The 59,225-nt window shown below is 42.8% G+C and overlaps 1 protein-coding gene across 3 annotated transcripts; it reads right to left on the reverse strand.

The window, feature by feature from the left end:
- Positions 1 to 9,365: 9,365 nt before the first annotated feature.
- LOC311242597 (uncharacterized protein) lies at positions 9,366 to 55,734 on the reverse strand. 3 transcript variants are annotated; one of them, XM_084331579.1, is made up of 17 exons: positions 55,550 to 55,734; positions 44,644 to 44,675; positions 37,787 to 37,819; positions 36,056 to 36,139; positions 35,922 to 35,954; positions 33,217 to 33,252; positions 33,048 to 33,083; positions 31,793 to 31,842; positions 31,642 to 31,694; positions 30,391 to 30,617; positions 27,022 to 27,275; positions 22,421 to 22,546; positions 19,265 to 19,401; positions 19,107 to 19,153; positions 17,756 to 17,827; positions 16,227 to 16,496; positions 9,366 to 12,491 (listed from the first exon to the last, which is right to left on the reverse strand). In XM_084331579.1, exons 1-17 carry the CDS (start codon positions 55,597 to 55,599, stop codon positions 12,463 to 12,465), a joined length of 1,569 nt encoding a protein of 522 aa, XP_084187705.1. In that variant the 5' UTR covers positions 55,600 to 55,734; the 3' UTR covers positions 9,366 to 12,462. The 3 variants fall into 3 exon arrangements, with proteins under 3 accessions (XP_084187705.1, XP_084187706.1, XP_084187704.1); XM_084331580.1 differs by having other exon boundaries at positions 16,227 to 16,493; positions 17,756 to 17,830; XM_084331578.1 differs by having other exon boundaries at positions 17,756 to 17,830.
- Between the last annotated feature and the right edge of the window lie 3,491 nt (positions 55,735 to 59,225).

Consider the following 59,225-nt stretch of genomic DNA (forward strand, 5'->3'; position numbering starts at 1 on the left):
TTTTTATATAGTCAAATGATCAGATGCAGTCACTTACACAATCAGAATGGCAGGAGAAGGTAAAATCATGTTACCTCGCCCCAAATCGAATGGCTTACGAAAATATGTCATTTATCGAGCCATGACTTATTGGAATAGCTGCCCAGAACACATACGTCAATTAAACAGCAAATTAAACTTAATTACAAATGTATTACTTAGCTAGTGAGCAGTAGTCCAGTGGTTATTTCTTTTTGTTTTTAATTATTTGTTCTTATTACTGTCTTAACTGTGACAAGCTGAAGATGGTAATGCTGGCATTAGCTCTTCATTTTTCATGTGCAATATTGTTGTTGTTTTCCTTTTGTATGATGTCTTTTTTTTGTATGATTGTAATAAGTTAGGTTGTTGTATTGTGTGTATATACTGAATATGTGTGTGTATATGTATGTATGTACTGTATATAGTGTGTGTATGTATATGTATTTGTATGTATGTATACGTGTATATGTATGTGTGTGTATGTGTATGTATATTGATATGTGGGACTTCGGACCCCAGGAAGACTAGTTGTGCCATTGGCATCAGCTAATGGGGGATCCTTTTTAATAAACAATATATACACATACACAGACATATAAACGCATATGTAATGGTAGTGATATCGTCACCTTAAACTTCGATGCCCCGAGGGAGTTTCGAACCCGTGGTCTGCTGCACCACGGGTCGACAGCACAGACCGCTATACCAAGGCAAGAAGTGAACTCACTACTTTGCAACGTGTCTATCTGTCTTTTGAGGATGAGAGTGAGTTTAACCCATAGCACCGCTACTACTCACCCCAGCCCTTCGTGACTGTGGTTCACGGCACCATCCGTTACATACAGTATATATATATATATATATATATAATTATACACAAACATACACGCACACATATAAACGCACACACAGGGCATGTACTTCCTGCACGGCGGGACGCAACGCGGGATGTTTGATGAGGATTTCTTGTGTGCGTTTATATTAGACTACAGCCCTGTCGTATATATTCTATTCTATTGTATTTTTTTATTCTAATTTAGTATATATTCAATTTTATTTTATTCTACTTTAATTGTCTGTTAATGTTGATGCACCAAATGACCAAGACAAATAACGTGTATGTTGCAAGCTTACTTGGCAATAAAGACTTTTCTGATTCTGATAACAATCAATAATTCAAGGGGCTGTACAGATGATTCAGTGTCTCAAATTGAACATAAATGGTTATAATTTAGCAGAAATGGGTACAGAAATTACACCCCCCCCCCCCCCACACACACACACACACGTTTAGGAAATTCCGAAATGCATTGATTTTTTTATTCAAACCATTATGATTCAGCTGTGATGAATTCATCCCTCACTCAATGACTAAATGGAATATAGAATAGATATATGTATAAAATGTGTCGAAATAAATGTAAAAGCATGTGGCACAATATACCGTATAATTTTTAAGTACACAGTTTGAGTAAAATGTACTCTGCGAAATTTACTGTGTACTTACTAAACGGTATACACTGTATACTCGAAATGTGTTTTGTTAATTGCTTTTTCGGTTGGAATATTCAGCCAGCTGACAGCAGAGACAAGGAAACTCTATGGGTGACGCGTTGTTTTCCTTTCGTGTGGCGGTGACAGTTGGCTCTCTGTCAAAACTGACTGCTGAGGGGGCAACCCCTGCGGGAAGAACACTACTATATAAACAGCCAGGCGAGCAGCCTAAAGTAACACACTGTGATCTGATACATTGCTTATCTAGGGCCTAACGTTACTGGACACTATCAGATATTACTACACCAGATAGATGGCAAACTTTATTTTGTGTAAGTTTACATTTGCCCGAATGACATGAAATAATAATAATCAACAATTAAGATAGACATGTAATAGAATATTGTTAATTTGTATGTTTTGTTGTATCTATTGCTATTCATACTTTCTGACCATTTTCTAACCATTCAAACGGGTTTTTATCAGGTGTATAATAATAACTTTATTTAGATTTTTTTATTTGTATAGCACTTTTCACACAGAAATTGCAGTTCAAAGGTTTATCGTGCATCTTGCCTGTGTATTGATATTGATTGTTGTTGTTGTGCTCCCCACGTCACGTGCAGACCTGGCCAGCTGTGCGCTGCTGCTCGCGCTCTCCACCACGGGGGGCCCAGTGCGGCCGCGCGCGCCACAGGTCCCGAGGAGCGCCGAGACATGCGCACGTTGCTCGTCGCTTTCCAAAACGCTCGTGCACAATATCCGCGAGCTCCTTAATGACAATGTAAGTACAACTCGCATTTAACCCTTTCACTGCCGCACTACCAAACCAAACGGTTAACCCTTTCACTGCGACAATACACAGAAGGTTAACCCTTTCACTGCGACAATACACAGAAGGTTAACCCTTTCGCTGCGACAATACACAGAAGGTTAACCCTTTCGCTGCGATAACACACATAAGGTTAACCCTTTCACTGCGACAATACACAGAAGGTTAACCCTTTCGCTGCGACAACACACATAAGGTTAACCCTTTCACTGCCACAAGACACAGAAGGTTAACCCTTTCACTGCCACAATACACAGAAGGTTAACCTTAACCCTTTCACTGCCACACGACAGCCGGTTAACCCTTTCACTGCCACACGACAGAAGGTTAACCCTTTACCGTCACACAATGTGGTTTATTTGATTTTTTTTATATATATTATATATTTATTGATTTGTTATATATATGCGTCAGTCTGTCACCTCCACACACACACAGACGCACACATATACACTTCTCTCTCTTCTTTTTCGTTTTCGTATAAAAGCCAGTCCTGTCTTCTTCTTCTTCTTCTTGCAGACAGAGGAGACCCTCTTCGCTGGGTTCACCTGTTCGAATCGAGTCGTGGAGGTTTATAATAAAACCCAGACGGTTCAGGCCTGCGCTCCCATTGTGACACAGGTACCGTATATATATATATATAGATTACACTCGATGCGTTTCCTCCGGTGTATCAACGTCCGTCCCAAGTGCAGTTGCATCATGTGATCTATTCATGTTACTATGAATTGAAAATGGGGGACCCTGATGTAAACAAGACAAACGTCTTTCTCTGGTCTGCATCCCCTTAACAATTGTGTGTATCGAGCCGTACTGTATTGTACCCCATTCTGCAATCTGTTAAATAAAGTAACATTTTGTACTTCACTTTGTACTTTAGAGAGACAGAGAGATGAGAGACAGAGAGAAAGACAGAGGAGAGAGAGAGGAGATACCGAGAGAGGAGAGACAGAGAGAGGAGAGAGGAAACGGAGTAAGAGTGAGTGATATAGTGAGAGAGAAAGTGAAGTGATAGAGAGAGTGAGAGAGAGACATGTTACAGAAGAGAGACAGAGAGAGAAGAGACAGAGAGAGGAGAGAGAAAGAGAGAAAGACAAAGAGAGAGAGGAGATACAGAGAGGAGACAGAGAGAGGAGAGACAGAGAGAAAGACAAAGAGGAGAGATAGGAGACAGAGAGGAGAGACAGAGAGAGGAGAGACAGAGAGAGGAGAGGAGAGACAGAGAGAGAAGAGACAGAGAGAGGAGAGACAGAGAGAGGAGAGACAGAGAGAGGAGAGGAGAGACAGAGAGAGAAGAGACAGAGAGAGGAGAGACAGAGAGAGGAGAGACAGAGAGAGGAGAGGAGAGACAGAAAGAGAAGAGACAGAGAGAGGAGAGACAGAGAGAGGAGAGGAGAGACAGAGAGAGAAGAGACAGAGAGAGGAGAGACAGAGAGAGGAGAGACAGAGAGAGAAGAGAGAGAGAGGAGAGACAGAGAGAAAGACAAAGAGAGAGAGGAGATACAGAGAGGAGAGACAGAGAGAGGAGAGACAGAGAGAAAGACAAAGAGAGAGAGGAGATACAGAGAGGAGAGACAGAGAGAGGAGAGACAGAGGAGAGACAGAGAGGAGAGAGAGACAGAGAGAGTAAGAGTGAGTGATAACATATAGTGAGAAAGTGAAGTGATAGAGAGAGTGAGAGAGACATGTTACCTACTTCAAGTTTTGTTTTATGTGTCTCACATATAAGGTACAGTATAGATTACACTTGATGCGTTTCCTCCGGTTTATCAACGTTTGTCCCAAGTGGTTGCATTTGATAAATGTATCTATGTCCCATTTAATTTTGTACTTCACTTTGTACTTTAGTTTGTATTGTATAGTGTTTGCCCTTTATTCTTTTTACATGTTACTGTATGAAGCTAATCTCAGGAGGCTCATTAGACAGAACCAAGCATTTCACTAGTGTAATGTACATTATATGTGACAAATTGAACTTGAACTTGTTCACTTGCTACTGTAACGTACCTTTAGAAGACTCTGCCTAGCTCATTGAAATTAACTCTCTATTCGACATACTAATGCTTTATATTTAAAACATTCCCTCTAGAACGCCAGTTGCTCAAGTCTCACGAAAACGACTTTCAATGAGGTAAGACTGTCTTTAGGACTTTAATATATTGAATTTAAATAGTTTTTATTGATAACTGTAACCGTGTGGATGTACATCATGTGGTGGTTATATTTGATTTAGTCTTTTGTGTGGACCCCAGGGAGAATGGTTGTTTCGAAGGCGGCAACTATGGGGATCCTAAATAAACATAAACAGTGTATCGTAAACTATTTTACTAAAAAAAGTTTGATGTATAATAATTAGGGCTGTCAAAATTAATGCTTTAACTTTGGAGATTCATTTAAATAATTTAAAGCATTCAAATAAATGACTCTAGATTAATCTGGAGTGAAAAATCTTCAATCTTAGCGCCGCGGATATAAGAAAGAGGTCTAGCTGAGTCAATGTTGATGGTTTTGTTGAACATTTGTATTTCACAGGAGAGAAACTGTATTCAAAGAAAGCTATTAAAATAGTCTTTGAATCTAAATATACTTTCTTTGTGTTGATTTTACAAAATAAATAAATATCTGTTACAAGCTCAGGTCTTAAATAGAAAAATGCAATTTTTTTATCTAGATTAATTACAGAAAATGGTGAGATTAATTAGTTAAACAATTTTTATCTATTGACAGCACTAATAATAATTCATTGTTCAGCCTATGATGTTCTTTCAATGTAATATAACAGATATTTGACAGCGTCCTCAGTCATTGACTGAAGCAGAGCTGCGGTCCAGCTGGAGGATGAGTGACAGCCTCTTGTTTGTGTCCCCAGCGTGACTGTGTGGGGAGCGCGATGGAGGACCTGCGTCACTACGCTGCTGTGCTCACGTCCTACCAGGTGCATCTCGGCTCCCATGGATACAGAGAACTACTGAACCCCACACTGGTGACCATACACAAGCTAACAGAGGTCAGTGAGTGTGTGTGTGAGTGTGTGTGTGTGTGTGTGTGTGTGTGTGTGTGTGTGTGTGTGTGTGTGTGTGTGTGTGTGTGTGTGTGTGTGTGTGTGTGTGTGTGTGTATGACAGAGAGAGTGGGGAGACTGAGGAGACGGAGAGACAGAGAGAGGAGACAGAGAGAAGAGAGAGAGAGAGAGAGAGAGAGAGAGAGAGAGAGGAGATACAGAGAGAAAAACAAAGAGAGAGAGGAGATACAGAGAGAAAAACAAAGAGAGAGAGGAGATACAGAGAGAAAAACAAAGAGGAGATACAGAGGAGAGACAGAGAGAGGAGAGAGTAAGAGTGAGTGATATATAGTGAGAAAGTGAAGTGATAGAGAGAGTGAGAGAGACATGTTACCTACTTCAAGTTTTGTTTTATTTGTCACATATAAGGTACATGTACATTACAGTGAAATGCACATTGTGACACATATGTATCTTTATTTTAATCTTTTGCACAATTCTCTTGTTTATTTTTTTTTAGTCAAGTCTTTTATATTTTTTTACGTGGTATATTTGATTACAAAATTGCAATGCGACACAGCTCTGTTCACACATTTCTTTATTCTAGTAGGCCCATATCTTAATTGTACATAGTTTTAGTTTAAGTTTGATACGTTTTGATTGTTCTAACGCTGGCTTTGGGCTTTGGCTATGTAAATGTGTGTTTCCCATATCAATAAAGCCCCTTTGAATTGAATTGAGAGAGTGAGAGAGAGAGATAGAGAAGGAAAAGAGAAGGGGTGGGATCTATAGGCAGATGCCATGAGAGAGAGAGAATCTCCAGGGAAATAACATTTGCAAGTTGCCCAACTAATGGTTCTTTGGTTTCCACAGAGCTGTTCCCTTGAGACGACAACAAACCAGAGGGATTCTTCACAGGTAATGTTTCCTTCTTTTTGGTTTGTTCTCTATATTCATGCTTTACTCACAGTGTATGCGTTTGTATTTGCTAGAAATCATTAGCAGTCAAAATGAAAGCCGGTAGTTATAATTATGTATGTTGTTTGTATATTTGTAAATCTACAATTCTCTTACCCACAAACATCTTTTGATCGGTGGCATCTCTGCATAATAATGTACAAAGCACATAAGCACTCACTTCCAAGTTGCATTCAGGAGTTGTTCCAGACTAGAGAGAGCAGGTATAGACTTAGGGGAACTAAGAATACATAACTGTATTCAAATCGTAAAAAAAAATATATATATACTATATAAAAAACAAATAAATAAATGTGTATACAAAACTGAAACTTTTGTAACCTTCTGTTTTTGCAATATGATGTACTGAATTATGTTTATTTTTTTGTATGTTTTTGTGTGTAAATAATGTATGTTTAAAAGGGTATATATATATACGCCTCGGCTTCAGCCTACACCTGTTCGGTCATTTTTCTTTCGTTTATAAATGTTCTACTACTGTACATTGCTTTGTAAAAGAAGACAGAAATAAAATCACTCATTCATTCAATACATTTGAATCGAATCTAATCTAGTCTAATCTAATTCGATCTAATCAAATCTAATCTGATCTAATGTGATCTAATCTAATAGTCTGTATATAACTCTGTGTGTCCTGAGAGGCAGCTAGGCTGTTGTATATAACTCTGTGTCCTGAGAGGCAGCTAGTCTGTTGTATATAACTCTGTGTGTCCTGAGAGGCAGCTAGGCTGTTGTATATAACTCTGTGTGTCCTGAGAGGCAGCTAGGCTGTTGTATATAACTCTGTGTCCTGAGAGGCAGCTAGTCTGTTGTATATAACTCTGTGTGTCCTGAGAGGCAGCTAGGCTGTTGTATATAACTCTATGTCCTGAGAGGCAGCTAGTCTGTTGTATATAACTCTGTCCTGAGAGGCAGCTAGTCTGTTGTATATAACTCTGTGTGTCCTGAGAGGCAACTAGTCTGTTGTATATAACTCTATGTCCTGAGAGGCAGCTAGTCTGTTGTATATAACTCTCTGTGTCCTGAGAGGCAGCTAGGCTGTTGTATATAACTCTGTGTGTCCTGAGAGGCAGCTAGTCTGTTGTATATAACTCTGTGTGTCCTGAGAGGCAGCTAGTCTGTTGTATATAACTCTGTGTCCTGAGAGGCAGCTAGTCTGTTGTATATAACTCTCTGTGTCCTGAGAGGCAGCTAGTCTGTTGTATATAACTCTCTATGTCCTGAGAGGCAGCTAGTCTGTTGTATATAACTCTGTGTCCTGAGAGGCAGCTAGTCTGTTGTATATAACTCTGTGTGTCCTGAGAGGCAGCTAGTCTGTTGTATATAACTCTGTGTGTCCTGAGAGGCAGCTAGTCTGTTGTATATAACTCTGTGTGTCCTGAGAGGCAGCTAGGCTGTTGTATATAACTCTGTGTGTCCTGAGAGGCAGCTAGGCTGTTGTATATAACTCTGTCTGTCCTGAGAGGCAGCTAGGCTGTTGTATATAACTCTGTGTGTCCTGAGAGGCAGCTAGTCTGTTGTATATAACTCTCTATGTCCTGAGAGGCAGCTAGTCTGTTGTATATAACTCTCTATGTCCTGAGAGGCAGCTAGTCTGTTGTATATAACTCTGTGTGTCCTGAGAGGCAGCTAGGCTGTTGTATATAACTCTGTGTGTCCTGAGAGGCAACTAGGCTGTTGTATATAACTCTGTGTCCTGAGAGGCAGCTAGTCTGTTGTATATAACTCTGTGTGTCCTGAGAGGCAGCTAGTCTGTTGTATATAACTCTGTGTGTCCTGAGAGGCAGCTAGTCTGTTGTATATAACTCTGTGTGTCCTGAGAGGCAGCTAGTCTGTTGTATATAACTCTGTGTCCTGAGAGGCAACTAGGCTGTTGTATATAACTCTGTGTGTCCTGAGAGGCAGCTAGTCTGTTGTATATAACTCTGTGTGTCCTGAGAGGCAGCTAGGCCGTATATAACTAAACTCCTAAAAAAAAAAGTTTGGAAACGTTATTTCAGTTGAATATTCCTCCCCTTTAATAATACCAATTGGTATTGTATTTTATATATTTGGAAAGGCTGATTAGTCACCTTTACAACGAGGTACAACTTGTAAGGATTGTGATCTTCGTGGAATGAGCAACACAGATAACCCGTGTGGGTAGCGGCCCAAAGAAATTTGCCAAAAATCCCCTGCAATATTCTTCTGTTGGTATTCACTCTCGTTTTGAGTCGCTTGGTGGATTGGATGATTGCACTCTCCCACAGTAATAAGGGGAAAAAACACATATTGGCAGCTAGGCTGTTGTAGATAACTCTATATGTCCTGAGATAACGTGCACCAGACACACGCTGGGACTCTTTTCTTATTAATTCTTCTGTCTTTCACAGAGTCACTCCTCGATGTGGCCTAACCAAGCGTTTGACAGCAGGGTGCATCTGTGCAGGATGATCAAGGGCTTCTACATCAGAGCCCTCACCATCAACAGAGCTATGGGATACATCTCGTCTGGAGACCACAAGAAGTAGATCTTTATCACCTTTATCAACAACAACAAATGGCTCTGGCCCTCAGTCATTTATTATCATTATTTATGGAAACCAAGTAGTACTCTGTCTACACTGGAAATGGAGGTGCTTGAGACATAAGCTAAACACCGGCCTATTGGGCCCAGAAGTTTACTGAATAACAAGCCATATTAATGGAGGTCATGTTATATACCAATGTATTCCAGTATCTGGGGAGAACATATTTATTTGGCGTTTAAAATGTATTTATTTATTTATTTATTTATTTATTCATTCATTTGATTGATTGCCTTTCATGTTATTATTTGGCTATTTATAATAAAGTTCTTATTGCACATTTGTGCATGTGATTCTAAATGAATAGTCTGATTGCAATGGCTTGATGAAATTGATCAAATGAGGTGGATATTCTGAAAACAGTTGCAAAAAAATAAAAATAATAATAATTCATACTCACGTTCCACAGAGAAATGTGTTTATTCGGTCAAGTTTTCTTTCGCCCCAAAGACATTACAATTTCAGCCCATGGAGAGAGATAAACCTGAAACCTAATATATCAACACAGGTGCAAAAAGGAGGGATTGGAATGTTTCTGGTACATTTGTAAAAGGAGAACGAGTTATTCTCCCGTTGTAAACATTATCACACAGAAATTATTTTATCGACATCATCGGATGCACTCAACATGCAAGGGGGTGGAATATTGTCTCTTCTGTTGTGTGAGCCTACTCTGGCTAGTGCTCAACGTTCCAAAGGTCAGGCGTTTGGCCCTTTCTGTGAATATTAACTAACGACAACTAAAGTGATCGAGTTTCCCCCTACAGTCAGTTTGCATGATTATTCTTTTTCAATACACGACTGTTCAAAGCCATAGAAAATCTCTTTCTCTACTCTATAGAAAAGTAACTAAAAGGGCTGCTTGTGCTACTAATAGCCGTCCCTGAAGGCAAAGCTGTTATGTTCAAACCGGAGTCCAAAATGTTCAACCTTGTTTTCTCAAGCAATGTCTGTATATACACACGCTTTAGACATGTAACAAATCAGTCTCAGTACATGAACACAGGTTGTGATTGCCAGTCTCAGGGGTAAAGAAATAATTAGATTAATTCATAATAATTCATCATCATAATTGAGTTCAGCAAAATAAACATGATCATCAAGCTGTTCTGGGAGAATAACTCCAACCAGTTTGACCGGCGACAACAACACATTTATAACAAACAACACAAAGTACATTCCTTAGCCTATACATTAATAAAAATAATTTTACATTTAAAAAAAAAAAAGATTAAGATAACTGATATGTACATGGTATAAAATAAAAGATTGTAAGAAAGTGTCATTAAGCCCCGTACTCGTTTATTGATCTTCCAATTACAACCGTCTCTTCCCTTGAAGTTGTGATTGGGCGATCAAGAAAGAAAGAGGGCAGGGCTCGAGATAGGTCAATCAATTGTTTACAAAATGTCCCAATGGCAAAACAGATCGAAGTGATGCATAATTCACAGGTCCAGACGACAGTTGGGATTTAATTTTTTTTTTTTGCCAGTTTCAACACAGTTTCAGCACCTGCATGAGATAACTGGATACATAATTAGCTACCTAATTCCCAGATGACAGACACACGTCTGGGGAAAGTATTGTAACATGATAACAGCCGAAATCAATATTGATAGTGTGTCTGTACAAAACATTTATTTTGTGTTTTGCTGGCCAATTAATGTTGGGACAGCCGTAGTCAGTTCATTCTGGTGGAAACCGGCTGCAAACTAAGTGCCAAGAATTAGTCGCTTGAGATCGCTAACCGCCATTAATGGGCCGCTTCAGCCAAAAAAACAATGCAGATTTATTTCGCACATAATCTCACACACGTCCAAAAACTGTTTTGCACACATTAATTTAGTTCGACAGTTACAGAGAGTAAATTAGTTTGAATATGGCCACCAGTGATGTCATTTGGGACATTGAATCCTTGTGGAAAAAATAGCAATACCATGTTTTATGGTAAATGGGCTGCATTTATATAGCAGCTTTTATCCAAAGCGCGTTGCAATTTGGTCCTCACATTTCACCCGTTCACTCACATTCACACAAGGTGCCAACCTGCTCATTGGGAGCAGTTAGGGGTTAAGTGTCTTGCTCAAGGACACTTCAACACACTGCCCGGGAGGGGCGGGAATCGAACCGGTAACTGCTCTTCCTCCCGAGCCACTGTCTTATAGGGACTGCTATCATGTCATTGAGCTGTAATTAACACAACACACGGTTTCAGTGTCCTCGATGACATCACTGGTGGCCACATTCAAACCAATTTACAATGACCCTATTTGCACGGTACTAGCATGACCCGGGGACCTCGTAATAAGGAGGTCGTCTCATCTTTATCCCGTGTAAATCTTCCATGTCTGTCATTTGTAAAGTAATATTTCCAGCTCTATTTAAACACAGAGGTCATCTGATAATATATTAGTGCGCAAATCGGCATCTCTTTTGTTCTCGGCCGTAGTTTAATCAACGCCGGTTTTCAATGCATTTCCAGTGCAAACTTCAAATCAGTCAGAGGTGCCATTTGAACCGATAATGTTTAAAAAAAAAACTATGGTCGTGTCAAGATCGATCTTGAAGTGAAAACGTATTCTGTGCAAATGCTCGTCTGGAAATCACAGAGGTGGAGGATTTCTATTACCACGAGTCGCCTACGACGTAATACTAGTCCAGAGTGAATAAGGCTCATTCCTTACATTTGTTGCCATCTCTGCTCAGCGACGATAGCTAAGTATGCTCATCGCAACACGTCAAACATCATTAGCCTTGTAGCACAATTGCCTAAGTCATATCTTGGCCGGATTGAGATATATCTGCCTCAACTCAACTCTCCTAACACTGCTGCGTCACCGTGCGTTATTGTCGTCAGCCTATCAGAACGCTTGTTGTTTACATTTCAAAATCACTATCTGCCTAAGTCATCACAGCAGCAGCAGCAGCAGCGTCTACAGTGTGTGTGTGTGTGTGTGTGTGTGTGTGCGTGTGCGTGTGTGTGTGTGCGTGTGTGTGTGAGAGGAGCAACAGTCACCAGTTAGTGTATTTTCCACAAGTGTATCTGTAGACCAGTCAGCTGTGCTCCTCCATTGCTCCTCATAACGTCTAGCATGGCTTCCTGGCTACAGAGGGGCACCGTCAGCTTGGTAAACCTGTATTCATTACAGGTACAAGGGATGTTTTTGAACACACATATATATATATATATATATACACACACACATACAGCGGGAGGCCGGTCCATAGGGGGCGCTCTGGTGCCACCCCCCCCCCCCCCCCTCCTTATCAGAGGAAGTGGAAATGGCAGTGGAAAATTAAAAAAAATTCATTAAAAGTCTGTTAAAGTGTGTACAGATGCCTTATATATAATATATATAGGGCAGCTAACCCTTCAATCATTATTAAATCATTATTAAATCGTTATTAAATCCTTGCTGGGAAGAGGGTGACGGTGCAGTCCCTGTCGAGGCCACCAGGACACACGTCACAGGCAGAGCTTCACTGTTTCAGGACCAGCGCTAAGAGTCTTCATTCCCTCGGCGACGGCAGGACGGACGCCCAGCCAGGAGGTCAAAGGTCAGACTCGTCTCATTTAGCCAATCTATTGTCCATCATGTCTGAGGATAGAGACAGACATATCAGTTAATTTGAGCGTGTGAGTGTGTGTGTGTGTGTGTGTGCTCGTGAGTGCGAGTGTGTGTGCGCCAGGCCATGTGAGCGGATCGGAGCGTGAGCGGCGCGGGGCGCGGAGCGGGCGGTTTTGACGTGAGCGAGGAGTGGGTTTTAAAATGAGTCGGCGCGACGTCCGGAGCGAGAGTTCTCCTCCGCTCCAATCCACTCCAGGCCGCTCACAGTGGTTTAACACTGTTGATGTAATATATACATGCAGTACAATGCCAAAGCAACAGATGGCGATGTACAAACATGAAGGCCATTTTCAACCAATGAGAAGGGTTCAGGCTTCGTCACTGTAGAGACGCCCACCATAGATATCTATGACGCCCACACTCACTCCTGTTAGAAAAAGTATCGACGCCATTGTTGTTGACGTTAGCTTACATGCTAACGTTAATGGCAGCGACCATAGCATTGTGGCTCGGCTAGCCTATCATCGCTTAATAGAGCTAGTGAATGGATAAACAACGTTATTTAACATTGCAGAATGGCTACAATTACAATGCGGCTCAATACAAACAATTGTTAAGGGGCCCAGGGGGTGTAGACTGTTGTAGTTTGAGCTCATTTACACCATGCTCCAAAAAAGAAAAAGAAAAACTGCCGAGCGATCTGGCGCGGGGAGCGGGGAGCGCTCGATTCAAGGTGAGTGGGGAGCGAGCGGAGAGCGACTTGGGGGCGGGGTCAACATGAGCGATTAGCGGAGCGGACCAAGCTTTAAAGAGCGAAGAGCGGATTTCTCGGCCGCGCCGATCCGCTCACGTGGCCTGGTGTGCGCGTGTGTGAATGTGTGTGTGTTTGTGTGTTTGGAGACCAAATATGCTCACATGAATGGAAATATTAGTTAAAATCCTAAAAAGTGAGGACATGTTCTCTAACTTTGAAAACAGGGATTTTTAGTTATTACAGTAGGAATTAATGTCGAGGTAAGAATTAAGGTTCGCGGATAGGGAATCAATACAGGTCAAAGGAATGTCCTCACAAATACAAATGTTTGTTTCAGACATCTTACAAATATACACACACACAACGTTAATTTCATCCCCGCAGTTTCAAAAAACCAGAGCTTGTTAGTATTAGGAATCAGTAATCTTCCAATTGCCAGACGACTTCTCTACCTACTGAGCCACTCTTCTTGATCCTCCAATCACCACCGTCGCTCCCCTCAGACAAACTAGCAATAGTTTTAATTGGAGGATCAAGATATAAGATATAAAAGATATAAGTCAATTAGAAAGCCAATTGTGGTGAACCCTAGGGCTCTAAACCATTAAAACGCTGTAGATTCCAGTGGGAATGACCTTTCTTATGTCATCAACTCAAGTTACCCATCTATTCTACTATTTTATTGCACTGCACTATTGCACTATTTTACTCTGTCTATTCTATTTTACTCTTTTTATTATAGTCTATTTTTAAAACTGCAATAGAATCAAACCATAGATAAGGTGGCCTGTTGGAGGCGGCTGAGTGGCGCAGTGGGCAAGGCGCTCGCCACTAACGCAGGATATGCTGGTATCGAGCCCAGCTCTCTGCTCTGCGTTGCTACCAGCTTGGCCGGCCGTCATACTAACACAATTGGCAGTGTTAGAGAGTTGGCGGTGGGTGGGGATTGGACGTTGTGGACAGCGACTCCTACAGGTCGGTTGGGTGACGCCGGTGCGGCGGAAACAGGAAGTATCGGGGGCAGTGTGAATCCTCCCACGCGTTACTCCTCGCCACTGAGAGTTCGAGCTGCTGCGGTGAAAAGATGCGACAGGCTGCCTCCTCGTGTACCGGAGGGGACACGTGATGCAAGGCTTCTATCCTCACTACAGCCGACCAGTGGGAGGCATAGTCTAGCAACGTTCAAGACAGGGGAGGAGATAATTGGAAATACGAAATTGGGATGAGAGAAAAAAAATTAAATGGAGAGAAAAAGTGGATAAAAAAAAAGATAAGGTGGCCTGTTGGGATGTTAGATCCTAATGTGAAAAACTGTGATTTTATAGTATGTCTGCACTTTATGTGCTAATTTTATGCCTGTCTTTTGTCTGTTCCGAAGCACTTTGAGCTGCAATCTTTGTGCGAAAGGTGTCCTCCCGTGAAAACGGAGATGTGACTGTTGTCTATATGTTGTCTAGATGTATACCTGTGTACTGTATCTACCCTCTGTACAGCACTATATGTTGTCTAGATGTACCTGTGTACTGTATCTACCCTCTGTACAGCACTATATGTTGTCTAGATGTACCTGTGTACTGTATCTACCCTCTGTACAGCACTATATGTTGTCTAGATGTACCTGTGTACTGTATCTACCCTCTGTACAGCACTATATGTTGTCTAGATGTACCTGTGTACTGTATCTACCCTCTGTACAGCACTTTGGTTGACATGTGTCATGTTAAATGTGCTATATAAATAAATCTGATTGATTGATTGATATATAAATAAAGCGTATTATTATTAGATTTGATCTTTATTTATCTCAAACAACCATACAGTAAACACACAAACTTGAAATAACAAAAAATAACAAAAAATAAATAAATAATAAATAAATAAAATACAAATACAAAGAAAATAAAATATAATCTTCCTAGACATGGAAGCAATTGTCAACATATCTCAAGACAAATGGTTTTGTTCGAGAAGGGACAGAAAGAAGCAAAGCTTATCTGGTCCTGCCCCCTTCCTTACAATATCATATTAAAACACATTGACGACCAGCATGTAGCGCCAAATTTATAGGCCAGAGGACAGAGGTTTGTTTACAAACCGATGTACTTTCTAACAGCTATATATATAATTTATAGTATTGCTATCTGTCCATTCTCATTGTCACTTGAGTGCATAAACTGTGCCTTCATAATGGCTTAAAGAAAATAAAAATCCATCGGTTGGTTGTCATTTTATAGCGCCAGTGAATATAAGGTTTATCGCAGTTTTCGCCTCGGTTTTTTTCTGGGGAGCTAGATAATAGGCTAAATTCTAGTCACGTTATATCAAACGCCATTTCTGCTGTATATATACGAATGAAATAAAACAAACTGCGTAGCATCCGGACTATTACAGAGCATCTATGGATGAAATGGGGGCGGCGGGGAACACCGATCAGTATTATTGATTAGCAATACAGTGTGCGTTCAAGTAGCCATTTTCACTGATCGATCACGTTACGTTTTAAAACAATGTCCAATCCAGCTGTAATTTGGGGGAATAGTATCCTACCGTCAGGCCATGTGATCGCCGGCAGCATTTCGTCATTAGTCATCGGAATCTGGTAGTTCGATATGTCCATTGGCTAATCATAAATCCCATTATTCCAGGCTGAAATATCTGCAAAGATCGGTAACGGGATCAAAGATGGAGGGTCTTCGTTTGGAACCGAGGCTCATATGAAACGCCCACAGACAGTGAAAATAATTTTTTTTTCAATCGCCCTCAATGATACTGCAGTGGAGCGATGGCGCCCCTAAGCGGATCTTGCCGGTATTGCATGTTTCGAAAATCAAATATGTGGGTAGGTCCTGCAAGTCGATCGCGGACGTTAATAGCGCTATTAATATGGAATAAAACAATAACAACTCAACGGGTGGAATCGAATCACGAGTTAACTCATGCTTGGGCGGCAAAGTGTTAATAATATGATTAATAATAATAATAATAATAATATAACGAATTATTATCCTCACCTTTGAGCGTCTGGTGGACCTCGTTGGGCAGGTCGTCCAGGTCCTCCAGGCTCCTCCACAGCCGCCGCCGGCTCTTCCACTCCACCAGCATCCTCAGCTTCTGCATGGTGCCGTCCTGCTCCGCCGCCTGGATGTCCTCCAGGTCCCGGGAGCTCAGGTCCAGGAAGATGGCCACCTGCTTCCACTCCTTCCCCAGCCGCTTGGCCACCTGGAGCAGCTGCTTCTCCGTGACGTCCTGCTGCCCGGGAGGAGGAGCCTCGGTGGTGCCTTCTGGACACCACACACACATTCATACACACACACACACACACACACACACACACACACATTCATACACACACACACACACACATTCATACACACACACACACACACACACACACACACACACATTCATACACACACACACACACACATTCATACACACACACACACACACACACACACATACACACACACACACATTCATACACACACACACACAGACACATACACACACACACATTCATACACACACACACACAGATACACACATTCATACACACACAGATACACACACACACTCATACACAGATACACACATTCATACACACACACAGATACACACACACACTCATACACACATACACAGATACACACCCACATATAGATACACACACATTCATACACAGATACACACACACAGACACATACACACACACATTCATACACCCATACACAGATACACACCCACATATAGATACACACACATTCATACACAGACACACACAGACACATACACACACACATTCATACACACATACACACCCACATATAGATACACACACATTCATACACAGATACACACACACACACATAGACACATACACACACATATACACAGATACACACCCACATACATACACACACATTCATACACAGATACACACACAGACACATACACACACACACACATTCATACACACCCACATATAGATACACACACATTCATACACAGATACACATACACATACAGATACACACACACATTCATACACAGATACACACACATAGATACACACACATACAGATAGACATATACACACAAATACATACAGACACACATTCACAAATACACACACACATTCATAAACAAATACACAAATTCATGCACACACACAAACAAATACATACACACATTCATACACACATATAAACAAATACATACACACAGACACATTCATACACATAAACAAATACATACACACAAACAAATATACACATACACACACACAAATATATACACACACACACATACACAAATACACACAGTTAATTTAATCTCCACAGTTTCATAATGGAGAAGTATGCCAGTTTAAAAACATTTAAATCAATGCTGGACTATTTTCCGTTTGTTCTGCTTGATTAGAATCAGACCAAAGTTGCAATTAAGCTGCCGGCTGCCATTAAATCTGGCGGAACAAACGGAGCGTTTAGGGGAGGAGCTTGATGCCGTTCTGCCGTGCAGAATATGAAAGGGGAGGAGTCACCTGACTCATCTTGCCGTCGAGGTCTCTTATTGGTCGGTTCTTCCTCTGATGCGCTGATGTTCCTCTTTCTACCTGCTGTGAGAGAGAGAGAGAGAGAGAGAGAGAGAGAGAGAGAGAGAGAGAGAGAGAGAGAGAGAGAGAGAGAGAGAGAGAGAGAGAGAGAGAGACACAGAGAAGAGAGAGAGAGAAACAGAGAGACAGAGAGAGGAGAGACAAGAGTGAGAGAGAGGAGACAGTGAAGAGAGACAGAGAGACACAAGAGAGAAACAGAGAGAGGGGAGACAAAGAGAGGAGAGAGAGAGGAGACAGAGAGAGAGAGAGAAGAGAGAGAGAAACAGAGAGACAGAGAGAGAGGAGAGACAGAGAGACAGAGTGAGAGAGAGGAGACAGAGTGAGGGGAGACAGAGAGAAGAGAGAGGAACAGAGAGAGGAGAGACAGAGAGAAGAGAGAGGAACAGAGAGAGGGGAGACAGAGAGAAGAGAGAGGAACAGAGAGAAGAGAGACAGAGAGAAGAGAGAGGAACAGAGAGAGGGGAGACAGAGAGAAGAGAGAGGAACAGAGAGAGGGGAGACAGAGAGAAGAGAGAGGAGACAGAGAGAGGGGAGACAGAGAGAAGAGAGAGGAACAGAGAGAGGGGAGACAGAGAGAAGAGAGAGGAACAGAGAGAGGGGAGACAGAGAGAAGAGAGAGGAACAGAGAGAGGGGAGACAGAGAGAAGAGAGAGGAACAGAGAGAGGGGAGACAGAGAGAAGAGAGAGGAACAGAGAGAGGGGAGACAGAGAGAAGAGAGAGGAACAGAGAGAGGGGAGACAGAGAGAAGAGAGAGGAACAGAGAGAGGGGAGACAGAGAGAAGAGAGAGGAACAGAGAGAGGGGAGACAGAGAGAAGAGAGAGGAACAGAGAGAGGGGAGACAGAGAGAAGAGAGAGGAACAGAGAGAGGGGAGACAGAGAGAAGAGAGAGGAACAGAGAGAGGGGAGACAGAGTGAAGAGAGACAGAGAGACACAAAGAGAGAGAGAAACAGAGAGAGGGGAGACAAAGAGAGTGAGAAGACCGAGTGAGGAGAGACAGAGAGAGAAACAGAGAGGGGAGGGGAGAGAGAGAGAGAGAGAGAGAGAGAGAGAGAGAGAGAGAGAGAGAGAGAGAGAGAGAGAGAGAGAGAGAGAGAGAGAAAGAGAGAGAGAAGAGAGAGAGAACAGAGAGACAGAGAGAGAGGAGAGAGCGAGAGAGAGAGAGAGAGAGAGAGAGAGAGATGACAAATTCAGATGTATTGTTTTCTAAGAAAACCCCGCCGGTTCACGAGTTGAAACAGGGCAGCAGCGCAGGAGTGAGTGGTGAAGCTGAACCCACCCTCAGGCCTCTTCTTGGGCTTCTCTGCGCTGTTGTCCACGCAGTCTCTGGGAGGAGGAGGAGGAGGAGGAGGAGGAGCAGAATGCACCGTCAGTAACCAGCAGCACAAGCACACGTATAGAAGACAAGACACACGAGGGGGGGGGGGGGAATAAATACCTTCTCGGATGGTAGCGGACCATACGCTCTGGTCCGACTCGGTCTCCAGAAGAGACAGCTTGAAGGGAGGCGGCTGCTCGAAGAACGCTTCGAAGTAGCCCTTCAGCTTGGTGACCGCTAGCGTGAACGGCAGGTCCTGCAGCAGCACACGGACACGCGTTGAGACTTCACTTTGAACACGCGCACACGAAATGAGGGATGCACCGATCAGATATTGATATCGCCCCCCGATTATGACTGAAATAGCTGGATCGGGTATCGGACATATATATATATATACTCGATATTGGCTTTTTTTTCCGATACCGATATACCGATATTGTCCAACTCTTAATTTCCTATACCAATATCAACCCCCACATTTTTTATAATTTCAGGTAATTAACATTACATATCTCTTGTTGTGGAATTAACACAACATTATGTATACTTTTGACAATAAATAAAATAAGAATTTGTTCTTACTTGCTTGCCTGGGTAAATAAAGGTTATAGAAATGTAAAAAAAGAAAAATTGAAAACCGATACCGATATTTTCCGATATCACATTTTAATGCTGATATCGGCTGCTAATATCGGTAGGCCGATAATATCGGACATCCCTAGTATATATAGCATTTTTTATAATATATAATATAATAAATAAAATAATAAATAACAATTCAGTACATTTATTAATTTATTAATCAGTAACATGTGCTAATTTGTTACATTTTATTTCACCAAGTTAGGAAAGTAATGTTTTAAGTCGAGCCTGATGTTGCCTTGCACAAAAGAATGATCCCAGTCTCTTCCACACAGTGAGGCATACAGTTTATTAATTGAACAATGGGTATCGGCCGATACCCAGGTATCGGTATCAGGACTGAAAAAGTCGGATCGGTGCATCCCTACACGAAATACATCCTATATATTAATATACTAATGATATACAAAACTGGACTTGAAGAAGTCTTTATTCGTAGCACATATTACATCGTAGTCAAGCAGCGAACACACACATACGATGGGCGACACATAGGAACACAGAATTTTTTTTATTTCCACTCTGCACATGACCCATCCCGTTGTCTTTTCCCCCAAGGGCAGACATGGGGGCGCAGGCGTGGGGACCAATCCATGTGCTTCTGTCCGTCTTAGACAGAGTTAGCGAGGATGGGGGGGGGGGGGGGGGGGGGGGGGGGAGAACATGCAAACTTCACACAGAAAGGCCTGGGAGATACCCCACCTGGGTACCTGGCAACCTGGTCCCCAAGCACGGACAGGAGCAGTTGGATTGGTCCCCGGGCGCTGCCCCACGCCTCAGGTGGGGGGGGGGGGGGGGGGGGGGGATTTCATCTGCAATCCAAAAGAAAACACATGCGTGTGTTTCCTGTGTCACCCATCACATGTGTGTGTTCACTGCATGACTAAAGACTTCTTCAAGTCCAATTCATTAACTCCGGGGGAACATGTAAATGCCCCCACTTCAATATTTCTTGTTTCAAAAGGAATACATAAAGAAATATGAATCCTACCTCATTATCTTCTCTCTAAATGTGTTTAACTATGAATACCACTATGTAAATATGTAACTCTCTGGGGCGTTTTCTGTGTCAGAAAAATTATTTTCCTTATTAAAAGGATCCTATGCACTTTGCTCATGTCGAGTGTCCACTATTATGGAAAGATCATATGTTCACATCTTACATTCCTTGTGCAATATTTAGTGTAATATTCCTTTATTCCATTTACGATAAACCAGTTTACTGGGCATATATTCCCTAGCGTACAGAGAGCATGTTTTGTCTGGAACCACTCTAACGACCAACTCTCTCATAACAAAATATTAGGGCCGCCGGTCCTGCTGGCCTGGTGCAGCTGATCAGTATTCATCACACTGTTGTCTCATGAGAACTGCCTGTCTTTATTTCTGTTTCCAAACCTTGATTTGTTTTACTATGAGGCTGAAAGTATCCTGGGCCTCGTGGCTCACTTTGCAGATTGTCTTCTGCTCTCTGTATCGAACTGAGACTCTGTGCACAGAATAAACTATCTTTCTTTTCCTATCCATTGACTCAATCTCAATTTCTATTAAGTTCACCAGACTTGGTAAAATTATTTTCCACAACACCACGCATGCACACAAACACTCCTTTTCTTTCGACATTACACACACAATAAGCACATACTTCACACGAATGCACGTGCACGTTTCTGAACGATACGCGAGAGTTGCGATACACACACATTAACTCACGTGAGTGTGCATGCAGACAGGCCACAGCATGTCTATAAATTACATCATCATAGTCCAGGACTGATAAGAAAACTGCTTCGACAACCCTCTTCCTACTAATCAAAGGAAAGATAGTTCCGTTTCTGTATAGGAAGCCAATTTTCTGTCGCAACTTGGAGGCAAGGTTGTCAACATGGAATTTAAATGTAAATTTCTCATCGAGCCACACACCAAGTATTATTCATATCCAGTGGCTCGCTCAATGCTAGAGCCACTTATGGTAGATATGTGTAAACCATCATATTCAATGTGTCTGGCTCTAAAAAAAAAAGCATACATTTAGTTTTACTAGCATTAAACTATCCTAAAACATAGAAAATGTATATCCCGGAGCTGGGTATTTTTATTCTTAGGCTAATTTTATTCTTCATTCGTGACTCGTTTCGTCTCCCTAAATGTTTACTGTTTACTGTGAGCGATTTGTAGTGCCAAATTTCCCTCGGGATGAATAAAGTATTTCTATTCTATTCTATTAAGAACCAATTTAAGCGTAATGTGAGCTTCCTGGAGGGTAATAAAGGACAGGAAAGTTATCAATGGCCAATTGTACAGAGTCAGCAATAATAATACACAACAGTATCATCTGCATACAGGTGGGCTTGACAACCATTCAGTGAAGACACAATATCATTAATATACATAGTGAAGAGGACAGGACCTAGAATTGAACCCTGTGGCACACCTTTAGTTATTGATAAACCTTTTGATTGGGCATAACCCGACTTTACACACTGACAGATAATCTTAATAATAAATATAGAACCCACGGTGATATTTCTACACTACAATGCAATATGCCTCATAGGAAAGGTACAGGAACTTACAAGGAAGTGGCCAATTGTACGCCACATGGACACACACACACACAGTACACCCACCTCTGGGTTGATCTCGCCCTCCGGCTCGCTGGTGAGGTGGTACCTCCTCTCGTCCAGTTTGCAGGTGGGAGGCTTCTCGATCTTCATGTAGCGCCGCTTGGAGCTGCGCACCTCCTTGCCAATGTCCTGATGCACACACAGCAGAACCAGAACCAGAACCAGGGAGGTCTTTATCGCCAAGTAGTTTACATACATGATACAAGGAGTTTGATTTGGTCGCTTCGCGCGATATTAACGGACAGACAATTATGATGGAATAGAATAAAAGGTAGAATAAATATTCGATATATAGCAGGAACTCAAGACGAGGGGACTGACGTGGAAACAGCTGGAGAGGATGGCTCAAGACAGATGGGGGTGGAAACTTTTCATCAATGGCCTATGTTCCGAAAGGATTAAAATAAAATAAAAATAGAAAGTACAATAGAATGTAAAATAAAATAGGCCAAGGCTGTACGATTGTGCACGATGTGGTCGAGTATATACACTAATTGGAATAAAAAGCATCCTCATAAAGGAAGGTTCACATAGGTAGGTAGGAAGGTACACATAGGTAGGAAGCTATATATAAAAGGAAGGTTCAAAGGGAAGTGGGGGAGAGAGAGATTTTTAGTCAGTTCCTTTGAACCGACGGGAGGGTGGGTGGACATACAGTAGGTTGTTCCCATGGAGACGGAACGTTCAAAAGAGTTGGTGGATGAATACCGTTTGTGCAGCTCACTTCAACTCAGCCGTTCGCCTCATTGTTGTAAACGGTAAATGGTGCATTTATATATAACAGCTTTTATCCAAAGCACTTTACAATTTTGTTCCTCACATTCACCCATTCACTCACCCATTCACACACCGACGGCGGAGGCGACCGTGCAAGGTGCCAACCTGCTCATCGAGAGCAGTTAGGGGTTAAGTGTCTTGCTCAAGGACACTTCGACACGCTGCCCGGGAGAAGCGGGAATCGAACCGGAAACCTCCGGATTACCAGACGACTGCTCTACCTCCCGAGCCACTGTCGCCCCCAAGTAGTTTACACATAAAAGGAATTTGATTTGGTCGTTTGGTGCGACATTAACGGACAGACAATTACGGTAGAATAAAATAAAATGGAATATAAGCTAAATTAAAATCGAAGTACAACAGAATGTAATATAATTATAAAATAAAATAGGCCAGGGCTGTACAATTGTGCACGATGTCGTCGAGTATATACACTAATTAGAATAAAAATAACAATACAGTGGGATGGAATATTTAGCAGGGCTGTGCAATTGAGCAGTATTGTGCAAAAAGTATGAACAGTGAAGTATGAACAAGTATGAAGAGTTATTGAGTGTATATACAATATAGTCCAGTAAGGGTGTGTTACCTCTTAACTGGCAATGGCCTGGGCCCTTTTAAGGACGATTTGCCCACCGGTGGAACACAGCACTTTGCGACTAGCGGCTCTGCATTTTTTATACAACATATTATATATAGAATTAAATCCCGATTTGTTGCCGTTCGAATGCCACCTCACTCCGTTCAGCGGTTCTCGAGTTACATGCCGATATGTCAGACGTGCGACTTTACACATGCAAGCGTCAGATTACCACCCCCGACTCCCGAGGCTCTGGAACTGTCAATCATTCGCCGATTGCGGAAATGATTGGACAGGGTTGTAGCCAATGATTGTAGCTTTCCAATGATACCCCACGTGGGGGTGTGCGAATCAGGGATCTAGGTGAAAAGTGACGAGCGAAAACCAACTTTTTCACACAGTTTACCAAAAGCGCTCTAAATCATCCATTTCTGAGCGGTTTCCTATGAAATTTGGACCTGTACTACATAAGACTTCAGGCTATAGTATGTACCTGCAGTGTTTTCCAGCTTATACCAATTTATGGGGATATAACTCAAGTTCAGACCTATGTTACTCTATTTCATTAGCACTAAAAGTGATTTTTCTTTATCGTGTAAGAAACTTTAGACGTTATCTTTCAAAGGAGACCAGGCTTATACATGTGCTATAAGTATAAAGATATGATTTTCAAGGTCAAGTAAAAAGAATTTCCACTTTTCTGCCCATCTGTTAAGAGGTTAATGTAACACAGTGGGGGGCGTCAGTGGGTGGACATGTCAACGTCTCTACGGGGCAAAGGGAATAGAGTCCAAGTGTCACCGCAGGTCGGACAGTCTTTCCCTAAACCATGAGGACCGCAGCGGCTCATATACGCAGACGGAAAGAGACTCGCACGGCGCTGCACTTCAGGAAGTGATGCGTGACATAATATGAACCGTTGGCAACAGATGTGTGGCAGAACGGACAGACGCACGCATCCACCACAGACTTCCTGGGTGATGATCTCGTACAGTGTGCCAGGAAGTGAGGGCTTTATCGTAATGTGTACAGTGCTGTCAATAAATTGATTTTTTTTTACTAATTAATCTCACAATTTTCTGTAATTAATCTAGATTAAAAATAGCATTTTTCTACTTAAGACAGAAGCTTGTAACAGATATTTAGTTGAGTAAAATCATGGAATTAATGTCAAATCAACTCAAAGAAAGTATATTTAGATTAAAAGACTATTTTAATAGCTTTCTTTGAATACAGTTTTTCTCCTGTGAAATACAAATGTTCAACAAAACCATCAACATTGACTCAGCTAGACCTCTTTCTTATATCCGCGGCGCTAACAGAAATAAAAACAACCCGGGCCTATGTTAAAGTGTAGATTAGCTTAGAGCAGTGCTTCTCAAACTTTTTCTGTCAGGCCCCCCTTTGGCGGACCAAAATATTTTGGCCCCCCCCCCCGTCCCCGTCCCAACAAAATAGTCATGAAATGGGCCATGTTTAAATTTATTGAAATAACACCAATATCGTGACCTTTCAAATTGGCCCTATATTTTGTTTTCAGAGCTGTCCTGGATGAAAAGCCAGCTTCACACAGATACTGTATGTGGTGCTGAATGGTATCAACACCTTAACTGCTGCATCGTGAGATACTTGGTGGGCCATGAGATGAGATACTTGGTACTCAGCACCACACTCTGAAACTAGCTCTCTAGGTGGTATCAGATGAGATTTCTTCCAAGAGTTTGGATGGAGATGTGTCAGGAAGCTTTGTCTCAATGTTGTCTGTAAAGGTTTTTTTTATCCAGAGTAACTTGGTGATCCTTTTCTGTGTTTTATTAAATAATGATTTTCAGATTTTGAGAAATGGTATTTTCATGGAGAACAGTGCAGCTGCAACAGATAGCACTTTAGTGATAATTTTCTGTAATCAAAAATATATATATATATATATATTTTTTTTATAAATCTCAGGCCCCCCCTGTCATGCCTCTGCGCCCCCCCCCTGCCTCTGCGCCCCCCACTTTGAGAAATACTGGCTTAGAGGACGATAATGTCTTGTATGAATTATAAATCATATTAACACCAAAAATGTGCATGAGTCGATGCAAAAAAAGAACAAGCTAATATACTGCTGAAAGTTCAGAACGTTGATTTTTCACTCCATAGATTCATCTAGATTAATTAATTTTAATGCTTTAAATAATTTAAATGAATCTCCAAAGTCAAAGCATGAACTTTGACAGCCCTATATACGTATATCTGTGATTCAGAGCTTCATGTTATGTTTATGTTTATTTAGGATCCCCATTAGCTTTTGCACTTTACATTATCATTATCAACATCGTTAACAATCTCATCCTCAGTTAAGCATGACATTGTACAAGATACTTATTGGTATAAAGTATTAAAATAAAATTATTAAAATAAAATAAATAGTGCTTCCTGAGCAGCACTCACTGCCATCAACATAAATATACAATTAAAAAACAAGTCAATTGGTTTTCACCGCTATGCCATAAGGGTTCAGTGCATGCTTGTTAGTACAGTAGATGGTAGAGTAGATGGTTAGTAGATTGTTACACTAATGGCAATGAACGCACACAAAATAATAAAGATATTTGTATTTTAGCTGTAGCTGAACCCTGTTCTGGATGTTGTACAGTGGACATCCCCCACCCAGCTCATGGTACATATACTCACACACACATCATGGTTCATAATTATACTCACACACACATCATGGTTCATAATTATACTCACACACGCATCATGGTTCATAATTATACTCACACACGCATCATGGTTCATAATTATACTCACACACACATCATGGTTCATAATTATACTCACACACACATCATGGTTCATAATTATACTCACACACACATCATGGTTCATAATTATACTCACACACACATCATGGTTCATAATTATACTCACAAACATCATGGTTCATTTTGAGTCATTGGCTCTCCCTCCCTCCCTCCCTCCCTCCCTCCCTTGATGTCAGAGGAGTTGTTGGCTCTCTCTCCCTCCCTCCCTCTCCCCCCTCCCTCCCTCCCTCCCTCCCCCCTCCTCACCTTGATGTCAGAGGAGTTGTTGGCTCTCTCTCTCCCTCCCTCCCTCTCCCCCCTCCCTCCCTCCCTCTCCCCCCCTCCCTCCCTCCCTCCCTCCCCCCTCCTCACATTGATGTCAGAGGAGTTGTTGGCTCTCTCTCTCTCTCCCTCCCTCCCTCCCTCCCTCCCTCCCTCCCTCCCTCCCTCCTCACCTTGATGTCAGAGGAGTTGTTGGTGGCCAGGTAGATGCGGAAGCTGCAGCTGTTGTTGTCGTTGCCCAGCTCCTTGTAGACCAGGACCACCCCGTGGTGCTCCACCGGCTGGTCGGCCTGGACGACGGGCCCCACGGGGGACAGGGAGGACACGCGCCACTTCACGTGGCTGCCCGAGTGCTCCACCGTGGGCTCGATGACGGGCCGGTTGTCCTTGATGTGAAGGACACTGAAGGTCGTCTCGTTTTTTGGGTCTGGAGGAGAGAGAGAGAGAGGGAGAGAGAGAGAGGGAGAGAGAGAGAGGGAGAGAGAGAGAGAGAGAGAGCGTGGGCTTGATGTTTGAAACGGGTCAGCTTTGAAGAATCTCTTCTGGTTGCCCCAAACAATAGCTTTAGTTCACACCTAACAGGGACTACCTGTAGCCTAAGCCCCTCCCCTCTGGTACTAACTAATGGCAACTGTAATTAGTCTAGGCCGGAACCACTCTCCGTCCTCCCTCCCAACCCCCAAAACCCCCTCCCCTGGGGTGCTTCCCGAGACACACGGACTCTCAGCTAGAAGAACATTGTATCAACGAATGTGCTTTGTTTGTATTAATTTAGGGTTGTGCCATTATTACTATGCAAATGTAATAATTGTGATTGATTTCCTGTAATGAGTTGTATGTGTTGTTTCAAGCATCCTTGACTTCCAAGGACAACGATGTAAATAAGTCACTGCGCCTTTTTCGTTCCTATCCTTGACACAAATGTATAATGGAGTAATGATCTGTATATGTTTTGTTGTCTAAATAAAAACCAAACCAAACCAAACTACGGCCCCCACCCCTCTCTCTACTTAAAGCTCACCGTCTTCTCTTCCTCAGTGTCTCCTAGCTGGCCAGAGGAGAGCACTCCTCTCAGCCAAAGCTCATTTAACCTACATGTACTTTGTATTCATTGTCTACAAGATCCGTCTACAATATAATTGATCAATCATAATCCACCACACAATAATAATAACATTAAAAAAATTTATAATAATTGCTAATCCTAACCAGAATGTCACAGATGAACTGGGAGCATGAGGATGACAGCCTCCTGGTTTTACATCATGCCAGTGTCACAGTGTAAATCCTCCCAACGTCAACATCCAGTCCATCTCGCCCGTTCAGAAACCTGGAATACACCGGGTGAGCGGTGCTCTGTGGGACGGCCTGGGACGACCACCTGGCTTCAGTTTCTGTATAGTATAGTTAGTATAGTATAGTTCTATAGCATAACTGTATATTGTATAGTAGTGTATATAGGACTCATTAGCTTCAATTCGTAAGCTTAGCATTGTATTGTATTTTATCTTAGTACTTTTTATCACGTCTATTTTATTATCTATTATTATTTGCACAATCAAGGCGGAAATGGCCACCTTCATTTCGCTAGATGTCGTCTCGTGTATCTATGTGACTAATAACTCTCTTGAATCTTGAATCCAGAAGGCCACCGTCTTAATTCACCTTCGTTTCCATCATCATGGAAAGTTTTTATTAAAAACGGCATCTTCTGACGAGGGATAGTTGAACAGATGTAGAAACGATTGACGTGTATGAACGTTTTTTTTTACGCTTTTTAAATGGGATTGTAAAAGTGAGTTTCAATTAGGAGGTAAGATACTCTGTGTTGGCACGGTGTGTGTTGCAACACCATCATCATTATGTATCAACATCAATTTAGTTAGATGTTAAATGAGGCGTGTATGAACAAATGTGTGGGCGTACAGTTAAGTATTCTTAGCTATTTCAAATAGTTGATTATTGTATATTTGGAGCTAGTCCAAGTCTCTAGTCCTTGTCCGGATTACTTGTAATGTTATATATTATGATATAAGTATTACATCGGTGTGTGTGTGTGTGTGTGTGTGTGTGTGTGTGTGTGTGTGTGTGTGTGTGTGTGTGTGTGTGTGTGTGTGTGTGTGTGTGTGTGTGCGCTAGTCCTTTGTCCTGCTTACTCGTTATGTGTTAATTGATGTCAGTATTATGTTAGACGGTCACAATGTACGTATTTTTTGTGGACCCCAGGAAGAATAGCTGCTGCAATGCTGTAGCTAATTGGGGATCCTAATAAACTGAACTACCGCTAAGCTCAAATGTTGCCCATGGACGACTGTTTGGCTGAACTAAGCACATGGCTCTGCCCCACAACACTGGTCCTCACCGGCCAGGCACAGAGAGTGGGGGGGGTGGGGGGGGCCTCACCGGCCAGGCACAGGGAGTGGGGGGGGCCTCACCGGCCAGGCAGCCTGTATTCGAATACCAACCGGTTCATGCTTCCCGCGTTCGCGTTTTGCGCTCTGATTGGCCACTGCCGTTTCTGGTCGCACCAATCGTGTGACGGCAAGTTCTTTCGTCGGTTAAGCTTAGGCGACTCTTTCGAAGTTGGTTAAGGTTAGAGTGTGTCTTAGAGCATGCGGCGATAGAACGCCAGGCCTGATTCCAAACTCTAACCTTAACCAACTTTGACAGAGTCGCCTAAGCTTAACCAGTGTTATTACATGGCGTTTTCACAATCGCCGAAATGCTTGCTTGTGATTGGTCAATAGCGCGCGTCAGAGGTCCGTTATCACACAATAACGGACCTCTGCCAAGCAATAATGACCGCTGTGCGCAGCTGTGCGCAATCAAGCCCACTACAACACTGTATCAGTGCTGCTCAGCATACGCACAGCTGCACTCAGTCATCAGTGCAATCAGACCACAGACCTGCCGACTGCCGATAATAATAATCACTTTATGACAGAGCCACAGAACAACTGCGTTTGCATTTGATCTCGTCTCGTCGATGGTGTACAATGAATTAGGTATATTTGTTAGTAAGTTAGCCATGTAATAAGCGGGATAATGTATAGCTATACTCGATCATTGTCGCAAAATAATTTACCTTCACTGACGTTTAAAACACCTCGGCGCTGCGCCTCGGTATTTTAAACTCCGTGTCGGTCAATTATTTTGCGACAATGACCTCGTAGCTATACATTATCCCTTACATAAACTAGGCGTTAGGTAGTTTGCTGCTGGTCGAGGCGGAAATGGGCGCGTCACGCCATTGGGCGCACATGTCACATGTCACCAGAAACACCCGTGGCCAATCAGATCGCACCAGAAACGGCAGTGGCCAATCAGATTCACAAAACGCGAACGTGGAAGCATGAATACCGGTTGGTATTCGAATAGACGCGGTCAGGCACAGGGAGTGGGGGGGGGGGTCCTCACCGGCCAGGCACAGGGAGTGGGGGAGTGGGGGTCCTCACTGGTCAGGCACAGGGAGTGGGGGGGGGGGGGGGGGGGGGGTCCTCACCGGCCAGGCACAGGGAGTGGGGGGGGGGGGGGGTCCTCACCGGCCAGGCACAGGGAGTGGGGGAACTGGATGGACTTGAGGACAGTCGAGTCCTTGTTGACACAGTCCACGTTGAAGATGGGCCCGGCGAACTTCCAGGAGCCGCGGAGGAACGCGCCGAACTTGGACCAGGACAGGACCGAGTAGCGCACCAGGACCCGCTCCGACACCTCGAACACCAGGCCGGTGACCAGACACTCGTATGTACCCTCGGCCTCCAGCAGGACCCTGGCACACAGATGAGGAGACACGATCAAAACACAGACAAAATAAATAAAAGGGATGGATGGGTATGTAATATGTATGCATGCATTAGGGATGGGCACGGTTATTATAGTGTATTCGACTATTCAAAACGACGTAGGTATTTGGGCAACAATTTTTTTTTTCAAATCACTTGTTGTGTATGTATGTATGTAAATGGTGCATTAATATAGCAGGTTATATCCAAATTTTTCGGACTATAAGGCGCACCTGAATATAAGCCGCAGCAGCTAAATTGAATGATGTGTACATATATAAGCCGCACTGGACTATAAGCCGCAGGTGTTTTAATGTTTAATTACCATATGTAAGGGTTCGTGCACACAGAGGGGATTGTCGGGAAAGAGATGGCCGTTTGAGGAAGTGCCCGTTGGTGATCGTGGATGTTTTGACACTCCTCCACGCTGTCGGGAGCCACTCGCAAACTTGAGCGAAAGTTGCTTTTCGCATGCAACCAGTTTTGGGTGAATGATTTATCGCCGCTAGTCGTCCACGCCTCCCGCTGAACGCGTAGTGCCACTTTGAACGCACGATTGACACTGATGTCGAGTGGCTGCAGATGCTTCATTGTGCCCCCAGGAATTACAGCTGGAATTGAGTTTGTGCTCTTGATGGCTGCTTTCCTTCCTTTTGCACAAACTGTCTCGCTCTCGTAATGTCTGCCTGACCGGCCATAGAGTTAAAGGTGGTGCACTGTAACCTGTAAAATCCATAGATTTAGGAGGTCCCCTAGTGGCCGTTAGCTGTAAAAATACATAGATTTAGGAGGTCCCCTAGTGGCCGTTAGCTGTAAAAATCCATAGATTAGCCGCACCGTTATAGAAGCCGCAGGGTCGAAAAATTAGAAAAAAGGTGCGGCTTATAGTCCGAAAATTACGGTGTGTGTGTATGTATGTATGAGAGAATGTATGACAGATGTATGAGAGAATGTAATAGAAGAGCAGATCAGTGGAGAGACAGACAGACTGAATATCTATACTGCACTTACTGTAGGCGTCCTTTAGAGATCCTCCTGGGGTTAACCCTTTCATTACCATGGGTCTGTCAAACAAACGGACACCAACAATCACATAATGGACATAAAGCATAAAGCATTCTTATCCTCTGCCGATGACAACATGTGGTTTGTGCACACTGACCTGTTGGATGGCTTTGCATTTTTCACAGCATAATTTCAAGCGCGTCTCATCTGTCGGGATAAAATAAGAACAGGTATGTGAGAGAATGGACAGCGTCCACTGTGTAGGAGCGATGCTTTAAAGGGGTCATCCGTGCATTTTAAAGGGAAACCCCCGGTCGCTAAAACAACATTCGGCTCATTTAGACTAGAGTGATACCTATAGTCTACCGTCTATTGCTTGATTTATATGATTTATATAGTACTAAGTTACTAACTTTATGTTTAAGTTTGTTTATTATTTGTCACAACAAAATACAGAATATGATGTCTACTGTCTATTGCTTGGTTTATATGACTTATATAGTACTAACTGTATGGAGAATGACACCTATAGTCTACTGTCCATTACTTGATTTATATGACTTATAATAGTACTAACTACGGTAACTACTAAATGTATGGAGAGTCACTCCAAGTGATTTGGATGGACTTTACAACTGCGAATACATGGGACTGTCCAAAACTAGGGATGTCCGATATTATCGGCCGATATTGGCATTCAAATGTAATATCGGAAATGATCTGTATCAGTTTTCAAAACACATTTAACCCGCATATATCGGTATTGGTTGATATCGGTATCGGAAATTAAGAGTTGGACAATATCGGTATATCGGATATCGGTAAAAAAGCCAATATTTAACATCCCTGTCCAAAACATATCAAAAACTGAGTTATATGCAACGGTTCAGTTGTATCTGGTGGAGAGACAGTGATCCTGTCATCTGGTGGAGAGACAGTGATCCTGTGATCTAGTGGAGAGACAGTCGTACCTTCTAGGGCTGAGCCCAAACGTTCGAACCTTTGTTCGTTACGTTGGCATTAGAATTCTAAATCAACATTATAATTTTTTATTTTTAATAAAATAAATTAAAATAAAAAAATATTTCTTTATATTTTTTAATATTAATTCTGTTTAAACCAATGGGGTTTTTCTTCACAGTTGCAGATAAAGATTAGGCTACACTAATATTATAGTATCAAAAGAAATTTCATTTCATTCAATATTCATTAAAGAAAGTTGATTTAATTGATTTAGTTGGGCTGGGGCTTCTCCCTGGGCTGGGTCTGGAAAGTTGATTTAATAAAAAAAAGACTCATTCAATCAGATGAATACATTTTTTCCATTAAAACGAAGGTTCGAACGTTCGTTCGAAAAACCCTGACGAAGTTCGAATCCCAAAAACAGGCTTTCGGGGAAACAGCCATAGTACCTTTCACACTGGGATCCTCCGCTTCAGGTCCCGTCTCTGTGGAGCAGAACGAGAAGTGGTCAAACAAACAGTGTCATGAGAACAAAGGGGTCAGGGTCCAGTAGCAGGACCGCTTCCACATTTTAGTCCTAAACGTTAAAAGTGTTTTACGTCATGCGTCGAGTCTCACCGTTGTTGGGACCTTTGACGCCGGGTTCCGTGGGCTCTGAGAAGAACATCAAAGAGAAGCAGGGATGAAGTGAAACTCGAAGCGTTTCTTTATCCGACCAAAACAAACCGCTCTAGTTTCCCAGTGACACTCTTGGAGTGAAGTGCAGATTGATTGCAGGTTCGTTATTGCATTGACATATTCACACTAGGGGTGGGGGGGGGAACGGATACAGCGAGATATTGCAATATATATATATACACACAGGTGCATCTCAATAAATTAGAATATCGAGGAAACGTTCATTTATTTCAGTAATTAAATTAAAAAAGTGAAAATCATATATTATATAGAGACTCATTACACACAGCGTGAAATATTTCAATATGTCTGGCTTACAGCTAATGAAAACCCCAAATTCTGTATCTGAGAACATTTGAATATGACATAAGACCAATAAAAAAAGATATACAGTATATTACAGAAATGTCGGCCTACTGAAAGGTACTTGGACGGGGCTCCTCCAGCATGAATCAAGGCGGCGCGGCGCGGAGGCAGTGTTGGGAACGTTCACGTCTACATGAACTAGTTCAGTTCACACATTTCTTTTTTATTTTAAAAATTTTTTTAAGATTTTTTTTTGGTGTTTTTATCGCTTTATTGCTACTGGGCAGTCCAGTAGAGAGAGACAGAGGAGGAATGGGAGACAGAGTGGGGGGAAGACATTCGGCAAATAACGACGGGTTCGGGAATCGAACCCGGGTCGGCCGTGTCGCGGCCGTGTCGCGGCTGAGCGCGCGCTACTTGTTCAGTTCATAATTCAAAAATTTTAACTAAAGTCCATGGTTTCAAAAATGAACTAGTTTATAGTTTATAGTTCTTTTTTCAATACGTTGCTGTGAGCTATTATTTGTCAAAAGTGTTGCCACGACCCCATATAGAACCACAGACAGAAATCAGAATACGCGTTGCGCGTAACGAGTCTCTCTCTCTCCGCACGCAACACGCACACACCGAAACCGTTCAGTGTGTGTGTGTGTGTGTGTGTGTGTGTGTGTGTGTGTCCGTCCCAAATCTGGCACACTTTTGAACAAAGTTATACTGTGATAGAGCGCCGGGCATGAACAGTACGTTCACAATTACGTTCATCTAGCGGAAATACAGTACGTTCACAGTTCACGTTCGCCTCCCAAAATATGAATGAGTTCATGAACGATCGTTCATTGAATGCATTCAGGTACATCACTGCATGGACGCAACCAATATACAGTATTTCCTCAATATTCTAAATGATTGAGATGCACCTGTATATATATATATATATATATATATATATATGTTTTGCTTGACAATCCCCATTTTGCTGCAATATAATTATGTGAAGTGATCAGACTGAAAACGTGATCTTATTAGATAAATAGATCGTGTATATATTATTTGTAATGCAGATGTTGACAGTGAAGTTTTCCCATTCGGGATATAATTTGCGGTTGAAAAAAGGTAATGAAAGCGCAATACATCACACTATATCACAATACATCACAATATATCGCAAACAATATATCACAATATATCACATTACATCACAATATATCAATACATCACAATATATCACAATTAGGGGTGTAAAGATACACATATCCGTACCGAACCGTTTCAGTGTGTACCGTACCGTACCGAACAGCTGTGTAGTGTACCGAACCAATACAGCGGTATGTTAACCACTAACGACCGGGGGGCTGTTTTTTTTCACAATCTAATATAATTATTATAATTTCTTTTTCTTTTTTTTTTCGATTCGATTATTAATTTCAATAAAGAATATACGTTGACAGCCCTACAAGTACAAGTAGTTACTGCACACTACATCACCCCTGAGTGGAACATGGAAAAAGCCAAACTTTCCCCCACTGTACCGAAAACCCGTACCGAACCTTGACTTCAAAACCGAGGTACGTACCGTACCGTGGGTTTGTGTACCGTTACACCCCATATCACAATATATCACAATACATCACAGTATATCACAAATTATATCACAATATATCGCAACATCGCAATATCACAATATCGTGACTCCAGTATCGCAAACGATATCGTATCGTGGGGCCTCTGGTCATCATTCCCACCCCTAATTCACACAGTCGCCATGCTCAGGTTGTGTCATGTCCAGGTCGGGGTTCCCTTCCAACCCCCCCCCGTTCCCACTAGGGCTGCACGATTTTGGGAAATAATCTAATTGCGATTATTCTGACAGATATTGCGATTGCGATTTGCGATGCGATTATAACGTATTTTAAAAAAAATTACAAGAAGAATGTTGCTGCTTTCTGTAGTCGGGTCCCAACTGCAAAATTACTGTATTACCCTGTATTATACACTTTTACTATCATGTAGACTATTCTGCTTTGTGTTTACATGTGATGTATTGTATACATGCACATTTATTATGTTCTTGTGTGATGTATCGCACATTTTATTGCTGTGTGATGTATTGCAAATGTTATTGCTGTCATCTTGGCCAGGTCTACCTTGCAAAGGAGATCTTGTATCTCAATGGGACTTCCTGGTTAAAAAAAAAAAAAAAAAAAAAAAAAAAAAAAAATTTAATTGCAGGCTTGGCGATTTGATAATTGCATCATTCCAAATCGCGATTTCGATTAAAAAACGATTAATCGTGCAGCCCTAGTTCCCACCCAAGGTGAATAGTGAATAACGGTCCATACCTCCTGCTGCAGTGTCCTTCTCCGCACGGCCCTCTGTTGAAAGACAAGAAGAGAGAGAGAGGGGGGGAGGGTTAGACCCAGCCTGGGGGGGTCGAGGTGTGAAAAAGGGATAGGATCCGTGCCGTGACTCTCACCACTATCCTCCTCGTCTTCATCCTCGTCATCCTCCTCTTCCTCCTCCTCCTCCGAGCTGTCCTCCGTGGATGTGCCCGTGTTCTCTGGGAAGAAAAAATCCATACGGGAGAGGGACGGGTGAGAGATTTGAGAAGAGCATCCAATGACTTTCTGAGGTAAAGAGGGGATCGATCTGGGGGAGAAGTTCAGACGGTACTCCGGGTGGAGTTCAGGGGCCGCACTGGATACATGGTTTCATTTAAAACCAAAAAGAGAGAGCGAGAGGAAAATCATCCAGAAAGTAGGCCATTACTGAAGAGGATACTTAAAATACGATTAGTGATGCACCGATGTGAGAATTGTGGCCGATACGGATAACCGATATTAATATTGCTGTTCTGGCCGATACCGATATTTACCGATGTCGATATCTCTGTATAGAAAACACTTTTTTATGATAATCAAATAAAGAGCTATTTTCCAAAACGCATTTTTTATTTTTATTTTTTTTACTTTTGTAACTTATTTTCAGAAATGACTGATATTTTGAAACTATTTAAGGCCAAAACATGTCAAAAAAAAAAAAAGATAAAAAAAAAGAATTATAATAATAATTTCTTTACTTTTTTTAATATCGGCCCATATCGACCCTATCTTGATATCGGACCGATACCGATGTGTAAAAAAACGGCCATATCGGCCGATATTATATCAGCGGCCGATATATGTCATGCATCACTAAATACGATTGATGACGGTTTGGAAAGGAGTGCAGAGGACGACCACTAGGGTTGGGTACTGTTCACATACTTGGCTCTCTCTGTAATAACAAAAGTTATAATTTCAGTTGTAAAAAATACTTTTTGTAACACACCACACAAAATAAATCGCATGACCATGTATTGTGTTTTTAAATGTTTAAAGATCAACATTATCTGGCCATCCCCAGTAAATATTATCAAACTCCTCTGACCTCATCTGGTCTTTCTAAAGAGACGGGACAGTAATATATATATTTGTGGAAAAGGCTCCCTCTTGTCTAGCATATTACACTCTCATACTAAACATGTAAAAGGAACCGAAATTTGGTACCGATTGATCTAGCGCGAAACGGTACTCGGTAGTACCGACGTAATTCAGTCGGTACGTTTAAAAGTACAGTAGAGTTCGGTACCCGACCCTAATGACCCACAGACGGCACGTTAACATTTCAACAGTAGCTCAGCCTCACTATAAAACAACATGTGTACGTAAGGTTTTCAACCGTGAAATCTACCGCCTTCCTCTGGCTGCTTCTACGGTAAAGGCGGCAAGATTTCACCACCGTTAAAACCGCCAAGGTGAAAAAAACCTCAGTAGTCTACGCAAACGGGATGTTTTTATTAGTAACCTCAACTAAAGACTAGATGAACTTTTTTTTTAGATTAGATTTAATGTATTGTCATTATACAGCACAAGTACAGTACAACAAAAAGAAGTGTGGCATCCAAATGGTAAAGTGCAACAGCAATATACAATGTACAGGTGATTAAACTTGGTACAAAATATACAAATTAGTACTACTGAGTGTAGTGCTAATCAGATGCATGTACAGAGTTGTAGTATAATACAGTATAAACAGGTATAAAGACAGTATGGTAGTAGTAAGTCATACTGGCCAGCAGTGTAACTAGCAAGAGTAGGATATGTACAGATATAGATATAGTATCTACAGATATGTAAACGGAGTATGTGCAGGTAGCTCCGCCTACCTGACCCACTGTTGTCGCCTTCAGCCAGGTTACCTGTAACGACAGAGAATCAAGTGATCAGTAACCAGGGTTTCGACTCTTTTGTTACTCCCGTCTGCCTGTTGGTTTGTTTACCAGACACACTGTTGGTTTGTTTACCAGACACACACTGTTGGTTTGTTTGCTTACCATCCACTGATTTAGTGTGTGTGTGTGTGTGTGTGTGTGTGTGTGTGTGTGTGTGTGTGTGTGTGTGTGTGTGTGTGTGTGTGTGTGTGTGTGTGTGTGTGTGTGTGTGTGTGTGTGTGTGTGTGCGTGCGTGCTGGCGTGCGTGCGTGCGTGTGTGTGTATTTTATCCCCATGACTCACACTGTTTATATAGACTGATCCTACACTTGCAGTGGGGATGAGATTCAATAGGAATGAACAAAAATAATGGTGCATTTATATAGCAGCTTTTATCCAAAGCTTTTTCACACACTGACAGCGGAGCGGTCATCGGGAGCAGTTAGGGGTTAAGTGTCTTGCTCAAGGACACTTCAACACACTGCCCGGGAGGAGCGGGAATCAAACTGGGAAACCTTCCGATCACCAGATGACCACCTCTGTACCTCCTGAGCCCCCCGCGATGCCACCTGCTCTCTCGTCGATACCGAACTCTCAGGCCTCCGCCTGAAGTATCACCCAACGCAGGGTGTCGACCGCTCACGTTTTTATTTTTTTATCTCTCTTTCTCCGATTTTTCTCTTTTTCTCCCCGTCCCAATTTAGTCGTTGCGCCAATTCCCCCCCCTCCCCTACCTGGTTGTTGTGCGCATGTTCTCCTACTGGTCGGTACAAGGGAACCCTGAAGTATCCACACGCTTCCTCCGACACGTGCGGCGACAGCCAGTGGCTCTCTTCTCACCTGGCAGCGAGGGCTCTCATTGGTGAAGCGTAACGCGTGGGAGGTCACGCTCAAGTCCTGCCTCCGCTGAGCAAGCACCCAGACCTGACCTGTAGGCGTCGCTGTCCACAACGCCAGTTTCCCACCCACGACTTCCCTCCCCCTAACCCAGCCAAACGAGTTAGTATAGCGATCAGCCCAAGCCAAGGCAATGCTGACTCCGGGAGTCGAGACCCGACCGCTCACTTCTACTCAGGACCAGGAGTTTGGAGTCATTCGGAAAGAAAATGCTTTGAGATATAAATCAAGACATGCCATTTCTTTACACGTCATACACGGCTGTAGTGACCTTCTGTAGTGTGGTAGTGAAAGGGTTAACCATTTGTAGTGTGGTAGTGAAAGGGTTAACCCTTTGTAGTGTGGTAGTGAAAGCGTTAACCCTTTGTAGTGTGGTAGTGAAAGCGTTAACCTTCTGTAGTGTGGTAGTGAAAGTGTTAACCCTTTGTAGTGTGGTAGTGAAAGCGTTAACCCTTTGTAGTGTGGTAGTGAAAGGTTAACCCTTTGTAGTGTGGTAGTGAAAGCGTTAACCCTTTGTAGTGTGGTAGTGAAAGCGTTAACCCTTTGTAGTGTGGTAGTGAAAGCGTTAACCTTCTGTAGTGTGTAGTGAAAGCATTAACCCTTTGTAGTGTGGTAGTGAAAGGGTTAACCCTTTGTAGTGTGGTAGTGAAAGGTTAACCCTTTGTAGTGTGGTAGTGAAAGCGTTAACCCTTTGTAGTGTGGTAGTGAAAGCGTTAACCCTTTGTAGTGTGGTAGTGAAAGCGTTAACCTTCTGTAGTGTGTAGTGAAAGCATTAACCCTTTGTAGTGTGGTAGTGAAAGCGTTAACCCTTTGTAGTGTGGTAGTGAAAGTGTTAACCCTTTGTAGTGTGGTAGTGAAAGCGTTAACCTTTTGTCGTGTGGTAGTGAAAGCGTTAACCTTCTGTAGTGTGGTAGTGAAAGCGTTAACCTTCTGTAGTGTGGTAGTGAAAGCATTAACCTTCTGTAGTGTGGTAGTGAAAGGTTAACCCTTTGTAGTGTGGTAGTGAAAGCGTTAACCTTTTGTCGTGTGGTAGTGAAAGCGTTAACCTTCTGTAGTGTGGTAGTGAAAGCGTTAACCTTCTGTAGTGTGGTAGTGAAAGCGTTAACCTTCTGTAGTGTGGTAGTGAAAGTTTAACCCTTTGTAGTGTGGTAGTGAAAGCGTTAACCTTTTGTCGTGTGGTAGTGAAAGCGTTAACCTTCTGTAGTGTGGTAGTGAAAGCGTTACCCCTTTGTAGTGTGGTAGTGAAAGCATTAACCTTCTGTAGTGTGGTAGTGAAAGGTTAACCTTCTGTAGTGTGGTAGTGAAAGCGTTAACCTTCTGTAGTGTGGTAGTGAAAGCGTTAACCTTCTGTAGTGTGGTAGTGAAAGCGTTAACCCTTTGTAGTGTGGTAGTGAAAGGGTTAACCCCTTGTAGTGTGGTAGTGAAAGTGTTAACCCTTTGTAGTGTGGTAGTGAAAGCGTTAACCTTTTGTCGTGTGGTAGTGAAAGGGTTAACCCTTTGTAGTGTGGTAGTGAAAGGGTTAACCTTCTGTAGTGTGGTAGTGAAAGCGTTAACCCTTTGTAGTGTGGTAGTGAACACTTTAACCCTTTGTCGTGTGGTAGTGAAAGCATGAACCTTCTGTAGTGTGGTAGTGAAAGCGTTAACCCTTTGTAGTGTGGTAGTGAAAGCATTAACCTTCTGTAGTGTGGTAGTGAAAGGTTAACCTTCTGTAGTGTGGTAGTGAAAGCGTTAACCCTTTGTAGTGTGGTAATGAAAGGGTTAACCCGTTGTAGTGTGGTAGTGAAAGGGTTAACCCGTTGTAGTGTGGTAGTAAAAGGGTTAACCTTCTGTAGTGTGGTAGTGAAAGCATTAACCCTTTGTAGTGTGGTAGTGAAAGCGTTAACCTTCTGTAGTGTGTAGTGAAAGCATTAACCCTTTGTAGTGTGGTAGTGAAAGCGTTAACCCTTTGTAGTGTGGTAGTGCAAGTGTTAACCTTCTGTAGTGTGGTAGTGAAAGCGTTAACCTTTTGTCGTGTGGTAGTGAAAGCGTTAACCTTCTGTAGTGTGGTAGTGAAAGCGTTAACCCTTTGTAGTGTGGTAGTGAAAGCATTAACCTTCTGTAGTGTGGTAGTGAAAGCGTTAACCTTCTGTAGTGTGGTAGTAAAAGGGTTAACCTTCTGTAGTGTGGTAGTGAAAGGGTTAACCCGTTGTAGTGTGGTAGTGAAAGCGTTAACCTTCTGTAGTGTGGTAGTGAAAGGTTAACCCTTTGTAGTGTGGTAGTGAAAGCGTTAACCTTCTGTAGTGTGGTAGTGAAAGCGTTAACCCTTTGTAGTGTGGTAGTGAAAGCGTTAACCTTCTGTAGTGTGTAGTGAAAGTGTTAACCCTTTGTAGTGTGGTAGTAAAAGGGTTAACCTTCTGTAGTGTGGTAGTGAAAGCATTAACCCTTTGTAGTGTGGTAGTGAACACTTTAACCCTTTGTCGTGTGGTAGTGAAAGCATGAACCCTTTGTAGTGTGGTAGTGAAAGCGTTAACCCTTTGTAGTGTGGTAGTGAAAGCATTAACCTTCTGTAGTGTGGTAGTGAAAGCGTTAACCTTCTGTAGTGTGGTAGTAAAAGGGTTAACCTTCTGTAGTGTGGTAGTGAAAGGGTTAACCTTCTGTAGTGTGGTAGTAAAAGGGTTAACCTTCTGTAGTGTGGTAGTGAAAGCGTTAACCCTTTGTAGTGTGGTAGTGAAAGGGTTAACCCGTTGTAGTGTGGTAGTGAAAGGGCTAACCTTCTGTAGTGTGGTAGTGAAAGCATTAACCCTTTGTAGTGTGGTAGTGAACACTTTAACCCTTTGTCGTGTGGTAGTGAAAGGGTTAACCCTTTGTAGTGTGGTAGTGAAAGGGTTAACCTTCTGTAGTGTGGTAGTGAAAGCGTTAACCCTTTGTAGTGTGGTAGTGAACACTTTAACCCTTTGTCGTGTGGTAGTGAAAGCATTAACCCTTTGTAGTGTGGCGGTGAAAGTGTTAACCCTTTGTAGTGTGGCGGTGAAAGTGTTAACCCGTTGTAGTGTGGTAGTGAAAGGGTTAATCTAATCAAAATGTTAGCCGACGCCGCCACCCTGGTTCAGCCTGGTGTGGGTCCAGAGTCCGCATCAGCGGGTCTCTACTTGGCATGTAAAACGGTCATCAGGCAGCACCTCCGCCCGTGTGACGTACTGTACGTACTGTACGCACGGTAATAGATTTTACTCCTCCGATTTATTCACAGCACACTGGTTTAAAAAGCCTCCGGTAAGTGAAGTGCATTAACATCCTGCTGCATTTTATACGGACGGGTCCAGGAGGGTCAGGGGAGCCGCTGGCCGTCTCTGCCCAGCGGTAGTGAGTGGTCTGTGGGGCAGGCCATCTGTCTGAGTGGCTGGCTGGCTAATGGATGGAGCCCCTCCTCTCTGGACCACAATCTCCCTTCTCCCTCCTCCTCCTCCTCCTCCTCCTCCTCCTCCTCCTCCTCCTCCTCCTCCTCCTCCTCCTCCTCCTCCTCCTCCTCCTCCTCCCTCCTCCTCCTCCTCCTCCTCCTCCTCCTCCTCCTCCTCCTCCTGCCTGATTCACCTCCCTCCCATCTCTCCCTCCCCTCGTCCTCAGATGCCTCCCATCTCTCCCTCCGCCCTCTCTCTCCCATCTCTCCCTTCCCTCTGTCCCCTCCTTCCCTCTCTCCCCTCCTTCTCTCTCTCTCCTTGTCCTCAGATGCCTCCTATCTCTCCCTCCCCTCTCTCTCCCATCTCTCCCTCCCCTCCCTCTGTCTCTCTCTCCTTGTCCTCACATGCCTCCCATCTTTCTCTCTCTCTCTGCTTCTGTCTCATCCAAGTCATCCATCGCCCCACTGCTTCTCAGCAGCCAGCAGCCTGTAGCCCTGCTCCCTTCATCAGCCTGACAAACAAGATGGAGAAAACACACACACACACACACAAACACACACACTAACAAATAAAGCCACACACACACACACATAATCACATGCACACACACACATCCAAGATCTTTTCATAGGTGTTGCCTGACATCTGCTGGTCTGAAAACAAGTGAATCTGAAAGCAGCAGCCCTGGCAGAAGGGATGGGCTGTGGTGTGTATTATTATATGTACAGTATATTATATATATTTATTACATGGCGTTTTAAACATTCGCCTAAATGCTTGATTGTGATTGGTCAATAGCGCTCAGCAGCGGTCCGTTATTACTCGATAACGGACCGCTGCCAGGGGCAACAGAGCAATAATGACCGCTGTTCGCAGCTGCAGCAATCAAGCCCACTGACACACACTGCATCAGTGCAACCGAGCAATAATGACCGCTGTTCGCAGCTGGAGCAATCGAGCCCACTGACACACATTGCATCAGTGCAACCGAGCAATAATGACCACTGTTCGCAGCAATCAAGCCCACTGACACACATTGCATCAGTGCAATCAGACACACCTGCCGGCTGCCGGCGATAATAATAACTTTATTTGGGCTGACGGAGCCACAGAACAACTGCGTCTGCATTTGATCTCGTCTTGTCGATGGTGTAAAATGAATTAGGTATATGTGTGTGTAAAACTGCTGCTATTTTAAAAGTGTATACTAAGTTATCTTTACTTACATACACACTTTATTTAAAATGTTTACACAATTCTCTCGTTTATTTTTTTAGTTAGTCTCTCTACATAGTATATTTGATTACAAAGTTGCAATATTATGTGACACAGCTCTGTTCACACATTTCTTTATTCTAGTAGGCCTATATTTGAATTATACATCGTTTTTAGATTCTAAGTTTGATAAGTTTTGATTGTTTTAACGCTGGCTTTGGCAAAATGTAAACATATGTTTCCCATGTCAATAAAGCCCCATTGAATTGAATTGAATTGAGAGACTGAGGATGGATCCCGTTCACATAATTCCCGTCCCCTCCGCCCTCCTCCCTCCTCCCTCCGCCTCGCCCCTCAGGGGGGGGGGGGGGGGGGGGGGGGTGTTGTTTTCGTTTCACATCACAAAGTTCACAAACATCCAGTTCATAAATGATGCAGGTCAAAGTCACTACAGGACACCCTCCTCGAGGCGGCAGGCTGGAGCAAGTGCTCACAGTGCAGAGCAGTCGTCTGGTAATCTGGAGGTTGCCGGTTCGATTCCCACTCCTCCTGGGCAGCGTCCTTGAGCAAGACACTTAACCCCTAACTGCTCCCGGTGAGCAGGTCGGCACCTTGCATGGTCACCTCCGCCGTCGGTGTGTGAATGAATGTGTGAGTGAACGGGTGAAATGTGAGGAGCAAAGTTGAAAGCGCTTTGGATAAAAGCTGCTATTAATAAACGGCTCCAAAATATGTAAAGGTACAGAGAGAGAGAGAGAGAGAGAGAGAGAGAGAGAGAGAGAGAGAGAGAGAGAGAGAGAGAGAGAGAGAGAGAGAGAGAGAAAGAGGGGGTGATATAGAGAGAAAGAGACAGAGAGAGAGAGAGAGAGAGAGAGAGAGAGAGAGAGAGAGAGAGAGAGAGAGAGAGAGAGAGAGAGAGAGAGAGACAGACAGAGGGGGTGATATATATATATATATATAGAGAGAGAGAGAGAGAGAGAGAGAGAGAGAGAGAGAGAGAGAGAGAGAGAGAGAGAGAGAGAGAGAGAGAGAGAGGCACAGAGACAGAGAGAGAGGTGGAGAAAGAGGAAGAACGAAAGAAAGAGTGACAGAGAGAGGTGGAGAGAAAGAGGAATAGAGAGAGGCAGAGAGATGAAGAGAGATGGAGAGTGACAGAGACAGGGAGCGGAGAGAGAGAGAGAGAGAGAGAGAGAGAGAGAGAGAGAGAGAGAGAGAGAGAGAGAGAGAGAGAGAGAGAGAGAGAGAGAGAGAGAGAGAGAGAGAGAGAGAGCCACAGAGAGAGACAGATGAAGAAACAGAGAGAATGGGAGGGACAGTGTTTACCTTTGTGTTCAGCTGTGGGAACCTCTCCGTCTCTGTAGAACAAATGAGACAACAGTCAGACAAGCTTTATTAACCCTTTCACTGCCACACGACAGCCGGTTAACCCTTTCACTGCCGCACTACCAAAACGGTTAACCCTTTCACTGCGACAATACACAGAAGGTTAACCCTTTACTATCACACTACCGACGGGTGACCGGGTTAACCTTCTGTAGTGTGGCAGTGAAAGGGTTAAGGACAAGGGTTTCACCAGGACAACAGTCAGAAAAGCTTTATTAACCCTTTCACTGCCACACGACAGAAGGTTAACCCTTTACTATCACACAGCCGCTGGTCGCCGGCAGTGAAAGGGTTAACCTTCTGTCGTATTGTTGCGGTGAAAGGGTTAACCGTTTTGGTAGTGTGTGGCAGTGAAAGGGTTAAGGCCAAGGGTTTCACCAGGAGGGAAACCAGAGAACACAATAGCATCAGGAAAAGGATGTATGGTTAATGTAGTTCTTAGCGAAAGCTAAACTGAAGGTTGAATACAGAACACGACTTCAAAAAAGATTCAGCACAATTAAAATCTTGTTTTTCCAATCTCGTTGCATTTTTTTAACAGGAGGTACGTTGATGTAAAATTGCACAAAATGTTGGAACCGTTGTTGATACACACTGTGTGATAACTACACAGAATCAAACCATGGATAGCAACAGAATCTGGCCTACAAAGTAATGAAACTACTAGATTACTACACTGTGTATTTCATTTGAGTGGTTAAAAAACATCCCCAGCAACTGTGACACTTTAGTTATCACTAGCACAGGTTAGCCAATGTCATTTGAAAGCTTCATGTATTATCTGTATGATACTAACTTGACATGTCCTTTCAATGAACAGAAAGCCACGCCCCCTCAACATACAGAGAGTTGGCTATGCTCAGAGTTTTGATTGATTGATTGAAAACTTTATTAACAGATTGCAGAATGGGTATACAGTACGGCTCAATACACACAATTGTTAACACTTTGAGTGCCAACGACGAGATTTCTCGTCCTAACTTGCCATGCGTTGAGTGCCAATGACGAGTTCTCGTTATTTAATCGTTATTTCTTTTATTAGCGATATCCATACATTTTTCATCCATCCAGCCTGATGTTATCATTGGCAATGGCTCTGAGCTCGAAAAGGCAAATACCGCCGCCTATCGTCTCCCGGATGGTAATGCACATCATTGGATTGGATTGAGTGGCCATGTGCATCAGAAAAAAAGTCTGGTCCAGGGTGTTCCCATCTCTGGCAAGCAGTGTCGTGTTACCAGATTGACTGAGGACCCTCAGAGCAGCGTCGATTATGTGTTTCGGACTATAACGTTGGATCAATAAACGCGATCAATATTTGGAATGGCGGTCAGGAATTGGATTAATCTTTTTGCAGAACATCTGATGTGAGGTAAGGACTCTATTTTACCAGTATTGGGTTAATCAAATGTTTTTTTCATAGCGATCACAACGTGTCTGTGTGTGTGTGTGTGTGCGCGTGTATGACGTTAGCGCTGACCAGGTCATGGACAATAGATTTTTCAGCTCGCTTCTCTAGCGTGCATAAGTACACATATACTATTGATAATCTAGCGTTTATTTGAAAACTATTCATAAATCAGCCGAAAAATTTCAACGTGTTTTGTGTATTCCACTAAAGGGCTATTATCGCGGAATTTCTCTGAAATTACTAGAACTCTCCGAAACTATACTCTTATTCAAAACGGTATAAAACGGAAATGTACCAATGAAAAAACAATCTGTTTCGTACATGTTGACTGCAAGCAAGTCATTGATAAGCAAGGGGTGTTTTAGACCCATAGCCATAATTTAAGATATAGTTTAAGCGTTCGCAAATATCCCCGACCTCCCATTGACTAAAGCGCTAGCACTCAAGGGGTTATCTGGGCAAAGGGGTGTGGCAGGATGCAGACCAGAGAAAGACTTTCGTCTTGTTTACATCAGGGTCCCCCATTTTCAATTCATCATAATGACGCACTAAGCCACGCCCCCTCAACATACTAGAGTTGGCTGGGCTCAGAGAGGCTGCACTAAAACAGTTATAACAAATACAGCTGAAGCTGGAATAATGACACTCCTGACATTAACATTCCACAAGGAGCTTTTTCTGCATGCTGTGAGTCAAGACATCGTTTAGAGATCTTTCCTCCATGACAACATTTCCATCCACAGTGGTTCTTCCGTCTAGTCCATGTGCCTTGTTGACTGTGTGGGTAATAAGTAGGGTTGGGCACCGAGAACCGGTTCTAATAGGAACCGGTTCCTAACTTCCGGTTCCGGTACATCAACCAAATTAAACTGTATCAAGTCAACTGACAATGTGAATAGTATGAAAACATTTGAAGATTTTTCAAAAAAAATAAAAAAAATCTCCTGCAAAATAAGCTGCGACCTGTTTTGACCTGCACCTCAAAGAATCGGAATCGAGAATCGTCTAGAACAGGAATCGAAATGGAGAATCGGAATCGTTCAAATCCAAATGATGCCCAACCCTAGTAATAAATAAGGCACTTCCTCTTTTGAAGAGAAACTAGCTTACAGGCACACACTCCCTCCCTCTCTGAAGCACAAAGTAACCAGGAAGTGCGGGCAAGCACCATCCCATCCTGCAGTCTGAACCCCCCCCCCCCCACACACACACACACTCTGACCCACTTTCACAGAGTCATGTTTTAACGGATAGCACAGGAGGGGGGCAGGCAGGCACTGGGGAGGGGCCATCGTTGCCATGGACACGTTTGCTGTGGAACAACACCGTGAAGCCAGCTGCTGTGCAAGATTTAACAAACCTGATCATTAGCACAGGGATACAGAATCAACTCACCATCCTGATCTGGATATTAATCTATATCGTAGATTACGGCACGGTGGTGTAGTAGTTAACACTGTTGCCTCACAGCAAGAGTTTCAAGTTTCTTTAATAGTTGTCATACAGAAGTACAGAATACTTTCATACAAAATGCTTCTTACTGTTACGCTCCAGAGACTGTGCTAGACAAGATAGTATCAAATAACATAGTATAGCATGTAAATTAGAAGTAAAAAAATGAGGTCACAGTGTTCAGTATAGACATATGTACAATGTTCGATGCAGAATAGACGTAACTGAGTTACCATATAATATACAATACTATGCAAAAGTATGCAGTGTACTAATGTACAATACTATATAGTGCAAAGCAGAAATGGGATGAGGTACAATTTAGGTACAATTTACAGTAAGGTGTACGAGTTGTAGTGCAATCCTTCATCAATAAATATAAAGTGTGGGGAGTGGGTGCTACAGTGTGTTTGTTTAAAGTGAGTGTGTGCTATAAAGTGTGGGGAGTGGGTGCTACAGTGTGTTTGTTTAAAGTGAGTGTGTGCTATAAAGTGTGGGGAGTGGGTGCTACAGTGTGTTTGTTTAAAGTGAGTGTGTGCTATAAAGTGTGGGGAGTGGGTGCTACAGTGTGTTTGTTTAAAGTGAGTGTGTGCTATAAAGTGTGGGGAGTGGGTGCTACAGTGTGTTTGTTTAAAGTGAGTGTGTGCTATAAAGTGTGGGGAGTGGGTGCTACAGTGTGTTTGTTTAAAGTGAGTGTGTGCTATAAAGTGTGGGGAGTGGGTGCTACAGTGTGTTTGTTTAAAGTGAGTGTGTGCTATAAAGTGTGGGGAGTGGGTGCTACAGTGTGTTTGTTTAAAGTGAGTGTGTGCTATAAAGTGTGGGGAGTGGGTGCTACAGTGTGTTTGTTTAAAGTGAGTGTGTGCTATAAAGTGTGGGGAGTGGGTGCTACAGTGTGTTTGTTTAAAGTGAGTGTGTGCTATAAAGTGTGGGGAGTGGGTGCTACAGTGTGTTTGTTTAAAGTGAGTGTGTGCTATAAAGTGTGGGGAGTGGGTGCTACAGTGTGTTTGTTTAAAGTGAGTGTGTGCTATAAAGTGTGGGGAGTGGGTGCTACAGTGTGTTTGTTTAAAGTGAGTGTGTGCGTGTGAATGTGTGTGCTATGTGCGTTTGATGGTTGTTGTTGTGTAGTGTTCATTGTTCGTTGAGCAGCCTGATGGCCTGGGGATCTGGGCCCTGGGTTCAATTCCCGCTTGGGGGACCAGGTTGCCGGGTTGCCAGGTACCCAGGTGGGTGGCATCTCCCGGGCCTTTGTGTGTGGAGTTTGCATGTTCTCCCCCCGTGACCGCAAGGGTTTCCCCTCCAGAAAAAGAGATAAGCCCAATGGAAAAACATGCAGACGCAGCCCAACGCTGTTGTGTCCCTGATGAAGACGGACAGGAGCACTTAAGATTGGTCCCCGGGCGCGGCCCACGCCGCAACTCATGTCTGCTCCCGGCTGCCCTTGGGGGGGGGGGGGGGGGGAAGGACGGTGGGGTGGGTCAAGCCAGCGCAGAGAAGAAATGTCATCGGCGACCCAAAAAAAGAAAAATGCAATGTGACACAGCTCTGTTCACACATTTCTTTATTCTAGTAGGGCAGGCCTATATTTTATTTGAATTGTACATGGTTTTTTCGTTTTGATAAGTGCTTGATACGTTTTTATTAGGGATGTCCGATAATATCGGCCTACCGATATTATCGGCCGATATTGGCATTCAAATGTGATATCGGAAAATATCGGTATCGGTTTTCAGATTTTTTATTTTTATTCGTTTTACATTTCTATAACCTTTATTTACCCAGGCAAGCAAGTAAGAACACATTCTGATTTTACTTATTGTCAAAAGTATGCATAATGTTGTGTTAATTCCACAACAAGAGATATGTAATGTTAATTACCTGAAATTATTCAGGTTTTTTTGGGAACCCTGCATATATCGGTATCGGTTGATATCGGTTGATATCGGTATCGGAAATTAAGAGTTGGACAATATCGGTATAGGTAAAAAAAAAGCCAATATCGAGCATCCCTAGTTTTTATTGTTCCAATGTATTGTTTCCCATGATGTCAATAAAGCCCATTTGAAATTAGGATAATTCCACCTACAATGAACAGACTCCAGTCGCCCAACAACACTCCGTGCTTTGTCTAATGTCTAATGTCTTTTGTGTTGTTTGCGGTGTTTTGATTTTCTACTTGGTATTTTATTTGTATTTATAAGTTTTTAACCTGTATTATTATTTCTTATCGTCTCGTCAGTAGTATTATTATTATTTAAAAAAGTTTGATAATTTTTTTTTTGAAAGAGTCCCGCTGGGCTCTGACAACAAGCGGAGGGAGACAGGCCCGAGGAACATGTGTAGACGACGCGCTCGTCACGCCGACAACAAGTCCAACTTCAAGCACACCTGGTAGAACGAGTCCAACACCGGCGAGCGAGCGTACAGAAGTATAGGTCACGCCTCTGTTCTGCTTCCCTTTGACACGGCGCTTCAGGTGATGAAAAAGCAGAGCCGCACTGACGATTAATTATTATTCAATGTGAGAGATTGGAGATAAGGATAACGAGGCCAGTTATTTGTCCTCTCTATCTCGATCAGCCAGGGGGGGGGGGGGGGGGGGGGGGGGCTTGTTCAGACATCTGTCCAGGAAATACTGTTTACTTTATAGCCGGCTGTCCCAAGTGACACTCTGTGCCCTGTAGAGTTAGACCCACCCACCTGCAGTAACACAATTCTATGGATAATAATACATCTGGCCCGGCAATGCATGTAGAAATATTGTTGTTAATTGTAGTGTTGCTCGTTTTCACTGGTCATGTGTTGAAGTTGAATCTAGCCAAGCAGTAGCTTAGGCTATTTATTTCCTTGAGAATTGTGATTCTCCCAGCCAGGTAGCTGTAACCTGTCCTGTCCACGGACTGTTCTCCCCTGCTCTACCTCTCCCTGTCCCAGTATGTGTGTTCCTTGTCTCTCTGTCCCTTGGTGTTCTTTCTCTTATCGCTCTCTTGCTCTCTCCCTCACTCTTCTTCATGTCCCCCTGTTAGTCTAGAGTTACTGTCTTGTATTAGGTTCACCGTTTAGTGTTAGTGTTTGTAGTCTGCCTGTTTTGTCCCAGTGTCTGGTGTCGATTGTCTCGTCAATCCCCTCCCAGGTGTTTCTCGTTTGTCATTAAGTTCCTGTGTATTTGAGTTCCTCGTTTCCTGTTCTCTGTGTCGGCCCATTGTTCTATGTTGCATGTAAGTGTTCCCTGTGTTTCATGTTCTTGTTAGTATTTAGGAATAGTTCATTTTGTTTCCCCCGGCCTTTTCCCCTCTTCCAGTAGAGGTTTTGTTTTTGTTGTAGTTTCCATGTACCCTCCTTGTTCTGTTTGATATCCCGTGTTTATTAAACCCTTGGACTCACTGCCTGCCTCATCTCGTCTGCTCTTGAGTCCTGTTGCATCACCACCACACTACTGTGACTGTAGGTTCCACTGCCAAACCCGAAGTGGGAGAGTCCAAGGCATTACAGTGGGGAGACCCAGAGTGTACCAAGTGCAGTCGAGTACAGAGGGGTGTTTAACCAATTAAAGGGCGTAGGCTTGGAAAGTACCCGTAACAATGTTTGTTGTTAATATCTAGGGCTGCAACTAATTACTATTTTGGTAGTCGACTAATCTGTCGATTATTTTTTCGATTAGTCGACTAATCGAAAAACAATTATATTAAAAAAAAAATATATATATATATATATATACTTTTTTTTTCTTTTTTTTCACTACCTATCTTTGTGAAAGTGGCTTCTCAGCTCTGGTCCAGCTGAAGACAGAGCAGAGGAACAGATTGGACATTGAGCATGACCTCAGAGTTGCTTTGAGACTCTTGTCAGGACCAAACAACATCCCCAGTTATCCCATTAGTTCCCCCAAACTTACTGTCGGTCTGTTATGTTAAGAAGTATTCAGCTGGCTGGACCAGAGCTGAGAAGCCACTTTCACAAAGATAGGTAGTGCAAAAAATAAAAAATATATATATATTTTTTTTAATGACTAATCGACGCAACAATATCTCGTCGACGATTTTTCATAATCGACGATGTCGACTAATCGTTGCAGCCCTATTAATATATATATTATGTTAGTATGGATGAAGGAATCGTCTCATTGTCAACAGTATTATTCGTCAATAGGAATAATGTCTGTAGTTATTGATTGATTGTATAATGATGATAGTTTGTCTCTGTAGGAGGAGCCACCATTACAAAGCTGGGATAGAAGCTCCTTTCAGTGAGAGAGACTTACAGTTACAGTTGAAAAGGGCCTAGGGCCTAGTTTCTTTCCTAGTTTCTGATTATTTCTATGTTTGAGGAGCCTTGTATTTTTTGTGATTTAATTCTTGTAGATTTTCCTTTTTTGTCTTTATGGAAACCATTCTGGTTGTTGCATATCATGTGCTCCTGATTCACCACTTGGCCAGTGCTTACAGTCATGCTATCAGTTCAGTTCAGTTCAGTCAGAGTATGTAGCTCATTAACTAACTCATTGACCATATTCACACGGTGGCCATTTTGCTCTTATGTCATGCTTGGGTTGGGATTCCTTTCCACCCTGTTAAGCACGACATAAAAGCAAAATGGCCTTCTCCTTCGCTCTCTTCTCACTTTCTTTCCCTCTGTTTGTGGGCTAATTCTTTCAGTCAATGAGAGGAATATGATCGTTTCTCTATTTTCCCGTTAGAAAACCAGTATTCTTTTGTTTTGTCACCGGGCCAACAGACATAAAAACTGGGTGGCGTAGCGGAGATTGCGCTCGTCACCAATGCAAGAGACTCCGGTCTCGACTCCCCGAGTCAGCATTGCCTGCGGCTTGGGCCAGTCGTCATACTATCTCAATTGGCGGAGGTAGCGGGTGGAAAGTCGATGGGTGGGGATTGGACGTTGTGGACAGCGACTCCTACAGGTCGGTTGGGTGGCGTCCATACCAAAAGGTAGCCGCATTTCTGGCAGACGTTTCTGGTCATGTGACATGTGCGCCCAATAGCGTGACGAGCTGTGTCTTTGCCCATTTCCACGTCAAACAGCCTGCAAACTACCTGGCGTTCCATCGCCATGCTCTAAGACAAACTCTAACCATAAACAACTTCGAAAGAGTGCCTAAGCTTAACCGTCGAAAGAACTTGCCGTCACGCTCTAAGACAAACTCTAACCTTAACCAACTTCGAAGAGTGCCTAAGCTTAACCAGTGTAGAAACTGGCGTCGGCCAATCAGAGAGCGTCTGCCAGAAATGTGGCTACCTTTGGTAATCACGCGGTCCTGGTAATCACAGGAAGTATCGGGGGCAGCGTGAGCCTCCCACGCGTTAATCCTCGCCACTGAGAGTCCACGCTGTCTGGTGAAAAGATGCGACAGTCACAGGCTGCCTCCTCGTGTACCGGAGGGGACACGTGATGCAAGGCTTCTATCCTCACTACAGCCGACCAGTGGGAGGCATAGTCTAGCAACGTTCAAGACAGGGGAGGGGAGAATTGGAGGGGAGAATTGGCGAGGCGAAATTGGGATGAGAGAAAAATAGAAAATAAGGAGAAAAAGTGGATAAAAAAATTAATTATTTGAGCCAGGTGATGTTTTTGTTTTTCAGTTGAATTATATTTAAATGCATTCCAATTAGGGTTGGGTACCGAATTCGGTACTTTTGAGGTACCGAACCGAAACACAGCGGTACTACCGAGTATCGAATCAAGTGAGAAACCGAAAAAAAAAATAAAAAAAAAATACAAAATATTTTTTATTAATTTTTTTTTTTTACTTTTTTTTTTTTTTTTACTTTTCTCTTTTCATGTCAACGTTCACACGCACAATATATGCTTACCTAGGATTTGACTTGATTCAACAACAAAGCAGTCGGAGCAATGACAAGCCGAAAACTGTCGAAATTGTAGTTATTTGAAGTTTGGACTTGTTAGTTTAGGAATAAGGGGCAGGTAACTATAAGATTTATTCTTCTTCCTGCTCCTTTTGTCCATGGAATGACTATTTATGATTGTGTAATGAAGAAACTATGATTGTATGATTCCATGTGGCAAATAAAAACTCTGAACTGAACTGAACTGAACTGACTATATATTTCTGTTTCCTCGCCAATATTATAGTTGAATGTATGTCATATATGTCTATATGAATTGAAAATGGGGGACCCTGATGGAAACAAGACAAACGTCTTTCTCAGGTCTGCATCCCCTTAACAATTGTATGTATTGAGCCGTACTGTATTGTACCCATTCTGCAATCTGTTAAATAAAGTTTTCATTCATTCATTCATTCACTCGAGCTTGGATTAATCTTCACACCCCTAGTTTCTAACAATAAGCAAATTTATCTTCCCTCTCTCCATCCGTCTGTGGTTGAAAGATAAAGCCACAACATTTACATAATATTTCAGTCATACGGTCACATACAGTAGACTAGACACACTATGAGCAGAGAAAACATGCGACTGTGTAGATAAGCTAGTGTCCGTTGGCAGACATTAACCAGGGTGGACGACAAAGCAGTACATTCAATAACTGAGCTTCAGAACCTTAGTGATCTAATATAGCCGACTATTTTTTCAGTTCACTTTGCTAAAAAGGGAGCTGCTTACAACAAATGCATTTATTACTATTATTATATTACTATAACATGACTGTTAAGCTCTGGCTCGTGTGATCCCCTGCCCAACACACTGTTGTTCAAATGCATAATAGCCCAATGTAGGTCAAAGTCAAATCGTTTTGTGGGAGACGGCGGCAAGCTCGATGATGTGATGTCGATTTGACAGGATTAGTCATCATCATAATGTAACAACATCAGCAACATCATGTAACAACACCAGCAACGTGCAGAGGAAATAAACACCGACATCAGCCCTTTCTCTTTGCACTTATCTTTTCATTATGAATTGAAAATGGGGGACTTGATTGATTGATTGATTGATTGAAAACTTTATTAACAGATTGCAGAATGGGTACAGTACAGTACAATACATACAATTGTTAAGGGGTACACATGTACAGGTACAGGTATGGGCATGGTGATAGTAGAAGACATAAATATAGGCAATATATTAAAAAAATAATAAGCAGTGTAAACAATATAATTAACTCTCAATATAAGAATATGAGCAAGTAAACCGTGTAATCAAAGGTGCAGGTGAGTCATGTATGTCATATCAGTTATAGTATGTGTTACAATACATATGGGCAATAAACACTTAGAATCTGAATATATACTATGAGTAAGTAAAGTATCCAGTATACACAGGTGCAGTATACATAAGGTACCCTAAATGGCATGATATACAGTACATACGCCATACGTTACGTTATAGTCCGTGCAGGTTAGGTGGTAAGAGTCAGAACGACAAGGTGTGTTGGAACAGTAGTGATATAAAGTAGACAACAGGAAAGGAATATTCGTACAGTACAACACAATAAAGCTACATAATACACACTGTACAACTGTACAAGCAAAACTGTACATTGGAATATTGACAAAACCATACTTGGTCATTTACTGTACATTGGAGGGGGTTGGGTTAGGACATTTACAGGGGCCAGTTTCGAATTGCAGTCTCCCGTAGGTGTTCTTTGAGAGTGGGTTTGAAAGTGGGTAGTGATTCACAATGTAAACAAGACGAAAGTCTTTCTCTGGTCTGCATCCCCTTAACAATTGTGTGTATTGAGCCGTACTGTATTGTACCCATTCTGCAATCTGTTAAATAAAGTTTTCAATCAATCAATCAATCAATCAATCAACCAATCAATCACTTCTGTATTCAATTAGATAGTTGCATGTTAGGAACAACGACTCGACTGAACAACTAGACGAGTTAGTAGATGAGGGGAGCTGTTTGAAGTCATTCGCATCCCTGGTCTCTTTATTGTCCATAATAATAGACAATATAAAAGGGAAACAGGAGAAGAACTAGAAGTGAACATATTGATCTGCATAATGTATCATTGTAGTAATAATGAGGTGAAACGTCGTACCCGTCATCCAGGTGACAACCCGCTCCACAGCTGGCCATCTCCGCCACCATCCTCCACTGTCCTCCTCCTACAGAGCTTTTTGTTTAAGTTCCGTGATGATTACCTGTCTTATATTAATAATAATTAATCACTAAATCCAACTAATCAGGGGCGAATTCCTCGTCCCAAGCGAGGAATACAACAAGTATGCGACGTGCGCTCTACCATCATAACGTCTGCGCGTGCGTAAAAAACACAGATCTCACAGGCGTCTTCAACAAGTGTCCATTACAAATGCGGTTGGAGATGTTTTACAGATCGGCGCTAGTGCGCAGCAGCAGCAGCGCAGAGCATACGCCACTGGCACTAGGCACTTCCGCATAGGCACTTCCGCGTTACAGTACATGGAGCTCGTGAGGTGGGAGGGGCTGGGGGAGAGTAATGATACGCGTACCGCGTCTATACCCCCCCGTTTGATTATTTTGAGCGGGAAATGTGCTTGCCAGATTACAAGGCTGCACTACAGCCAAGAAACCACCAGGTGTCACCATACACAACAGAATCGGGATCTCGCGCTGCTCGCCTGGGCTACTTTTTTAGAGTCCTTCGAGAAAACTTTCACACAAGACTAGTTCCTGCTTGGTCTGTTAATCATATTCAAGTTCCTCTTTTGCCCCGGAAGACACATTTGGTTCACCAAAGACTGGTAGTTCAAAATGGTGATGACAATATCACAAGATATTAATGATGAATTGAAAATGGGGGACCCTGATGTAAACAAGACAAACGTCTTTCTCTGGTCTGCATCCCCTTAACAATTGTGTGTATTGAGCCGTACTGTATTGTACCCATTCTGCAATCTGTTAAATAAAGTTTCATTCATTCATTCATTCATTCATTCATTCATTCATTCATTCATTCATTCATTCATTCATTCATTCATTCATTCATGATGATGATGATGATAATGAAGGCAAGGGTGATTATGATGACAATGGTGAAGATGAAGATGATGATATTCTGTACCCGAAAAAAACTAAAACAAAAGGCTGGCTGCCACAAAACAGTCACATCTAGAGACCTAAAAACCTACTCTAGCGAGGCCTTCAACCTTGAACTGGAGAGTCTGGACTGGTCAGATGAACTCAATGGTACACTGGTTGAAGAAACATGGCATGGTTTCAAAACCAAATTCTCAACAATACTAAACGACATGGCCCCCCTAAGAACCACCAGGGTAAAAAATCGCGCTGAGCCGTGGATGCACTCCGAAATACTGGCCGCTATGAAAACCAGAGACAAAAAATGCTCTGAGTTTCGTAAAAGTCAGTCAAAGCTTACTAAAAGCACGAGCAGTGAACTCCAAGCCCACGTGACTGAACTCAAACTAGAAAGAAACAGACTAAGAAACGACGTAAACTCCATGATCAAAACTGCAAAAAAGAATTTCATCAATGACAAAACTGAGGAAAACAAAAACAAACCACGTGAACTTTGGAAATTACTCAATAACCAACTAGGATGCAGTAAAAAACTTAAAACCAGATTCTCAAACATAAACATAAAAGGACAACACGCTCATCACAGACAAGCTGGATGTAGCCAATTACTTAAACATTTTCTTCACAAACATAGCCACAACACTAGTAAACAAACTACCCTCCCACTCAGGGCTTTATGGGGTAGAACACATAGTAGCTTACTACAAAAACCTAGGGGTCCGCAAGGACGACTTCAAGCTGGAAATGGTAACAACAGATGAGGTACTCAATAAACTGAGCGCCCTCCAACCTAACAAGGCCACTGGCCATGACAACATCCCCTCCAAATTCCTCAGAGACTCAGCAGCCGCCATCACCCCAATCATCACACACATAATAAACCTCTCCATAAAACAGGGACACGTCCCCAAGGACTTCAAAATTGCGAGGGTGACCCCTCTGCACAAAAAGGGCAGCAAATTAGACCCAGGCAACTACCGCCCTGTTTCTATTCTCACCTCCATCTCGAAAGTCATGGAAAAATAGTCTACGAACAGGTCGAAAAGTACCTAGCGGAAAAAATCTAATCTACAAATTCCAATCTGGCTTCAGAACATCCCACTCCACTGACACATGCCTTCTCTATTTGAATGACCACATCAAACAAGAGGTGGACGCAGGCAAATACTGCGGCATGGTCATGCTGGACCTACAAAAGGCCTTTGACACGGTCAATCACTCCATTCTGATTGACAAGCTAAAAGCAATTGGTTTTGATAGTCTATCAGTGAGCTGGATGCAATCCTACCTTGAGGGGAGGGAACAGATGGTGGAGGTAAACGGTACCCTATCCCCCCCCTCACAGTGAGCTGTGGTGTTCCACAAGGAAGCATACTAGGACCGCTACTGTTCCTAATTTATGCAAATGACATGTCGTCAGCTTGTGACTGCAACTTGTTCCTGTTTGCGGACGACTCAGCCCTGCTGGTCTCTGACAAGAACAAGTTACAGGTTGAAAAAACCCTCAGCTCGGAACTAGGCAGAATCTGCATATGGCTCGCTGATAACAAACTATCATTACACATGGGCAAAACAGAGTCCATTCTCTTCGGTTCAAATAACAAACTCAGCAAGACCGACGGCTTCTCAGTTACAGTGGGTGACAATATTGTCACAAGGAAAGATGAAATTACCTACCTGGGTTCCATCCTAGAGGCTAATCTCTCCTGTGACAAAATGGCATCCAATGTAATAAAAAAAGTCAACCAACGAACTCGATTCTTGTACCGGATCTCCTCTCTGGTAAACAAGAATACCCTGAAGACTCTGGCAGGAGCACTCATTCAGGGGTACTACGACTATGCTTGCACCTCATGGTACCAAAGCACCTCAAAGGCGCTAAAAACAAAATTACAAACATCTCAAAAGAAACTGGTCAGACTACTGCTTGACCTTACTCCTAGAACCCACCTCACCCCTGCCCACTTTGACAACCTAGGATGGCTTAGAGTAGACGACAGAGTACAGCAACTTGCAATGGGCCTGGTCTACAAGATACACTACACGACCAAGGTACCCATGTACATGACAAAATACTTCCCAAAGGTCAGTGAATACCACGATCACAACACCAGAGGGAGCTCCACAAATCATGTTAAACCCAGATTCGGCTCAAACAAGGGACTAAACACGTTTCGCAATTATGCCACATCAATGTGGAACGCCCTACCCAAAGCTGTAAAGGAATGTGAATCACTACCCACTTTCAAAAACACTCTCAAAAAACACCTAAGGGAGACTGCAACTCGAAACTGGCCCCTGTAAATGTCCGAACACAACCCCCTCCAATGTACAGTAAATTACCAAGTATGGTCTTGTCAATAATCCAATGTACAGTGTTGTTTGTACAGTTGTACAGTGTCCCCCACCCACCCCTCCTACCCAACCCCCCCCCCCCCCCCCCCCCCCCCCCCACTCCTACCCAACCCCCCCCCACCCACCCATCCACCTCCAATGTACAGTCCCCCCCACCCCCACCTACCCAATCCAATGTACAGTTTCTACGTCTAATGTATATACTCTTTTCTTTCTGGACTCTTTTTGTATCACAAACAGTACTGTAATTGCAAATCTGGTATGTCATAATGTATAGATGTAGCAGTACTGTCTATCGGTATGTCATGTATGTCACATATGTTACGATGAATTGAAAATGG

The sequence above is a fragment of the Notolepis coatsorum genome (assembly GCF_963971535.1).
Source record: "Notolepis coatsorum genome assembly, chromosome: 1".
NCBI classification, from domain to species: domain Eukaryota; kingdom Metazoa; phylum Chordata; class Actinopteri; order Aulopiformes; family Paralepididae; genus Notolepis; species Notolepis coatsorum.

Bases quoted from the DNA above. Each gene is read 5' to 3' on its own strand.
- LOC311242597 (XM_084331578.1), bottom strand. From the start codon at position 55,599: ATGGTGGCGGAGATGGCCAGCTGTGGAGCGGGTTGTCACCTGGATGAC. The intron at 44,676-55,549 runs GTACGACGTTTC...TTTGTTCTACAG, and splicing joins GGTTGTCACCTGGATGACGG to AGACGGAGAGGTTCCCACAG. The intron at 17,831-19,106 runs GTGGGTTCAGCT...TCTCTCTCACAG, and splicing joins GCCCAAGAAGAGGCCTGAGG to CAGGTAGAAAGAGGAACATC.